Source organism: Osmerus eperlanus, chromosome 8 (assembly GCF_963692335.1).
Source record: "Osmerus eperlanus chromosome 8, fOsmEpe2.1, whole genome shotgun sequence".
Classification (NCBI taxonomy): Eukaryota; Metazoa; Chordata; class Actinopteri; order Osmeriformes; family Osmeridae; genus Osmerus; species Osmerus eperlanus.
Window position 1 is genome coordinate 19883474 of NC_085025.1, and position 72089 is coordinate 19955562.

The window sequence follows — 72089 nt, forward strand, 5'->3', positions numbered from 1 at the left end:
TTTTTGCCGACTAATGTTGGCGCCAGAAAGACAGACAGCCAATCAGGTCTGAAATACGAAATGACGCTGGGGTGGGGCAACCGGCTCTCAGCCCCACTTGGCATCAAATTTGTGTTGTCCACATAACATTACATTACATTCTGAGCATGCGTATTAATACTTTTCCTCGTCCAATGTACATTGCATTGTGAGAGTGGGGCTAGCCCCAACAGAGCCCCACCTTCAAGATTAGCCTCTGCTAACTCGAATCGGCAGAACGCAGTCTGAAGCAGCAAGGCAGGGACCAGCAAGGCAGGTGGGGCACTGCCCCTACATCCCATTCTGATTCTGTCATGTAGGAGCAGCATAAAGGGCACTTCATAACAGCACCCTTTTCCATTGGAAGTAAGGGCATGGGAACAGTCCAATTTAGACCATTGTAAGGGCACCTTATAGGGTACTGCATCACATTTTCTCTACTATAAAGGAACTCATGAAGACATGTTTTTACATTTATAGAGGGCACACTGTCATTTATTGCATGGGGCATCCTGTGCACTCAAGCATATTTCACAATGTGAATGGCAGACAGTAGGGCACTTGGTCTAATTTTTGCCACTCTAAAGAGCATTTTAGAAACACTTTTTCAACCATGGGGGCACCAGACAGTCACCCCCTGAGTCTTCCAGTGGGCCTGGATACACCCATGGGGACAGTATATTGCACCTATAATATTGGGGAAGCCAGAAGGAGAGGTAATATAGATGCTTGTCAACATATAGGCTAATTTAAACAATGAAAATACTTTGAATACAATTGAATAAAAAGTCTCCTTGATTCTTTGTGTTTCAAGATGACCTGAGAAACTGATGATAATATTCAGGTAGCAAGGTATACCCTTCATATTTCCTGGCATAGTTGCCTGTTCAAGAATGTCCCACATGCAAAGACACACAGAGATGCAGAGAGACTGAATAGTGTCAAGGCTTGGCTACAGTGAGTTTGCTTCCTTGTGTGTGATTCCAGCAGACTACATAGTCTAGGCCTACCTACATAGACTGCATTCTACTACCCTCCTTTCCACTATTATAGTCTACTACTCTCCTTTCTATTACTTTCTACAAAGGATGGTAGGCTGCTCTTATGTGTTCATCGCCATCCTTAAGAGTTGCTAAAGTGTTATTTCATATATATATATATTTTTTTTTTAAGAATGACAATTAAATCTATCTAGATAAACTATGCTGAGCATGCAGAACCTATACTTCTTCCACAGATACTGGTCAGGGAAGCATTACTTCTGTCTCTGAAGACCCTTGGGGCTGGTGGAATAAACGCTCTTTGTATAATCTGAGCACCTTCATCCACCACAGGGTTGTCAAAGAACGGATACGCCATAATTGATTGTAACTTGTCTAGACGCTCTGCTTAGTTTCTAAGGCCTTATGTCAATAACCAATGGCTTTTGAAAACAGTTAAAGTGACATTATTTCTTAACTTGTTTATTTAAATTAATATATTTTTTGGAGATGAAGTAAACATGTAAATCATTCATGTCTGCACTTCAAAAAGTCTGAATTTACGTTTCCGAACACGGACTAAAGTAGCCTGGTCCTAACCAGACTCTCATATATTGCATTTGTACAGAGAGTCTGGCCTCGCTCCATTGACAAGCGTTGACTTCCTTGTAGGCGGGTACTCTGTTGAAGTTTAAAACTATTGGATCTGCCCAGAGCCACTCTGATCTGCCGTAACCAATCGCTAGCGTTCGCCTTAGCCAATTCCTTCACCACTACTGTAAAAGAGCTATCTGCCGTAGCTGGAAAATCAAACTTTTCCCGAACCCCATGGGGAGGAGGGCCACAACATCATGACCACCAACAAAACTCAGCCAAACTTGTTCTTGCTCCGGCTTTAGCTGTTGGATATTCGGCAGCGTTGCCACAACGGACCAAATGGCTTTGCTCGCATCTTTCTCCGCCGCCATTACGGAACTACAACACTAACGCACGACATCAACGTCATCGTTCTCAGCCACTCCCTCTGTTTGCTGATTCGCCGGTAGAAAATCAACCTGAAAAATCTGACTTACGTACCTCATGGCCAGACCTAGTACAGAAGAAAAATGAAAATTGAGCGGAAGTACGTAGGAGGGCAGAGCCAGGCTTGGACTAAAGTGCTTTGCGCGCAGGAATTTACTCGACGGAACTGTCTTTTGAGATTACCGTAAACCCCCTACAAAATCGTATGTGGACTTTGCCAGAGAGAAAGAGACTCTCTTTGACAGATGGTGCACTGCCAGCAAGGCTACTGATTTCGTTACCCTCAGAGATCTTGTTCTTTTGGAGGAATTCAAGAACGGCCTGTCTGAACGGTTGGTGTTGCATCTGAACGAACAAAAGGTAGTATCGTTAGCACAAGCAGCGGTATTGGCGGACGAGTTTGTGCTCACGCATAAGACTGTGTTCACGGCTTCTCAACGTGAGCCAGCTTGTGAGTTAGATGACAGACGTTCCTTTGCTCATCCTGCTAAACAGAGAGAGGAACGTACAGGGAACAATTACCAGCGCCCCAGAGAGGAACGGGAATGTTACTATTGCCATCGTAGAGGCCATGGCCTAGCAGACTGTCGGGCATTGAAAAACCGCCAGTCTCCCTCATCACCAAAAGCACCTGCGAAAGGCATGGGTTTGCTTTGCTCATCGCCTCATTTAATGTCTCAACAGGGTGATAATACGCAACCTGGTCCCGACCCCAGTTATCTACCCTTTATATTGACGGGATCCGTGTCACTAACAGGGGAGTCAAAGGACGAGCAGACCATTCACATTTTGAGAGACACTGGTGCAGCCCAGTCGATAATCCTCTCAGAAGTCTTTCCTTGGTCGGTAGACTCCTCCTGTGGATCCAAGGTGCTGTTGCAAGGTATCGGGATGGAATACTCTGCTGTGCCCCTGCATAATGTGTACATATTGTCCACTTTGGTAAACGGACGGTTTAAAGTGAGTGTACAGGATTCCCTTCCAGTAAAAGGGGTCTCCTTGATTTTGGGAAATGATATTGCGGGTGGTCGAGTGATGCCTGTTATCGAAGTGTTGGATGTGCCCGAGGTGAGGTCAGGCCCTGATGCTATGCATAAGCAGTTTCCCAGTGTTTTTCCGTCATGTGTAATGACGCGTGCCCAATCGCGTCTAGATGAAGACCCCAGTGACTTATATGACACAGTGGTTGCGAACAGCCTTACAGAAGGGGGTAAGGATGTTGTTGGTGTTGCGGACCCTCCGTGTGCTGAGAGTTTCCCTCCTGAAGAAAGTAGGAAAGTAGCCGATAATCCTGAAGATTGTTTTAAACTGCCGGTTACACGCGCACAATTACTTGTGGCACAGAAGGAGGAGTTGTCTCCAGGGAAGAGGCTGACGCTAAGAGAGCAGCATACTTTCTAGACGATAGTCTGTTGATGCGTAAGTGGACTTTCCGTACTGGCTCTGATAGGGATTGGAGTACCGTGTACCAAATCGTAATGCCCATGGCGTTCCGATATAACATCCTGTCCCTTGCCCATGACATTCCGTGGGCTGGTCATCTGGGCATAACAAAAACCTACGACCGTGTGCTCAGGCATTTCTTTTGGCCTGCTCTGAAGACTGATGTCTAGTTTTTGCCGTACCTGTCACATATGCCAAGTTACTGGTAAACCCAACCAGACTATTCGACCAGCTCCACTGTGTCCAATCCCGGTCATGGGGGAACCCTTCGAAAGAGTGATCGTTGATTGTGTTGGTCCCTTACCAAGGACTAAGACTGGTAATAAATATTTGCTTACAATGATGTGTTCAGCTACACGTTATCCAGAGGCTATTCCTCTTCAATCTATCACCACCAAAGTGATCCTGAGAGCTCTGACAAAGTTATTTTCAACGTTCGGGCTGCCGAAGATCGTGCAGACGGACCAAGGCTCAAATTTTCGTTCCAAAATGTTTAACCAGGTCATGAGCACGCTCTCAATATCCCACATAGTATCGAGTGCCTATCACCCTGAGAGTCAGGGTGCGTTAGAAAGGTGGCATCAAACGTTAAAATCTATGTTAAAGAAGTATTGCCTGGGGACTGAGAAAGAGTGAGATGAAGATGTTCCGTTGGTTTTATTTGCTATACGTGAAACGGTACAGGAGTCTTTGGGGTTTAGTCCGGCAGATTTGGTGTTCGGGCACACAGTGCGTGGTCCAATGAAGGTGTTAAAAGACCATATCCTATCCCCTGCGCCGGTCTCAAGAAGTGTTACGGATCATGTTACACAACTGAGAGAACGTTTGTCAGAAGCCTGTGAGTTGGCTCGGGTGGCACTTTCTTCTGCCCAAACAAGCATGAAAAAACGTTACAACGAGAAGGCAGTAGCAAGACATATTCAAGAGGGTGATCGAGTAATGGTTTTGCTACCCCTGCTCGGTTCTTCGCTATCTGCAAAGTTTTCTGGTCCATACCTGGTGCAGAAGCAACTCAGTGCTACTAGTTATGTTGTTTGCACGCCAGAACGTCGACGAAAGTCTCGTGTTTGCCATGTGAACATGCTTAACCCGTTAAGGAGTAGCGTCACACATATGTGATCGTTCGAAAGCGGGCCCCACAGAGTACCGTCACACGTGTGATTCTGAACATTCCAACCGACTATTTTCCGATAGACAAAAACTATATGACAAACGCTATAGTATGGCTTCAAAATTTACAATTAGGAGGCTAACAAGTAACACTAGCAGGTAGTAGCATTGCTACGAGTATTATGCTAGGTTGCTAGGTAACGGAAGCTAACTAAAGCTAGCTAGCTTCTGTTTCTAGCTTCCGGAAGCTTTAGTTAGCTTCCGGAAGCTAACTAAAGCTAGCTAGCTTCCGTTTTGGAAAAATAACTCACTCTGGTGGAAGCGTCGGTAATATTTAGAACTCACTCCTTAAAAGGTTAAGCTCCATCAGGAAAGAGAAGTACATCAAGCACTATCCCACCAACAGGACCCGCTGTTTTAGTGGCTCCTAAGGGAGTGTTGCTAGCCTCTGTCCTTAGCACTGACGTTGACGAGGATGGATTGGTCCTACGCAACGCCCCACAACAATGTGTTCGGTTGGATAATTCCCAACAGTTAAAGGCGCTACCGAGCCTGTTGACGCATTTGGAGGATGTTCATAGAAACGACGTCCTGAGGTTAGTTGGTGCCTATCCCTGTTTGTTTAGCGATGTTCCAACTCGCACCTCTGTGTTGACTCATGACATTAATGTGCAGGGTAAAACCCCTATCAAACAGAATGCGTACCGCGTGAACATGTTTAAGCGATCAGTCATGAGGACTGAGGTGGACTACTTGAAGAGAACTGGCCTTGCTTGCTTGTCCCTAAGCCTGACGGTACCCATCGCTTCTGTACGGATTACAGAAAAATAAACGCAGTCACTCTGCCTGACTCATATCCTTTGCCCCGGTTAGATGACTGTGTAGACACTATTGGTTCTGCTGTGTTTGTAACCAAGCTTGATTTGTTAAAGTGATACTGGCAAGTACCCCTTACCTCTCGTGCTTTGGAGATCTCAGCTTTTGTTACTTCTGATGATTTTCTGCAGTATACTGCGATGGCCTTTGGTATGTGTAATGCCCCTGCAACGTTTCAGAGACTGCTTAACACCGTCCTAACGGGCATTCCGAATTGCTCAGCATATTTAGATGATCTGGTGGTGTTTTCGGCGACGTGGTGTGAACATGTGAAGTCGCTTACCAAGGTGTTCGAACGTTTAGCAGGTGCCAATCTGACCCTGAATTTGGCTAAGTGCGAGTTTGGGAAGGCAACGGTCACGTATCTCGGCAAAGAGGTTGGCCGGGGAGAAGTACGTCCCGTAGCTGCTAAGGTCTCTGCTATTGCTGCGTTTCCTCCGCCTGTCACTAGGCGTGAGTTGCGCAGATTCTTGGGGATGGCTGGATACTATCGGGACAGGCCGGAACTTCTCTTCTGTGGCTGCCCCTTTGACGGCTTTACTTAAAAGTTATAATTTTTTTAATTACATAACAATAGAAAATTATATCCCAGCCTTTTATATTTTAAAACTGAGTGAGTAGTGATAACAATTAAAACAAGTCTCTATCACTTAGTGTTTTTAGCTTAAGTGTGTTGACACGATTTTTCTTTGAATAGGGATGAAGGTAAAAAAAAAAAAAGACAGGTTAAGAATATATTTTTCAACATAATGAGAATGCAGTAGGAAAGTGTCATTGTTTTGCATTGTGGTATTTTCAAACTGTTTCTTTACTTAACCCTTGTGTTATCTTCGGGTCATTCTGACCCATCAGTCATTGTGACCCACCGTCGTATTGCGACAACTTTACCGCATACAAAAACAAAGTGAAGCATTTTCTTTTAACCGTTGGGCTGTCTCAGACCCCCCACATGGCAAAGGTTAAAAGAAAATTATTTGTATTTGTTTTTGTATTGGGTAAAATTGGGTAAACACAACGATGGTTCGTTATGAACCTTTGGGTCATGTGACCCGAAGGCAGCACAAGGGTTAAGACAGTTGAATCAAATACAAAATGGCTGAAATTGGGTGTATTTATGTAAATGTATTTATGTAAATGTACACATTGCCTCCATATGTTTGTGTCACTAAATCAAATGTCATTTTGAATGATGGTTTTCAAACCTAATAGGCTTTAAGGTGACATCCCCCTGAAGTACCATGCAAAGTTTCACCTTGATATGTGAAAATATGACTGAAATATAGCTGCAAGCAGCGATGCGGGTTCCTCCGCAAAATCAAATCAAATGTATTTGTATAGCCCTTTTTACACGCAAGCATGTCACAGAGGGCTTCACATACGCCCATAGAACTGCCCCTCAACCAACCTAAACCCTCAAGGAAGACAAGGAAAAACTCCCCCAAAAACTCTCAACAGGAGAAAAAATGGAAGAAACCTTGGGAGGAGCAATTCAGAGAGGGATCCCCTCCTCCAGAGACGGTTGGTGAGAGAGAGGAGCAGAACACAGGCTAAACAGTCATACAGTGTCGATGGGTTTTGAAACACCAAAATCCATTGTTCAACTTTATAGATGTAGGACAGGACCGGGAGACTCGCGACCAGGTCCAGCGTTGGCCGACCGACGACCAGGCAGGTGCTGACAACTCAAACCCCCCACACCACAAGGGATGTGTGTGGGGGGGGGGACAGAGAGAGGAGAGCAGGGATTAGAGAATGCCAGGAGCAGTTAACAGTTACAGTCATAATAGAATGAGATCCCCACCGGTCAAGTGTGGACTGGTGTAGCAATTTAACAGAGCAAAAAAGGGGAATTTGATGCAACCCCACACACCAAGACAGCGACAGCCCCCCTCGTTTGGAACATGAAATCTGTTCCAGGGGAAGAGAATTCTAAAATAAGTTATACTTATAGAATAAGGATGGAAACAACCCGTCCCCCGTTGCCTCCAACTAGTAACATACTTACCTTTAACAGTCGTAGAATTGACTAAACAATAACGTTTTTCACCTAATTTTAAATGTCGAAACAGTATCAGACTCCTTAATTGAGACAGGTAATTTGTTCTAGAGAAGAGGTGCTCTATATGAGAACGCCCTACCTCCAGCTGTTTTTTTCTTAATTTTGGGAACTTTTTCAGATTGGAAAAATTATTTCTATATTTTTTAGGACCGAAAATTTGAACCTCGGTTTTATCCGAATTTAGAAGAAGGAAATTTGCAGTCATCCAAGCTCTCAACCTAGAAACACATTTTTCCATAGCATGTGGAAATTCTCCAGACTTTATAGACATATATAGCTGAGTATCATCTGCATAACAGTGAAAATTTACCCCAGAGCTTCTAATTATGTTTCCTAAAGGCAGCATATAGAGTAAAAATAACAGAGGGCCTAGAACTGAACCCTGTGGTACTCCGTATTTTACAGTGGAGCTCCTGGATGAGCAGCCATCATAGTGGACATATTGTGATCTATCAGATAGATACGATCTAAACCACTTAAGTGACGTACCAGAAATCCCAACATAGTTCTCCATACGTTCCAAGAGAATCTCATGATCCACCGTGTCAAAAGCTGCACTTAGGTCTAGAAGAACCAGGACAGAGATAGAACCCGCGTCAGAGGCTAACAGTAGATCATTGACTACCTTGGCTAATGCAGTTTCAGTGCTGTGGTGGAGACGAAATCCAGACTGGAGAGGTTCATAAATCTGATTTGAGGAGAGGTGCTCAGTGAGCTGTTGTGCCACAGCCTTTTCTAAAATTTTGGAGAGAAATGGCAAATTTGAAATTGGCCTGTAGTTGCTAAGACAACCTGGATCCAGGTTTGTTTTTTTAAGAAGGGGCTTAATAATAGCTTGTTTGAAATCATTGGGGACTTGGCCAATTACAATAGATTCATTAATAATACTAAGCATGGGTGGTCCAATAATAGGGAGAAGTTCCCTACAGAGTTTGGCAGGGAGGGGATCGAGAAGGCAGCGAGTGGGTTTCGAGGAGTCTATCAGCTCGATGAACGCTTCCATAGAAATAGGGTTAAAGTGAGTGAGAGCCTCAACATGCAGCATGCTTGGTATAGGGGAAAGTTCAGTGTTGATGGCCACTCCTGCAGGACTAGTCTGTAGTTTGTCCCTTATTGCATAGATTTTTTGGTCAAAGAAATCTAAGAAATCATTGGGAGAGAGATCTGAACTAACACAGAGTGTACTTTTCTTAGTGAGATTTGCAACAGTATCAAATAGGAACTTAGTGTTGTGTTTGTTCTTACTAATCAACCTAGAGAAATATTCTGATCTGGACCTGATGAGGACTTGCTTGTACTCCATTAGGCTGTCCTTCCAGGCCAGGCGGAAAACCTCCAATTTAGTGGTACGCCACTTATGTTCTAGTTTTCTAGTGGACCTCTTAAGAGTGCGGGTTTCCTCTGAATACCATGGAGCCAGTTTCTTGTCCTTTCTTTTCCTTGGTTTGAGAGGGGCAACAGAGTCTAGGGATAGCTGAAGAACCAAATTCAGATCCCTCGTTTTAGTATTTAATGATTTATTTGGGACGTCAAGTGCTTCTAGTGCAGCGGGTAGAATATTAGCCAGTTCCAGAGCTGTGTTTGGGGTTATGCAGCGGCTAGTAGAAATATTCTTAGTGCCTCCAAGGCTCTGGCAGAGGTCCATTTTGAAGGTGACCAGGCAATGGTCTGATAATATAGGATTGTGGGGGTGGACAATGACGTCACTAATCTTGATTCCCCACGTGAGAACTAAATCCAATGTATGCGAGTGAAGATGGGTAGGTTTGGAAACCACCTGAGTGAGACCTGTGGAATACATTAGAGCAGTAAAGGCCTTACTTAAAGGATCTTTTGGGTCATCCACATGAATGTTAAAATCACCCATAATTAAGATGTTATCAGTATATGTCACAAGATCAGCACTAAAATCTGCAAATTCCTCCAGGAAGAGGGAATACGGGCCGGGGGGCCGGTATAGAGTAACTATACAAAATGAGGGAGGGGGGCCAGGAGTAGTAGCATTATTCCTTTTTAAAATAGTTGGTGGTTTCATGCAAATTATTTCAAATGATTTAAAGGTATTTACAGATTTTAGGCTGAGGTTGAAGCTAGCTTTATATATCATAGCAACACCACCACCTTTCTTTGATACACGAGGGATGTGTGAGTACGCAAAATCCGGAGGCGATGCTTCATTCAGGGGGGAATATTCATCAGGTTTTAACCAGGTTTCGGTGAGTCCAATCAAGTCCAGGCTGCATTCAGACATTAGATCATTAATCAAAACGGCCTTTGTGGATAGAGATCTGATGTTTAGGAGCCCAACATTCCAGTATGGGTTTTTGGCAGCTTTAGACGTAGATAATTCTTCTGAGAAGGTGGCACTGTCATCAGAAAACTTAGTAGGAAGAGCAACGGGGGAGCAAGGCTGAATACATATTAAATTGGTATAATTCCTAATACTTGAAGGCCGAAATTTAGAGAAAGGGCGGGGGACCGACACCGTCTCAATGGGAAAAACGACATCAGCAACCTCACTGACTACACTACAAGCTTGGCTATCGGGCCCCCAACAGCTCACAACATACCTATCAACAAACCTATCAGACTCTCTAAGAGACTGTGGCCCGGCTTGTTCTAGTGAGTGTCAGGTCTGCTCTAAAATAGCTTCAATATTCCTAGACAATAGAAAAGCACCTCTCCAGCTCGGATGGAGCCCGTCACTTTTCAACAAGCCAGGTTTGGCCCAGAAACAAGACCAATTATCTACAAATCCTAAACCCTGTTCTGAACAGAAGCGAGCCAACCAGCGGTTAAGAGAGACAAGTCTGCTGTAGATCTCGTCAGTCCCCCTAACAGGTAGTGGACCAGAGACTATTACTCGATGCCGACACATCTTTTGGGCAAGGTCACATGCCCGAGCCTTAGCCTAACATCATTGGTGCCGACATGAATGACAATATTCGCATACCTATCATCAGTGCGTGCGCCATGTGCCTTAGCTTGGGCCTTTGCCTTAGCCCTAGTGCTAGCCAGCACCCTGAGATTAGCTTCTATGTCGGTAGCTCTGGCCCCAGGTACACAGTAAACTGTCGCTGGTTGCTCCAATCTAATGTTACGAGTCATGGAGTCACCGATCACTAACGTCTGAGGAGTCCCACTCCCACCATGCTGCAAAGGTGAAACTGGTGGGGCTAATCTTGAGTCCTCCCTAGCGCTAGGACTCCCTGCCAGTGATGTTGCGCCAGTCACATCTAAAGTTACTAGCATACGTTCTTCCTCAAGCGACTGAACGCGACTCTCTAACAGAGTCAACTTTTCGAACAAAATGACACATGTAGGACAATGTGAGTGGGTGTGAGACATTATAGTTAACTTACGTTAATAGTTTATGCCAGCCAGGGAAATCCGTCAAGAGCGTTGAGTTGGATAGTTCAACAGGAACAGTAGTGTCGGGCTCCAAGGAAGAAAGCCGCGAAGAAAGCCGCACCGAGTAAACCTATAAGTAAACAGTAAATGTGTAGATTAAATCGGGAAGGACAAAATAAATGAATAAATTAAGTAATATATATATTCCATTAACAAGGAGCAAGAACAAAAGCTTGGGAAAAGTTTGGAGCAGCAGCTCAGGTGCAGCGTGGTGGTGCAGCTCAGGTGCAGCGTCACAGGAAGTCAGTAAAATGGCAACATATTATAAACATGTACACTGTAGAAGACCGAGACTTGGACAACAAGAGAGCAAAACGACTTCATGTTTGGCCTACAACAACAGGCTGAACGGGGATTTGAACTCATGAGCATAAGGTTACTAGTCAGTCTCTCTAGCCTCACTGCTACACACCAACTGCTGAGATTTTATGATTAGTAAGGGCTGAGTATTAACTTTTTATAGAATACGGAAACTCTTCTTGAGTTGATCTCTTTCCAGACTCTCAGTCAATGCACAACTAACAGTAGTTATGTGAGCAAATGGTCTAGGGCAGCGCTCATATTCAGCTCCTTGCGACAATTGCCTGTGACAGTACAGCAGCCGACTCTCTGGTCCCATTAAACTACACAACATGCACAATCAGGGTGACCAACAAGATTATATTAACTAACAAACAATAACATTACAAACATCTAACTGAACGAACACAACAACTGAAATCCCTCGCACGGCTGTTGTAACCAAAGTCTTTGCGTTTTTTTACATGCCGCACTGCATGCTGGGTACCCAAGGGTGCTGACGCTGATTATCTAGCTGTGCTCCGACTGCGTGATATGAGTGTTCATTTTTGGTCAGCTTTGGGACAAAGGTTAAGAAACGGTTGACATTTCAAGGTGAAATTGCGCATGGTATTTCAGAATGATGTCTGCCTGTTTAACTAAACAAGTAATCAAAATTATGACAGGCCAATAGACTGTGCCTGGATACGAACCTGTGACCTTGCACTTTGTAGGACACCATTTCAACCCATTGAGCTACCCTCAAGGCTGAGTATACGTGGTCAGTTACTGTACAAAAAAAGGAAGCCATTTCTCCTGAAGCACGGATTGTTCGATTTGGCCAAAGTTTAAACAGCTGTAATTCAATGATCTTTTGACATATCAAGGTGAAATTGCGCATGGTACTTCAGAACGATGTCATCCTGTTTAACTAAACAGATATTTAAATTTAAGACAGGATCAAACACTGTGGCTGGATTCAAACCTACGACCTTATACTTTGCAGGTCACCATCCCAGCCCATTGAGCTATTCTCAGTGTTAAATATTTTCATGTTCAGTTACTGTATGAAAAAGTAAGCTGTTTCTCCTGTGGTAAGCGTTGTTAGATTCAGCCAAGGTTGAAACAGCTCTAATTCAATCATATTTTGACATATCAAGGTGAAACTTTGCATGGTACTTCAGAGGCATGTCACCTTAAAGCTTATTAGGTTTGAACCATCCTTCAAAAATACATTTGATTTAGTGACACAAACATATTGAGGCAATGTGGACATTTACATAAATACACCCATTTCAGCCATTTTGTACTTGATTCAATTGCCTTAAGTAACGTTTTTAAATACGTCAATGATACATATCTGTACCAAATTTCAAGTCAATTTCACCTTTGGTTCAAGAGAAGAGGAATTTTGAAGGTTTTCCCAAATTATCACAGTACAGGAAAATCCATCATGGCGGACCTTATGGGTCCTTGAGGCTGTTTTGTTCCTCATGAAAAATGAGGCATGCACACCAAGTTTCAGAAGAATTGGAGTAATGGGGTGGAAATGCCATCACTTTGAAAATCGGACATTTGGGCGTGGCCTGTGGCGCCCCCTCTACCCACTTGGATGTAGTATCAATGTGCCAAATTAGAAAATTTATGACAAGGGACTTTTTGAGATATTGGGGCACAAGGAGAAGAAAAATAATAATAAATATAGCTGCAAGCAGCGATGCGGGTTCCTCCGCAAAATGGCAAAATATTATAAACATGTACACTGCAAAAGATCGAGAGTTGGACAACAAGGGAGCAAAACTACTTCATGTTTGGCCAACAACAGGCTGAATGGGGATTTGAACTCATGAGCATAAGGTTACAAGTCAGTCTCTCTATCCTCTCTGCTACATACCAACTGTTGAGATTGTATGAATAGAAAGGGCAGAGTATTAGCTTTGGTCAGCTTTTGGACAAAGGTTAAGAAACGGTTGACATTTCAAGGTGAAATTGCATGAAATTGTGCATCGTATTTCAGAATGATGTCATCCTGTTTAACTAAACAGATAATCAAAATTATGACAGGCCAAAAGATAATGGCTGGATTCCAACCAACTACCTTATACTTTACAGGTCACCATCCCAGCCCTATTCTCAGTGTTGAATATTGTCATGTTCATAATAATAATAAGAAGAATACCAACAATAACAATAGGTTCCCTCCTACCGGAGGAACCTAATAAGAATACCAACAATAACACTAGGTTCCCTCCTACCGGAGGAACCTAATAAGAATACCAACAATAACAATAGGTTCCCTCCTACCGGAGGAACCTAATAATAATAATAAGAAGAAAACTAACGAATACAATAGGTTCCCTACTACCGGAGGAACCCTAATTACAGTTGTTTGAGCTTGGACCAAATCTGACAATGCTTGCCATAGGAGAAACGTCTTATTTTATTATCCAGTTACTGAAAATGGCAAAGTCCAGATCTGGGAATGGCTCAATTGATTGGATGAGATGTTGTGCTGGTAAACGAAGGGTTTGTAGGTTCAAAACCAGTCAAAGGCAATCCTGTTCAATCCTCCGGTTGTAAAACATAGCAATGAGTGTTTATTTGAGCCCATAACAACACTCCGATCATCTGTTTAGCGAGACTGTGTAGACCACTGCAAAACAAGCCAGGTTTACCACAGTAGCTAGCTATTTGGAGTCTACGCATGGTAGTGTCAGATATTAGTATATTAATTGTTCAGGTGGATCCCTTGCCTGTTGCGCAAATTCATTTCAGTAACCAGGACAAATCGCCACTGATGCTAGGCATGATTTGAAATTCCCTTCCATGACAAGTTATGGCATCCCAAACAACCTTTATAAAGCACTATGAATAAGCTATTCTTTACAGCAGCAACCCAGTCATCCCGTTGTCCCGTTTTTATGTCCCATATATAAATGGGAAAAAAGCAACTTACAAAGATGGGGGTTTTGTTGGCCTTGCAAAATCAGAATCACATTGTAATGCTATGTTAGCATGGGCAGAATATAAAAAGGTGACTGCAGGCAATGCTCTCTCTCAGCCTCATTAAATGCAGAGTATAATAAATTAGTGAGGGAAAATAGAGAATACATAAAAACTGTTGGAGAAGGATAGGATAGGATCCTCCACAGTGAAAATGTTGGGCATTCATTTGAGCGCAAAATAGTTTTTTGAGCTCTATGTAAAATAAACCGCCGCCGTTTTCCAGTTGGTAAAAACCTTGTCTAGTGAAGGTGATGTCTTTATCATTTCTGGCTCCAAATAGTCGACAGGGGAAGCAGAAACATGCATGTAGCTTGGCTGAGTACTCTAACCAAGTTTGAGAGCGGTGCCCTAGGACCTTGGCTGAAAAGGCGCATGGGGTACGTTTGCAGAACAGGCTGCATTGGATTGCTGTCATTCAAACCATGCTCGCCTTCACACACAGGCAGCAGCGGTAATGGCCGGGTTTCCCAGATTCGTTAAGAAGCTCTTAACGCCAAGAGCTTCTTAGGAGCGTTCTAAGAGCGTTCTAGAGCGTTCTTAGAACACTCCTAAGAAGCTCTTAGCGTTAAGAGCTTCTTAACGAATCTGGGAAACCCGGCCAATGTTGGTACCGAGAGAGGGAAGTGCTTCCACTAGGACCAGCACGCTCTGCCTGCTCTTGAGTGTGAGTTTAATGGCCGGGTTTCCCAGATTCGTTAAGAAGCTCTTAACGCTAAGAGCTTCTTAGGAATGTTCTAAGAACGCTCTAGAACGCTCTTAGAACGCTCCTAAGAAGCTCATAGCGTTAAGAGCTTCTTAACGAATCTGGGAAACCCTGCCAATATCCCTTGTCGCAGGGGCAGTAGTAGATGGTTTGGGGATCAGAAATCGATGCATGATGAAAGTTTTTTTCTTTGTAGGTACAAACACGCACGCAAAGAACAATCGATGGCTAACGAAGCTAAAAGACTACTGTTAACGCCTTTAACCCGTGTATCTTCTATGAAAACAAATAAAGATTACAACTGAAACAGTATGAAATTCCAGGGTCCAACATTAAACACCAATGCTACACTTTACTATTCGTCAAAAGCCCTCCACAAAAGACCGATATACAATAACTTCGAGAACAAGTGAGTGAGTGGCAAGAGATTCGAGGTTGATTTCACTTTTATCGGTAAACGTGGATGCGAGTTCTAACCTATACGTTGCCCAATATCAACCACAGACAATCACTGGGGAATCTTTTAAAAAAGATTGGTTGGAAAAAAAAGCATATTACTGAAAGCACTAACATACTTTTTCATAGCTTCAACATGTAACCATTTTGGCTGAAGTCAGAAGTAGCTTGGGGGGCCCCCAGCCCCTGGATCCGGCCCTGGTAAGAATGAACAAATGCTAATCTGTTCTGAAATTCATCCTCAGATTGATGATAATAAAGTAAGTAAGTGTGTTCGTTTGTGTGTTGCGGGGGGGGGGGGGGGGGGGGTATGCTATTTTCAAGAAAAAAGTATAATGAAATCTAAACCCCGCTATTCAAGTTCAAGAAAGAAGGATATGCATAAGGAATGTGCCTTATGCATCATGGGTAACGTACACGCCCATGTGAGCTATTCATTTCCTTATTTTCCGTTCCTGGGACAGCAGTTAAAAACGTAATTTATTCTACACAAAATTGAAGTGAAATCGAAAGATAACCTGCCAGTAATGAATGACAATGGTGAAGAAAAAGCTTGGGTTGAAGCAAAAGCCGTATTCGATAACTTAAAAACCAAGAAACCTAGACCCGTAAGTCATTATTTGTGTTTTCAGAAGACTGATTGTGGTGGATGGATTAGCCTACATGTAAAGTTGTAATGTGGCCATTTTTTACTTTGTGAACTTGACCTTGTTTATCCATCAGCCCAAGCCACGATATGCAGTTACCATCGCTGTCTCATCTCGCACCTTATTCGACATGGTTGCGGAGAGAAAGATATTTGAGGAAGAGGGCCTCGAGAAGTATGTTCAATATCAACAGAAGAACGAGGACGAGCCCCTGAAAGCAGGGGCTGCGTTTCCTTTTGTGAAGGTAATTCTAATTACAGGATGTCCCATTCACATAATTTCTTAATCAAGGCAGTGTTGTGTCTTAAAGACCTGGGGGGTGTTCCATCGACGTCATTAACGTCAGTTGCGCTAACACGAAGAAGTCTCACTTAGACTTAAAGCCTCAAGCCGTTCCACTAACGTTCGGTTCCACTAAAAAGTGTAAGGCACTTCACCCTACTTGCCTCGGGGAGAATGTCCCTGTACTTACTGTAAGTCGCTCTGGATAAGAGCGTCGGCTAAATGACTAAATGTAAATAGGTGTGTTCGACTTCATGCAGCACCGGCGGTGCGACAGCCCTTGAAGTTGAGAATGGCATTGGCTGCTTCAAGTCAGCCGGGCTGCAGGCGAGGCCGGCGCTGCATGAAGTCGAATGCACCAGGAGCCGAGTGCACCAGCTGGGCGTAAAAAAGTTGGTCTTAACTCCTACGCAGGTCTTAGTTACGTCCGACTTTGTGATTTGAATTTACACCGAGTGCACCAAGCTTGACAGGCCACGGTCGTAGCTACGCCTGGTTTTAAGACGTCCTTGTGAAAATGCGAAAGCGTCGATCGTTGCCAAGCAACACATTTAAGAGCCACTTAGCTAGCCTATCTCCCTTCAAAACAAGCCATGATTTAAAAAAGAGAGAAAAAAAAGGAAAATACATTTTACTGATAGAGAAATTAGAAAACCTCTAGAGTTGTTTACTCAGAATAGAAGCGTGCTCACGGGGAAATATAATAATATCAACACAAACAAACAAACAGAAACAATCAGCTCGGAAATAGATCACCAATAAAATTAACAGTGGATTTGTGCGATCACTGACAACTTTTTCTCGCCTTAATGCCCTTTCCATATGTTGCCTATAAACAAGACGCGCTGCATGTGCGATCAAACTGTTGTACATTATAATTACCATGGATATTAGTCCGATTTTCCAACTTACGCCTGCTCCCCACTAGATGTAAAATGTACACCCATGTGCAGCACATAAAGGGCTTAAGTCTAACTGGTGCACTAGTGCGCCCAGCTGGTGCACTCGGCTCACCAGCTGGGCGTACGCCTGGGTGTAACGCTACGTCCGACGTAGAACTGAAAGTTACGACTAACTTAAAGTTACGACCGTGGCCTGTCAAGCTTGCATGGTGCACTCGGTGTAAATTCAAATCACAAAGTCGGACGTAGCTAAGACCAACGTAGGAGTTAAGACCAACTTTTTTACGCCCAGCTGGTGCACTCGGCTCCTGGAGTTACAGGCGTTTCATGTGTCCCAAAAAACCCTGAGCGTCGTGAGAAATGGATTGCTGCTATCAAGAGGGATCACTGGACTCCTACAGAACAGAATTTAAAATTTGAGCATGTATAGCGTTATTCTTGACAGCTATCATTATAGCATTAGCTATATCTAATTCTAGCTGTCCAGAGTAACGTGGATATCAATTTACCTTAGTAACGTTAGTTAGTTATGTAAGGTATTTTATTATGAGCTTTCATTGTGACAAGGGGAGTCATTAGGTGCGTTCGACATGAACTGACTTCATGCAGCGCTGCAGCTGGCTGCAGCCGGCTGACTTGAAACAGTGAATTCTGGTTAGACTTTTTGTCCGACTTGAGACGGCGCCGAGACTAGGTCACTGTGACGTAGCCATCAAAGTACCGTGAGATCGATTCGAGAACTGCCGGCTGTGTAGCCGAGCGCATTTTCTCAAAAGCAAATGCACGGGTTCTAATGACGACACAGCTATTTCATGATTGGCCAGACTCACACACGACAACTTTGACGCGTGTTTTGTAATTATTCTGACACCTTCAGTTTCGCCAACGCTCAAATCCGGAAAAAACACTGCAGTATGAACGCACCGTTACGGTACGTGTCCACTACAGCGTTTTTTTAACGCTCTGCACCGCTTGCCTTCCCACAGTACACCACGCTCGGGGGCGTGTTAGACTAGTTAATACAGAGTTGTAGTTCTCTAAGGTCACTGTTGTAGTCATGACCAAGCGTGCAGACTTGGGTTCATGTACTCACAATATCGATCAAAATACCACTTTTACACAACATTAATACTGAATTTTTACTAGTGCAAGATTACAGTAGAATACATGTTCCGCCACCGGTCACTCAACCAGTCGTTTGTAGGCTGGGCTAGCAAGCTAGCAGTGGCACAGAACAGTCACGTAATGTGACGAGACTGAATTTAAAAGTATAAAAACATACTAGGGACACTGACAACGTCGGAAACCCTGCACCATGCATTATTCGTTTAATGTAATCTTTAAATTCAGGATTGTCACATTACGTAACTTTGTTCTGAACAGAACTGGGTGTGCAGACATGTGCAGACAACCTAGACATGTTTACCATGAGCAACAGTTTCTATGTTACAAGAAACAAGAAACCAATCCGATTGGCCAACGCTAGCGTTTTCACGCTCCTCATTTACATAAAGTTGAGAAAATCCCACTTGCAACGCTCCGCTCCGCTCTGCTCGCCTTCCCACAATGCCATACGCGAGCGTCAACGCCCGATTTAATTGAAAATGAATTGGAAGGCGCCGCTCTGCTCCGCTGTACTGGACACGCACCGTTACGGTGCGTTTACACTGCAGCGCAGTCGCGCCCCCAGACATTTTTCATAGGGGTGGCCAGATGGGGCAAGGGAAAATCTTGGGGTGGCACACCAAAAACACATTTCAGGAATTATATTTTGCTATTGTACTTAATAGGCTAGATGTCAATCTGAGCATTAATAATTGCATACTGATATGCTATGGTCTTTTACTGGTAGGCTACCGTATTTTTCGGAAAACAAGACGCATTTTCTATAACCCGCAACCCACCAGAATTGGAGCTTTGTGTTTGTCAATCGGATAGCCTACCGAAGTTGAATTAGCCAATGTCATTAGCGATGCTAGCTTACGTTGGTTTACTAGCTGTATATAACATTTCACTGGGTCTTGCAGCTGTTTGATTAACTGAAATTATTATAAAATGTTATGTTCTACTAGCCATTTGCCTACTTTAGCAAGTCACTGTATTTCCAAGCCCTGATAGTGTAACTGAGACGATGTCTCAAACTAGACGTCTAGTTTAATTTTAACAACAATCCTCTTTGTTGTATGTATATCTGTATCAAGGCAATTCATAGTTCTTCAAATAGGCTAATTGTCATTTTCTTAAAAAAATATATGAACAGCTTGAACTTGAAGGAGTACATTGATTGTAATAAACACATTTACTGGAATCAAACAAGCCTTCTACAGTTCAAAAATATTACACAATGGCCTTTATTTTCTACAGTTCAAAAATATTACACAATGGCCTTTATTTTCTACAGTTCAAAGACGTTACACAATGGCCTTTATTTTCTACAGTTCAAAAACATTACACAATGGCCTTTATTTTCTCCAGTTAAAAAACATTACACATTGGCTTTTATTTTCAATACAGCTTCATAAAACATTACACGATGGCCTTTATTTTCAATAGAGCTTTATTTGGCTCTTGCTGTGCCTTTTTATAAACAAAAACAAAATATATAAGTATAAAGTATATGTTCAAAAGACCCAAAATGAAAAAATAAAACCTATATTATCATGGACAATGTACTGATATGTTTACATTATTTTCAAAACAGCTTAATTCGCTTGTTTTTGTGTCTTTGGGAAAACACATTTACAAAATCATCTAGATTTATGGCCTTAGCCCTTCTTGACTCTACACTTAAAGATCCTGTAAAGTGGACCTGGAAACAAGTTTTAAGTTCGCCACACCACAGAATAATGTGTTATTAACTACCCATCCAAATTCGAATGAAAAAATAACACAGACAAGTATGTTAAATTAGCTGAAGCTCCGCCCCTCGCTGCCTAGTGCCTACCTCCGACCCAGATAATGGACGCTATGTCAAGCCAAACAAAACCGTATAGAATTAGTATTTATTTGTTCAATGAGTGAAACATACAGATGCATATAAATTAAATGTTCCCCTGAGCTGTAACAGTAAAAATGGACACCAGAGACAGCAGACAGTGAGCTCTCCAACTAGGCTACTTCTAACACATTAGCTACCATTTCACCAAAATACCATCATTCTACACCGAGTAGCCTAATATCAATTTAGCGGTTTGCACTAACTCATAGCAGAGATACCTCTGGAAAAGTTATCTAGTATAATTATAACAAGCACACAGAACTGAGTGATGAACTGCTGGCGGCAGTGGATGGTCGAGGTGCGACCGGAGGATGAACGGCCGGAGGGGCGATGCTCGGTACGGCTCCGCGCTGCAAGAGAAGCCGTGTGCTGGTGAACCCCATCTGTCTCTGGTCCATGTTAAAACTGTCCGCCGTGAAATGGGCAGTGCAGAGGCGGCTGTTGGAGTTTATCCAAAGCTTTCCATGAGCGTGGCTCTTCACAAAATCTATCCACCTATTTTTCCTTTCATTATCAATAGGGAACTTAAATGGCGTTGCAGCGCAGCTGGAGTTCTTGCATCCAGGGAATATCCAGTTGCGGGTGGTGGGAGACATCCTGAAGCTAGCTAGCTAGCTGATGTAGGCTACAATAACAGTACAGCAGGAGTAGCCATTCAGTGATCTGACGTAGATAGGGCGAAATGACGTAGATAGGGCATTTTTTGGCTCCGCCCATTAAAACCTGATCTGAAAACGGAAGAGTAACTGTTCTTCGGTTTAACTCCACATTTAAGTGTGACAAAGTTTTAGCGCTTTGCACATGCTTTCAGGAACTAATTTCACACGTATATAATGTACAAACAGCAAAACATGGAATTTACTTTACAGGATCTTTAACATCGATACCAAAATTCAATTTGAAATGTAAAATTTGAAAATTCAAATGCATTTCCAGAAATGCATTTTCATTTTAAGAACGTGGCTGCAAAATCGTGACCACAATTCAAATGCATTTCCAGAAATGCATTTTCATTTTCAAGAACGTGGCTGCAAAATTGTGACCACAATTCAAATTCAAATGCATTTCCAGAAATTCATTTTCATTTTAAGAACGTGGCTGCAAAATCGTGACCACAATTCAAATTCAAATGCATTTCCAGAAATGCATTTTCATTTTAAGAACGTGGCTGCAAAATCGTGACCACAATTTAAATTCAAATGCATTTGCAGAAATGCAAAATGAACGAAAAAGCATTCTGAGTGGCGCAGCAGAGTGACGTCAGTAGCCGCTCTTCTTCTGCTCCCTGCTGACCGAGCTACACATCTTGTTCGGTAGGGGACGGTGTGCACATCTGCATTGCATTACATTGCAAATGTGCCGGGAAATTGATTGAATTGCCGGGTCTTTAGAGCAGCGTTCCCCAACCGGTGCCCACCAGTCCGCGGACCGGTACCGGTCCGTGGGTCATTTCGTACCGGGCCGCACAAAAAAGAATGAATAACATTATTTCCTTTTAATTGATTATCAGAGTCTGAAAGACGTTTTATTCTGAAAAATGACCTGATTCTCTCCTTCTTCGCGGGCCTTTTCTCCTGAGCAAAAAAGATCTGCAAAGACGTGTGTTTACTCATTTTTTAGCAAGTTTGTGGGCTTTATTGAGCGGTATCATGCGCGTCTCTTCCTCTTGACACATGACAAGTGATAGTTACCACTCAATGGAGCCTGTTTGAGACAACAACTCTATCGGTGTTTTGGATGAAGGCTATCCTGAGATCGCCACTAAAACACTGAAAACCCTGCGTCCATTTCCAACATCAAGCGGGATTTTCTGCCATAACAGCAATCAAACAAAATTATGGAATAGGCCTAAACTGGATATAAGGAACGCACTTCGGGTGTCACTGTCGTAGCTTATAGTCACACACAACAATGGGACTGACACATCGAAAGCTAGCTAGTAACAATATAACGATGGAAAACCAGGCTAAGAAACTTAAAGATGGGGCTGAAAAATTAAGAGACAAAAATACATCACATTCACTAGACACGGTTTTGTCAATTGAAAAAACGGCAGTTTATTTTACATAAAACTCCAAAAACTATTTTTCGCTCAAATCAGCTAAAATATTTTTCTACGCGCGCTAGCATTAGGTGTGGAAGTCACTAACTAGGATCACATCAAACCCAGAATATGCATGCATTAGCAGCGCAGCTGTCCAGGGCCTATCTTTCCTCCCAGTCCGTCCCTGCCGGTCCGTGAAAATATGTCTTACATGAAAGCGGTCCGTGGTGCAAAAAAGGTTGGGGACCGCTGCTTTAGAGGACGCATCACAGATCATGGCGCTCCCTCAAATTGTGCAAACACTGTTAGAATTAGCTGAGCAGGTAGAATCTAATAATATATCTGAGTCTGATGCCCGTGACCGAGTAGAACAAGTCATAGAGAGCTTGGCTGCATACTCTGCCGTCACAGATTTACACATTAATAGTAGCTCTGCCACTGTTTTAGTCATTGTTTGACATCAAGTTGCTCAGTCTGTGATGCGTCCTCTAAAGACCCGGCAATTCAATCAATTTCCCGGCACATTTGCAATGTAATGCAATGCAGATGTGCACACCGCCCCCTACCGAACAAGATGTGTAGCTCGGTCAGCAGGGAGCTGAAGAAGAGCGGCTACTGACGTCACTCTGCTGCGCCGCTCAGAATGCTTTTTCGTTAATTTTGCATTTCTGCAAATGCATTTGAATTTGAATTGTGGTCACAATTTTGCAGCTACGTTCTTAAAATGAAAATGCATTTCTGGAAATGCATTTCTGGAAATGCATTTGAATTTGAATTGTGGTCACGATTTTGCAGCCACGTTCTTAAAATGAAAATGCATTTCTGGAAATGCATTTGAATTTGAATTTTGGTCACGATTTTGCAGCCATGTTCTTAAAATGAAAATGCATTTCTGGAAATGCATTTGAATTTGAATTGTGGTCACGATTTTGCAGCCACGTTCTTAAAATGAAAATGCATTTCTGGAAATGCATTTGAATTTTCAAATTTTACATTTCAAATTGAATTTTGGTATCTATTTGCATATTTTGACAATTTAATCTCAAATGTCTATTTCTTTTTCATTTTAATTAAGTGAAAGATTGAGCACTCTTGAAGAAGAAGAACTAAAATGCAAATAGGATGATTGATTACTAATTTCATTTATGAGTCAAATAATGCAGCCACATTCTTAAAATGCAAGTATTTCTATAATTTTCTGTGAAAGTGCTGCAGCATCGAGGCGCTCTGCTGCCTTAAAGGTGAGAAAACTTTCACGTATTGACTCATTGTAATAATAACGAACTACAAAAGACATCTGTTCCTTTATGCTAATGTATTTGGTCTCATCAACCATAATGCTGAAAACCTCAACCTTTGTTTAACTTCAGTAATTATTGAGGAGTGGACCATTTCAGCCAGGCAATCAATTATTTCGTTTTGTGTACTATGACCAAGGTATGTAGCATTTCTTTGACTTGTCATTTTTCTTTTGACTGTTTGATCATGCTTTGCTAGCAGTTCCATAATAGAAAGAAAGTTTCCTTTATTCTGACCTTCTGTTTCATTATGTGCTCTCTGTGCAATGTTTTGCGTGGCTGTGAGGAGCAAGGTTTCTCCAACAGTTTTTATGTATTCTCTATTTTCCCTCACTAATTTATTATACTCTGCATTTAATGAGGCTGAGAGAGAGCATTTGCCTGCAGTCACCTTTTTATAATCTGCCCATGCTAACATAGCATTACAATGTGATTCTGATTTTGCATGGCCCACAAAACCCCCATCCTTGTAAGTTGATTTTTTCCAATTTTTTAACCCCTCTTCAGATGTAAACACTGAATCACCTGAAGGGAGACTAAAGTGCCGGCAAGCATAGCAGAACGCAGAGTCTTTACTTTGCGAGTATTCTAGCCATTTCTGCTTACTGTACCACTCTTTCATGAAGTCCCGTCTTCTATTTCCCGGGTCCGAGGGAAAAGCTTCAGTTGTGGCTGTTTAAGCCCTTCTGCTCTTGACTGGGATATATCTACGATGAAACGAGGGAAAGTCAGTCACTTTAATTTTAAAATAACAACATTAATAATAAGAGTAGCTACTCCCTCTTTAAAGTAATTACCGATTACATTTGTAATATCAACTACTAAACAAGTATACTAAGACAAACTCAACTACCAATAAACATGAATCAGAAGGTTTTATGTAATAATGTCATGCTCCCAAGCAATTCATATGATCAGGGGCTCTGTCACGTTCATTGCTTAACCTGTTGGTCCAGGAACGGATAAAACAGTTCTAGCTGAGTCCTGCCTCGCTTGGTTGTCAACCTCTTTTTCTGCTACCTGTTCCGCACTATTCTGCAAAACTGCTGACTCTGATGCTGCCAGTACCTGGGTGTCGCTGTCATGTTCTTCCTCTGTTTCGTCCTCGCTGACTCTACCTGTGATGCTTGCTCACTGACGCTAACTGTATCCTCACTTTCGACAACATTGAGTTCGGAGCAGGGCATGACATTAGCACCCGCCAAATTTGAGTAGAATTCGGCTGTGGCGGGTAAAGCAGTCAGTCTTACTAGCCACTTTGGCGGGTGGAATTCTATATCTCTCTATATATGTTTTATTGTAGCAGGGCTGCCAACACATTGTATTTCTCACACTGAGAAGGAAACGACAAAGTAGTTCTGCTAACGTTATAACCAGTAATGGACGAGGCGCAGATACACTGAGTGAAACAACACTCAAGCTCACAACGCGCGAACACGGAACACCCGTGAAACCTCGTCTCGAGGCTGGGTTGCGCAGCAAAATTTGGGTTGGCCCTGTCGCGGGGTGGAACGGGAGAGGGAGGGTTTCGACGCACCGGTTGCTAATCAGGCTGAGCAGGGCTGGAGACAGTGTGCGAATTACGGGAGGGGTTTGGGGGGGTCTGACCCCCCCGATTAAGGCTCGGACCCCCCCAAAAGAGGTCAAAACCACAGGTCGGGAGGGTCGATACATTTATATATCGTTCTTATCTGTAATTGTAAATATTACAATATATTTACCATATTCATTCAGTAACAGGTTGGCAATACACATAAATGTTGACTTAATGGCAGGGAATATTACACACAGTATTACACTGACTGCCATCTAGTCAAAATTCACTCAATAAACACAGCGCGAGTGACAAGTGCCCAATACAACTCAAGAAACAGCGCGAGTGACCAGGCAGTGTGCTGGTTCAAGGGCACTGAGTTGACCCCTCCGATTGTCATTGTATAATTCGCACACTGGCTGGAGATACTTGTTTTTACTAAATAATAAAAAAAAAAAATTTACGTCGGCCTCTACTAGTCGTCTGTGTTGCCTTGTGCCGAGATCTAAACCCTGCACGGGTGGAGCCGGGTTCACTGTAACTGTGACAGCCCCACCAAATCTCACTCCAAGGTTTTTTGAAAAGTTTGCAACCTTGTTGTAGGCTATTCTTCACAAAACACATCTAAATGTAAAAAATTTAGTCATTTAGCAGACGCTCTTATCCAGAGCGACTTACAGTAAGTACAGGGACATTCTCCCCGAGGCAAGTAGGGTGAAGTGCCTTGCCCAAGGACACAACGTCATTTTGGCATGACCGGGAATCGAACTGGCAACCTTCAGATTACTAGCCCGCTTCCCTCACCGCTCAGCCACCTGACGCCCCCATCTAAAATATCTAAAATAAGACATCTAATAATAATAATAAGACATCTAAAATAATAAACTCATTGCAGGGTTCTCAAGCCTCACGCATTGACCGTGAGACACATGCATTTAAACATTCATTCTCACTTTCACACATACACAAACATACAATACAAGATAAACATTTGTTTGTAAGACATTTGGGAATCGGAATTGATTAGACAAAAATAATGATGTTGTTTATAAATACAGTTAGGACCATAAATATTTGGACATTGACACAATTTTCATCATTTTGGCTCTGTATACCACCACAATGGATTTGAAATGAAACAATCAAGATGTGCTTTAAGTGCAGACTTTCAGCTCTAATTTCAGGGTATTTACATCCAAATCAGGTGAACGGTGTAGGAATTACAACACATTTGATATGTGGCCCCCCCCTTTTTAAGGGACCAAAAGTAATTGGACAATTGGCTGCTCAGCTGTTCCATGGCCAGGTGTATGTTATTCCCTCATGGGAGTTCGTTATTTCATTGACAAGGAGCAGATAAAAGGTCTAGAGTTCATTTCAAGTATGGTATTTGTGTTTGGAATCTGTTGCTGTCAACTCTCAATATGAAGTCCAAAGAGCTGTGAAGAGCAGAAAAATCAAAACAAACCTATCAGAGAGATAGCAAAAACATTAGGTGTGGCCAAATCAACTGTTTGGTACATTCTTAAAAAGAAAGAACGCACTGGTGAGCTTAGCAACACCAAAAGACCCGGAAGACCACGGAAAACAACTGTGGTGGATGACAGAACAATTCTTTCCCTGGTGAAGAAAAACCCCTTCACAACAGTTGGCCAGATCAAGAACACTCTCCAGGAGGTAGGCGTATCTGTGTCAAAGTCAAAAATTAAGAGAAGACTTCACCAGAGTAAATACAGAGGGTTCAAGATTAGAGTTTGCCAAAAAACATCTAAAAGACCCTGTACAGTTCTGGAACAACATCCTATGGACAGATGAGACCAAGATCAACTTGTACCAGAATGATGGGAAGAGAAGAGTATGGAGAAGGGAAGGAACTGCTCATGATCCAAAGCATACCACCTCATCAGTGAAGCATGGTGGAGGTAGTGTTATGGCGTGGGCATGTATGGCTGCCAATGGAACTGGTTCCCTTGTATTTATCGATGATGTGACTACTGACAAAAGCAGTAGGATGAATTCTGAAGTGTTTCTGGCAATATTATCTGCTCAGATTCAGCCAAATGCTTCAGAACTCATAGGACGGCGCTTCACAGTGCAGATGGACTATGACCCGAAGCATACTGCGAAAGCAACCAAAGAGTTTTTTAAGGCAAAGAAGTGGAATGTTCTGCAACGGCCAAGTCAATCACCTGACCTAAATCCAATTGAGCATGCATTTCACTTGCTAAAGACAAAACTGAAGGGAAAATGCCCCAAGAACAAGCAGGAACTGAAGACAGTTGCAGTAGAGGCCTGGCAGAGCATCACCAGGGACGAAACCCAGCGTCTGGTGATGTCTATGGGTTCCAGACTTCAGGCTGTCATTGACTGCAAAGGATTTGCAACCAAGTATTAAAAGTGACAATTAGATTTATGATTATGTTAGTTTGTCCAATTATTTTTGGTCCCTTAAACAGGGACCAAAAAAAAAATTAAAGCTGAAAGTCTGCACTTAAAGCACATCTTGATTGTTTCATTTCAAATCCATTGTGGTGGTATACAGAGCCAAAATGATGAAAATTGTGTCAATGTCCAAATATTTATGGACCTAACTGTATTTCAGTTGACAAAGTTTTGCTTGTGGGTCTTTTTCAGTTTAAGGCCGATTATACTATGCTTCTCTGTTTTCCAAAAAACGGACACATGGGAACGCCTTCCTCTACGGGAACGCCCTCTCCGAGCTCTCCGAGAGCCCCGGAGAGCTTGACGAGCACCTCCTGAATTGTCTATATTGTCTAACTATGTGTCGTAATTTCGGATAGCTATGGATACCCCCTTGGCTGTGATTGGTCAGTATTAAGAACCGCTTGCGTCAGGGGCGGGGTTGCCGTGATAAACAGGACAAACAGAATCCTTTGACCGCCATTGCTGTAAGTTTTTACAATTTATATTTCAGCTAAACAGTACATGTAAATCAGCATCTGAATTAAAATGTGACGAGAAATGGGCAGTGTAGTTGCTGAAAATGTGCGTATTTTATTGATGAAACGGCTCATTTGTAAATTTGTTCCGACTTCTTGATAACCTAGGTAAATAAACACTCGACGACGACTTACAAAAAACCGTTGCGCCACCTACTCTTCTGGCGGTGAATTGTTTTCAGCACCCACAGCCTATGGAGAACCATAAACGCAGTCTATCCGTCAGTGTCCGTCCGTATCCGTAAGCCCCCCCATCCGTAAACGGAGTCGGAGAAGAATATTGCGGCCTTTAGTTCATATATTTTGTAAATATACATTTTATGTAATCTTGATTTGGGTGTTGACAATGGTCATTTACATGTGAAAGGATTGTAAAACTAGTTATTCAAGTAAATTGTAGCAAACCGTACTCAACTTTAATCAAATAAAACTGTAGCTAATGAAATTACTGAGTGGCTAGTAACTTTGGAAAACCACTAGCCACAGTGGCTGGTGAGCAACATTTTGTATGTCCAGCACTGGTTCGGAGCTATCTCCAACTCTCTGCTGCATCTCCTCTGAACCACTTTTCTTAAAAAAAAAAAAAAGAAGCAATATCCGACGTGGACTTTCTCTTCATTGTCTGAAAATTGACATACAGTTACTAATCGTAGCTAGCGCTATACCAGAGCCTGTTTAAGGAGAGCCTTGCCACTCCCTATTAAGCCCCATGATACCGAATTTGGCTGCAGTTCCACCAGAGTTCCACTGGGGGTGATCGCGAGCGAGTGCATGTTGAATGGGAGTCTATGGAGCTAAACGGCTAAATTTGTCTCTTTCGCCTGATTGTTGTTTTTGCATGTTCAACATGGATTATGGGTCGAAAGTTGAATGAACGAGTACTTATGTTGTTTTGATTTCTTACAGGGTGAGTCGTTGTTGCCCATAACACGCTAGCATTCTGCTAATGAATGCTGATTGGTTAGTGAAGGTCTGATACGACAAGAGCTCCCGCTTGATGGCATCCAAAGCGGAATCATAATGTCAGAGCATTAGCAACATTAGCAACAACATTAGCAAGCCAAAACTCTTTCTAGCATGTGTATTGACAGGGAGAGCCTAACCTGTCAGCTGTGTTGTCGATGCCTTGAGAGAAAAAGAGCTTGCCGTAAAGCAGTAGCTCTGGTTGTACGATGTGTATGACGTCAATTACATTTTCAAAGGCTTTTTAGAACAGAAAGGCGACTTAAAAAATATCTAACACCCTGCAGTGTGTATTTTTTTTGCCTCCCCTTTTGAATTCAGAATTCAAATTACTAGACAAAAAATTATATCCTGAGAAAAGTTGATTTTGAGAGGTATAGCTCCATAGACCTCCATTCATTCTGCACTCGCTCGTTAGCGCCCTCACATGGAACTGTAACCAGTTCAGAACCCTGAAGTTTCCCGAGAGTGGCAGTTCTCCCTATATTAGACATTCTCTGGCTATACAGTACCAGCCCATAACGCCAGCTATCCAGATACTCTAGCAGTCCCAAGTTTGTAAAGTGGTTTGAAAGTGGATTGGTAGTTGTAGAAAGCTATGACTCTAACTTCAGTTACGGGCCGATAACACTCAAGAGTGTATTTAGAAAAGCGTCTGCCTCAAAAACGCCAAGACTGTAGACAAAAAGCGCATATGGAATTTAACAGAGCTGTACTGACGTACCATAGCAAACAATAGGGTTTTAAGTGCAATGTTTTGAAAATACGCCCTCGGTGTGATCGGCCCTAATTGCCTAAGTTAGTAGGCTACTCTCTAGACTGAAGTAACCTTTGGTTTGTCTAAACTAGCTAGCAAGGTAAGACAGTCAGCCCTCCCAAAATACAGAATTTAACTAGCAGTAGCTAATTAGACTAACTACAGTAGCTAACCAACGTAAGCTAGGTTGCCTACTGTAAATGGGTAATTTAAAATTCAAAAACAGTTTATTGAATATTTGTACTCACTTTTTTCTTGAACTTGGTCGACTCTTACTAGGATTATCTAGTAAGAGTACAAAAGTGTAACTATTTCTAAGAACTAAACAATCTAAGAATTTAAATAGTTGTATTCTTAGATTGTTTAGTTCTTAGAAATAGGTAAACTTTTGTATTCTTACTTAATTTAATATCTGTATATGTTTAGTGTTTTGCACCTCCATGCCACAGTAAATTCCGTGTTTGTATAACATACATGGCGAATAAACCAAATTCTGATTCTGATAAACTCCCGCTTCTATGTACCGACCGTTAGGCTTGCACTCCAACCTGGCCCAGTGCAACAAGGTTGCCAGGTCTGTGTGACAAAACCAGCCCAATGGCCAATCAAAACCAGCCCAAAACCAGCCCAATGGCCAAAAAAACCAGCCCAAAAACCAACCTAATATCAGAACTCGAAATATGCCCCTGCCAAACCATACACTGCTTTTAAAGTCCAGTTTGGTAGGATTTGGGTATGAATAAATAATTTCATTTAAAATATGGATTTTTATTTAAATATATTCATGTAATTTGCATGCAAAATAGGTCTACCGGAACCAGCGGACAAAAAATTCAACCCGCGGCAACACTTCAAAAGTAGCACAATTCCGCGGGAAAACTGCGGACCTGGCAACACTGCAGTGCAACCTCTTGCGTGGGGGGAGGTGTGACAGGATCTGAGTGTGAAGATACGCGACAGGATCTGAGTGTGGAGATAGGTGGATTTCTATGCCGAATTGTTTCAATCGTAGACTGTGGTTTCTATAGGCTAAAATGTGTTTAAAAATTATTTTTTTGAGGTTGATTTGTCCTACAGTGAAGTTGAAATCACGTTTTCCATTAATGAAAAAAAAATTACAAATCTGGATGACGGACAATATGCGACTCGCGATGGGGGGGGCCAGCAATTTTCTAAGGGGGGCCGTGGCCCCACCTGCCCCCCCCCTGTCGGCGCCACTGCTGCAGCGATGCGAATAGCTTGCCATCGCTCGCCTTCCCACAGTGCACCACGCTCGGGGGGGTGTCAGACAGATTAATGCAGAGTTGTAGTTCTCTAAAGTCACTGTTGTAGTTCGTATAACGTCATGGCAAAGTGTGCAGACTTGGGTTTACGACTCGCAATATCAATCAAAATACAACGTGTAGCCTATACAAAATACAAAAATGTTTAATAGACTTACACGTTGACATGGGTAAAAAAGTTTTATTATATTACTCGAAGTCTGCTAATCTGTCGATACGACTAGGGTGCCGGGCTAGCTAGCTAGTTACCACAGAACGAAGTTACGTAATGTGGCGAGACTGAATTCGAAGTACAAAAAAAACACCAGGAGCACCGACAACGTTGGCAACCCTGCGCCAGGCCTGATTCTTTTATTAATGTCGCCACACAGGCGATTAGTTTCTCCATCTTGAAACTGAAAGCTAGAAATGTTTACCATGGTTGCTACATTACGAGAAACAAGAAAACACTCTGGCCATTGCTAGCGAAAATCGCTCCTCATTTGCATAAAGTTGAGAAAATCTCAACTCGGATCATGTCGTGTCGCTACCCACAATGCACCACGCAAGCAATTAGCCTAGCTCCATTGAAAATGAATGGAAAGCATGTTGTCGCGTCGCTCGCGTCGCTGCAGTAGACATGCACCATAAACCAGCAGAGCGGTGTTATTTTCAGCAGCGTAACTGGATAAATAAAATATATATATGCAATACTGCCGCAATTAACAGGGCATGGGAGACGATCTGGCAAAACGTTGTTGACCGTTTTAATTTGTAAATTGTAGGCCTACCAAATCTACTTAACCTAACTAATGTATCTAGGCCTACTGATTATTAGCGTAATTTGATGATCTGTCTGAAACCGTTCTGACAGTAATCATCGGCCGATATTCTCAACAGGAGGTTGAGAATAATAGCCAAAAAATAACGTGGCAGCAATTGAAAATTGTATTTGGAGGTTATTAGGGGTGTAACGATACACTCAGCTCACGATTCGATACATATCCCGATACTGGCGTCACGATACGATATGTATCTAGATACGTTGAACCCCCCAGAAAGAAAAAAATTATAATTCTAAATCAACTTCAAGAATGTGGAATTAATTTTATTTGAACTTCTGTATGTTAAGTAACAATGTTTGTGTACAACAGTGGTTCTCAAACTTTTTACACCCCGTACCACCTCAGAAAATATTTGACTCCAAGTACCACCATTATGACCGACGTTACAGTAGTAAGCCTACCCTCAGGGACGTGCATAGGTACAGGCTAGTGTTGCCCGGGCAACAGCCTGTTTGCCCTGATTTGCTGATCTGCCTCTCTGGAGAAAGAAGCTAAATAAACTTCTTTTTTTGGGGGCTGCATCAATACTATAAGCCCATCATCAGTAAAGTTAAATTGGGATATCATCCAGTTCTGTGTTAATTTATTTTGCCACTGCGAGTGAAGGAGAGGAAAACCCTTACACTTTCACGTGACTTTTTGAAGTAATGGAGATAATGACAAATGCCCTGTGAATAGTAAAAAAATTCATATATATCCACTTGTGTCTTGAATAATGTGCAGCATCAGCTTGTAACGTTTGCATCACGTCGCGCTACCTTGCCTTATATTGACGTATAATCATGCTACTTTACATGAATCAAAGCAAAGTAATAGCCTATGTTGCAGCAGCAGGCTAACATAGCTACATTATGTCCAGTCACTGTGGTATAGTACTGTAATAGGAATCCGGGAACAGTTTGGTCCTAGTGCGTGCCAACATTTATCTTTGTTTCAAAGCTAAAATATTATAGGGAAGGCAAAACTTATTTAAAATCACATTTCAATGATATCATGGTTAAAGTATTTAAATATTTCTGAGATTCCTCCACGTATCACTAGAAGGGGGCACGCGTACCACAGTTTGAGAACCACTGTTCTATATCAGTCAAACTCATTTTGCCCTGCTAGGCTACTGCCCAGTTCAAGCTGTGAATGCTCAATGCTGTGTGTACGCGAGACGCAGGTGCAAGATAGGTTGCTCAACCAATAGGATAAAACGAATGTAATATCGAAAAAATATCGTCATGACTCCACGATACATATTGTTACATTTTTGTACCGCAATGTATTGTACCACGATATATTGTTACACCCCTAGAGGTTATGTATAAAGACACTGCAGAAGGCCATGGTTTGGACTTAATGTGGGCTAATAATGTTTTTATCTTCACATCTTGAACAAAATTCATACATTTCTTCAAAATAACTTTGTCACATACTTTTGTTAACTGACAGGCTAAATGCTGAGCTTTAAAATAAAAGGGAAAGATAACCATGACTAAAATGGGGATTCACTAAAATATTTTTATTGCACAGACTTACAGATCAGAAGGTGACCGAAACTGTAGCACACTTTGCTTGGCAGAAGTCATTTAAAATTGCTCAGTATGACTAAGAATATATAATCATTATATCACGCGTGCATATTTAATCTAAATCCAATTATTACTATTCTGGCTGACAGTGTATGGACAGCTGCCCATGGGCGGATCTACAGGGGGGCAAGGGGGCCCCCATAACTTTGGTGATCCAAAAACTGTACTACAAACCGCCACTATGTCCACAAGCTTCTCAAAACATTGAACTGAACAATACATTCACCGAAAGTGAACAATTAATTTTTTTATTTAAAACTTATTCTTAGCCCCCTGCCCCTCAAATAGCTAAGTCCCTGCATCAAACGTGCAGAGTGGTGTTCATAGTCTGGCTCGCACACAGCGAGTGCGGTGGCACTGCAGCCCGGCAAAGACTGGAGCAACTGAGCTGCCCCCAAGCCTCTGAAGGTGAAGTCAGTTTCCCCAGGTGAAGTTTAAACACACATGTTTAACTTAAAGTTACATTGGTAATGAATGTAATGTATGCTAAAGACGATTCAGCATCAGCAAAAACACCGAGTCTATTACGTTAGACAACAGTGAAATCGCTTCATTTGTAAGAGCACAGCTGCCCTTTGATTAGTTTTGATTGGAGTAAAGACAAGAACAGCTTAATATATAATATAAACTCTTGTTTGTATCCATAACGTTGACTGATGGTCGCTGTTTTGCCGACCTTAGCCTACGTTACAACACACAATAATACCAGTGCCAGTTGGGAGATCGATCATTTATATGATTAGCTAAGCAGTCCTATAAAATCCACTTACTCTCACATATCGTTTGTGAAACGTTTAGCTGCAAAGCACAACAACTGTCGCCTTAAGCTTTCCTAAAAAATATGGGTGATCATGGGTCATTTGTGGACTGTAATGATAAGTAGGCTACTTATTATAATTAAGAACTTAAGTAGTGTCTGCTGTTTTATACTTGTAGTCCACTGCATCTTGGACACAAATATTGTACTTTTAATTTTCATTTCGCTATGCGTGCTCGCATTAATGTGAGGTTCCGATTTCAAATCACATCAAAACCTAGGTTCGGGTTAAGCCCCGAATGTTCAACGTATGGCTCGGCCCCTGGAGGGGATGGGCTGGTTTGGGCCATTCAAATTTAGACCATTGTAAGGCCATCTTATAGTGTACTGCATCACATTTTTCCTCTACTATAAAATAACTCAGAAAGACATGTTTTTACATTTATAGAGGGCACACTATCATTTATTGCGTTAAGGGACATCCCGGGCACTCAAGCATATTTCACAATGTGAATGGCAGGCAGTAGGGCACTTGGTCTCATTTTTGCCACTCTAGAGGGCATTTTAGAAATGCTTTTTCAACCCTGGGGCCACCAGGCAGTCGGGCTGAACGATTTCGGAAAATAAGCTAATTGCGATTATTTTGACTAATATTGCAATTGTGATTTAATATGCGATTATTATATGATGTATTATTCATAAATATAGATATATACTACTGATCTCCAGTCAGCAACATAACACACAATGTTCCGAAAAATTAAGGAAAACATACCGCCTGTAATATTTTGTTAAATCAAAGCTAAACGTCAGGGAGTCAGATGGCTGAGCGGTGAGGGAGTCGGGCTAGTAATCTGAAGGTTGCCAGTTCGATTCCCAGCCGTGCAAAATTACATTGTGTCCTTGGGCAAGGCACTTCATCCTACTTGCTTCGGGGGGAATGTCGCTGTACTTACTGTAAGTCGCTCTGGATAAGAGCGTCTGCTAAATGACTGAATGTAAATGTAATGTAAATGTAAACGTAGGCTAATGACATGTGAATTGCAATTTCTTAACTAAAGCTAGCTAACTACGGTTTTGGAAAAAAAACTTGCGCTGTGGGGACGGTCGGAAATATTTGGAACTCACGCATCTAGTAATTTCGTACATGAATATGGAGTTAGGCTTTGAAACATTTCGATCAGTTATCCTGTTGGGTGTTATTTGGCTTATTTGACACACTGGTGTTCAGCATTTTAGCTATCGTAAATGGCTTTGTTGTGTTTTTTAGGGCCGAATTAGATTGGTTGTGTTGCCCCGTGAGGTAGCAACGTTAGTCAGGCAGGTTTTGCACCATACTCGACACTGCGCAGCATCTTTTTTAAAGGCAAAATTGGCAATGTGTGTGTAGTTCTGTTGAGCCTGAGGCCATCGTACAGGTCAAAGTAAACTGTAATGTGCACCAAAGTAAAATCGCAGCCTTTGCGATTCCAAAATCTTGTTTTGTCACATCGCGATATTATCGCAAATGCAATTAATCGTTCAGCCCTACCAGGCAGTCACCCCCAGAGTCTTCCTGTGGGCCTGGATACACCCATGGGGACAGTATATTGCACCTATAACATTGGGGAAGCCAGAAGGAGAGGATGAAGTAATATAGAGGCTTGTCAACATATAGGCTACTTCAAACAATGAAAATACTTTATACAATTGAATAAAAAGTCTCCTTGATTCTTTGTGTTTCAAGATGACCTGGAAAACTGATGATAATATTCAGGTACTGCTTTGGAGCATGGTATACCCTTCATATTTCCTGGCATAGTTGCCTTTGCTAAACCTTTTTAAGTCCCCAACCCTGTTCAAGAATGTCCCACATGCAAAGACACACAGAGATGCAGACAGACTGAACAGTGGTCAATGCTTGGCTACAGTGAGTTTGCTTCCTTGTGTGTAATTCCAGCACACTACATGGTCTAGGCCTACCAATAGACTGCAGTCTACTACCCTCCTTTCTACTATTATAGTCTACTACTCCCCTTTCTACTATTTTCTAAGGATGGTAGGTAGTGGTTGGTAGTGATGTGTTCATTGCTATCCTTAAGAGTTGCTAAAGTATTTTTCTATATACAGTACTGTGCATAAGTCTTGGGCACCCAATATTTTTTACACAAATAATGTCTTATACTGTATTTCTTCAATTAAATGCTACAGCTTTTCTTGAATAACATGTTTCAATGAGGGCGGTGTGCACACGAGGGCAGCTTTTATTATTATTATTTAATCGTAATTAAGAACAACACAGGAATTGCGCAAAGCAGTTTATTAATTAGTAGGCGACATGTCTGGTGTCTCGTCGGTGAGGAGGCAGATGAGGATACTAATAGTGATGCAGAAAGTTTTGTACTGTACCTATTTGTAGTAAAAATAAATTAGAATTATTGTAAATCTAAATTTTATGTTGCTGCATTTTTTCGTTTAAGTGTATCAGATTTGAATGCAACGTTTAATCAAAGAAATATATGTAATATAATTTTTTTATTTGTGCAGCAGTATAAAAGTGCAATTTTGCTAAACTTTTTGTAATTTTTTTTTATTTAATTATTTCTTAAAGCATTTTTCCTTAACCTTTTTTTATTGTGCCTAGGACTTTTGCACAGTACTGTATATATTTTGTTTAAGAATGACAATAAAATATATCTAGATAAACTATATGCTGGGCCTGCTGAACCTATACCTCTTCCACATTTACTGGTTAGTGAAGCATTACTTCTGTCTCTGAAGACCCTTGAGGCTGGTGGGATAAACGCTCTTTGTATAATCTGAGCACCTTCATCCACAACAGGGTTGTCAAAAAAGGATACGCCATAATTGATTGTAACTTGTCTAGACGCTCTGCTTAGTTTCTACGGCCTTATTTTATGTCAATTAACCAATGGCTTTTGAAAACAGTTAAAGTGACATTTTTTCTTAACTTGTTTATTTAAATTAATACATTCTTTGGAGATTAAGTAAACACGTAAATTCATTCATGTCTGCACTTCAAAAAGTCTGCACTTATGTTTCAGAACACAGACTAAAGTGCTTTGCGCGCAGGAATTTACTCGACGGAGTAAATCTGTCTTTTGAGATTCTGTTTCCGCCTGTTTGAAATGATTTGCAACACATCTTATAGCTTGACTTTTAGCCTGACACGGAGCAGGCTAGTTCAGAAGTATAAGTTGCCTGGTTACGTAGCTAGCACTAGAATAAGCCACCTTAATGGAACGGAACTCTCGCTGAAGTAAGCGAGACTTGTCGAAATAAGTCTCGCTTTTCCTTAATCTACGTTGATGGAACACCCCCCAGGGTGTCTAGTGTACAGTCGTGGCCAAAAGTATTGGCTGTGCCAAATTGTATTTTTTGCAAAGTCTACTGGTTCTGTATTTGTAGATTTGTGTTTTAACATGTTTCTATGGTTTACTGGAAAACAATAATACAGATTTTATAAATTTTAAAGGCTTTTATTGGCAAACACATTCAATACATGCAAATAGTCCCCCTTTTTATAGCAATCAATCTGCTCTTAAAATCCAATCAGAATGATAGTAATTTCACCTGACTAGAACTCGTTCACATTTTCCCATGGGCTGATGATATGATTTAGTGAAATTATGTTAACTGGTCATTTTATGCCAGGACCCAACCACAGTGAAATGTGGGTGTTTATAATATAGTAAATCTTTTGGGGACAATTAAGCTTTTATTTAAAATCCATCTCATCACTCTGCACAATAATTGAGTAACAATGTGAATCAACACCACAACAACTGAAGCAGCAAACTTTGCAAACACAAAATGTAAGTCCCTGCCAAAACTTTTGGCCACAACTGTAGATGCGTTCAGCCATTCTGTTCTGTTCAATTATATTGTATTGTATCCACCCTGCATGCAAATTGTAAAAAAAAAAAAATGCATCTATGTGTGAGAGTTACAATAAGCAAGTTAACAACTCTGACAACAAAGTTCTCAGATTAATGTTAATTTAGGCATGGGTTGTTTTTCCTTTCCTCTACAGTCTCAATGAAAGTGATTTCAAAGGCAGATACCATACCTTTTAATGTCACCTCCACTAAGTGTTTCTGGAGCAAGCCCCCACCCTTCGCTCCTAGGCTTGAAGCCAAGGCTCTGATGGATCTTGGTGGTATTGCATTTCTGTTTTGGCACCCGGCTTGTTCCGTATTTTATTCCAAAACTATCTTTCTCAGTATTTTTGGAAGAACAAGCTTTTTCACAGAATCATTTTTGCTGAATTCATCTGGGTTTGAAACCAATACGGAATGGGGATATATTTTGCTTACGTCAAAGCGGTCATAGATGTATTATGAAGCCTGGACCATGGCGCGTGATCAGAAGAGCAATAAGATCAACATTGCGCTGGCTGTATCTCGGTTTATTGAGCCTCAGTGCGCCACTGAGCACTTTCCATAGAAAGTAGCGGGACACCATCTTTAACAGTTTGATGCTTGGTCTACTTAATAGGTCTGTGGTCTGGAGGAACACCATTTAACAACACAACATAGCCCTCTATGCCCACGTCACTTGGTTAACCCTCGTGCTGCCTTCGGGTCACATGACCCAAAGGTTCATAACGAACCATCGTTGTGTTTACCCAATTTTACCCAATACAAAAACAAATTAAAATAATTTTCTTTTAACCTTTGCAATGTGGGGGGTCTGAGACAGCCTAGCTGTTAAAAGAAAATGCTTCACTTTGTCTTTGTATGCGGTAAATCTGTCGCAATACGACGGTGGGTCACAATGACTGATGGGTCAGAATGACCCGAAGATAACACAAGGGTTAAATAATCTACAAACTTTGAAAGGAGCATTGTCCTTTCAGGCTACTCATAAGGTACAAGAATGATGTTGGCGGCCGCTACGTTCTCTGATAATCATAATCATCAAATTTCTCATTTGTACATAAGGAATGCCTGAAAAAAGTTCAAATATATGGAGAGCGACTTATCCAGAGGGACTAACAGTAAGTACAGGGACATTCCCCCCGAGGCAAGTAGGGTGAAGGACACAACGTAATTTTTCATGGCCAAGAATCGAACCAGCAACCTTTTGATTAATAGCCCCATTCTCTAACCGCTCAGCCATCTGATCCCACAAAATGTAGCTGTAAGAAGATCCTTCAACCAGATTTGAACACAAGACCCCTCACACAGTATCCTACATCCTTAACCACTGAGCTATCAGGCATCATTAATTAAGTGGATTAACATATGATTAAGTTGACGTAAAAAAAATATAAGAATTAATTGTTGTCAGACCTTATGATTAAGGTGAAAATGTCACTACTATATGGGATCTGAATATGTTGTCACAATATGGTGATATCAAACAAAGGCAATTAGCTTACTGTATTTACTGTGTTTACAAGCGTGTGTTATTGTATAATTGCTATTACAGTCTGTAAAAACTGCTAGCCACTACACACAACCAATTCCATCATTGTTTTATAATCCTTGTGTAAATTGTAACCTGACAGGCTTTGATGATAGTAAATTCTCGGTTGAGGGAGCTCTACCCAGAGAGTGAGGAGCTGTTTGACATCGTCTTGATGACAAATAACCATGCTCAGGTTGGGGTGCGCCTTATCAATAGTATCAATCACTATGGTAAGCAAAATATACTTTACATTAGCTCTCCTCATTGTTGTAAGCTTCCTAATTCTACTAGGTGTAATGTTTGCAAAGTGGCTTTTGGGCCACTGTTACCTTCAGTATTTGATATATTAATGATGCTGATGTTTGGCATTGTTTGGCTTCTAACCTGATTTTGGATTGATATTACTCCTTGCAGATTTAACTATAGAGAGATTTTGCATGACCGGAGGAAGAAGCCCCATTGGCTATCTTAAAGCTTATATGACCAATCTCTACCTATCTAAGGATTCTAAGAAAGTCGCAGAGGCCATTGAGGAGGGTTGGTGATTCTGCTTCTCATATTGTATGTCTGTTTTCCTGTGGACACTTATGAAAAAAATGTTTTTCTCTGTTCTTTCACGTTAAATTCAGGCATTGCTGCTGCCACCATGTTTAATCCAGACATGAGAAACCAGTTGAGCGACACCCAGTTAAAAGTGGCCTTTGATGGGGATGCTGTGCTGTTTTCTGACGAGTCTGAAATTATTGTGAAAAAACACGGCTTGGATACATTCTTTGAGCACGAGAAAGAGTTTGAAAACAAACCTCTCGCACAAGTAAATATTCAAGCTGTCGTTCTGCAATAACTTCTTTCAATGAAGAAGAATGTACTTATTTAGATTGAGGAATCTAAATTGAATAATTTCATAATTAATGCAGATTCCACTTGGATTACATTCAGGTATTTTTGGTATGCTGATTTGAAGTAATATATCTGTCCTGTGTACTCAGGGTCCATTGAAGTGTTTCTTGGAGGCACTTGGGAAGCTTCAGAAGAAGTTCTATGTTAAGAATGAGCGTATTACCTGCCCCATACGTACCTACCTGGTAACAGCCCGCAGTGCTGCCAGCTCAGGGGCCCGTGTCCTGAAGACTTTGAGGAGCTGGGGCCTTGAGATCGATGAGGCCCTCTTCCTGGCTGGGGCACCTAAAGGGCCCCTTCTTCAGAAAATCCAGCCACACATCTTCTTTGATGACCAGATGTTCCATATCGAGGGGGCAAAAGAACTTGGGACTATCTCTGCACATGTGCCTTATGGGATTGGGCAGAAGTACCATAAGAGCAAACTTATTGAGCAGCCTGCAAAAGACAAGTAAATGTAACATCATTCTCAATACAAACACCATTAGGTGTGCCCTGAATTTGCTAGTGTTTGACATTTTATAATTGTAGAGTGCTTTTGTCAGTATTTTATACTCTGAAATGGGAAATACTGGGCTTTAAATGGGCGACTGAAATAGGGAATAATTTACTGTTGCGGTTTAGTACATAGTGGACCCAAACGCAGCACAGATACACTGAGACAGGAGTAGTCCGAGGTGATTTTATTGGGGTATAGTCTTGAGATTGTGAACCAGCGGGTTGGCAGGCAGACGGGTACTAGGTACACGGATCCTGGGCACAAAGAAAAACAGGTTTTAGAGAAGGCAATATTCTAAGGAATAGGCTCTAAAGGTGCGTACTATCACAGTAGCTGTGACAACGATCTGACGAGGAGTGGTTGGAAAGCTGGGTTAAAGTATTGCAGCATGATGAGGTAATGGGGCAGCAGGTGTGGAGGGTCTAGGTAGGAGAACATAGGAGAACCAGCAGGGTGTGTAAAAGGGACAGGGACCAGGCCGTGGCCATAACATTTACCTTGCGACACAGGTCCCATGTGGCCTCAAGTCTTCTGTCCACAATCCTTTGGAGAGACTATATCACCTCCCCTTTTTATTGAATTAAATATATTTTATGTTGTCATCTTTAATATTGGAATGTTCATTTTCATATAATTACCATACTATTATCAATTGAATAGCACAATTTGTCTTGTTCGTTGCAGTGTCAAATCACATCATTGTATCATCTGTGTTGCACCAACACATTCCTGCTCATGCATTTAATTTTGTGCCTTGAAACCAAGATTAATTGATTCACCTCAATGTCAATAATGCCCACCTGCTTTGTGTAATTTTTAGCTTTACAAGCCTCATAGACTGACAGAATGTGGCGAGAGACACACTGATACCTGTAGCACCTTTGTGCTGTAGTCAAGGCCCGAAAGGTTGCTTGTGAAGGGAGTTCTGAAGCAAGGCAATTTAAGTCTATAGGTAGATTCTACATTCCTTTCTTGTCAGTCAGGCCATTGCAATGCGCACATCTTTAAATAGAAATGCATAGCATACTTGGTGAGGTTTATAACAATGCAACAACATTTGACATGCAGACATGGGAACACAAAACACATGTACACAAGATTTTAAAAACAATTACTATTTTGCAACCTGTTTGTGGTTTTGATGGATAGGACACATTTTATTACTTGTTTGTACAACTTCTTAAATTGTATTTCTCAGCCTTTTAGTGTCACTTGGTTTTGCACATAAGGTAAGGAGGTTACTATTCGTAAATAAAGGATTGCCATGAATGTCGTTGGTCATTTTAGGATCTTGCCAGTAGATAGTGCTGTGCTTTATGTAGATGCAGGGCATGGTCGCACGAGGGCGTTCCTATTCACACTATTGAAGCAACTATTTTTTCTGACAGGCAACAGACTGCATCCCTCTGACAGCTCGGCCTAGTCTGCTGTTGCCATGGATACTTTCAGGGCTGACACCAGGATAACTGAGTAGGCGCAGTTTAAGACATAATTAATAACAAAGGATTAGAGGGACAAAATGGTATGGCGCAATCCTCATCACAGGCACTATAATTATGTTAGTGGGTACTTATCTTAAAATCCGAAAATGCTATTCAGATTGGTTATTTTTTGTGTTGAAGTGTGAGGTTGATAACCATAGAAGTCAGGTGAAAAGTGTTGGTCCTTAAGATATATTGTATTGCACTGTCACTGCATCTGTAGCATTGTCAGGCAGTTTTTGACTTACTGGCACGTCAGTAGTAAGAACCTTCCGACTTTGTACTTTCAGGGGATATTTGACACATCTAGGTATCCACACACGCTATATTGTATGTATTAACACACATACATAGGCTTGCAGCCTCCGCACTGCTGACAAAAGCTGTGAGATGGTAATGACATGTATTGAGGTCAGCTCGTCCCTTTACTTCTTGCATACAAGATTCCCAATGCAGCACATTATCCAGGTCACATACTGTACACATTTTTCATATTTGACATTTTATTCATTTAGCAGACACTTTATCCAAAGCAACGTACAAATAGTGCATATAGAAAGCACAGCAGAAGATCAAGAATGACAGTATATTTCTACAGTATTTCGATGGTCCAAGTTGAGGAACGGTATGTATTTACTGGCCACATCGCAAAGTAAGCACATGTCAGGTACCAGGAATGCTGAACAAAAAATTATACGGTAACATCTCAATTATTTCAATAAGGTGCAACAATACAATCTTGATTACAGTAGCTTGCTAGTTAAAGTTTAGTGAACAAATAATAATATTACAAGACAATAATTCCCAGAGTCAGCAACGGCTGTTCACTTTCTTTAGTTGTTTTATGAATGGATTGTTTTATAAACCTTGTATATCATTGAGCTTTTACCAGATGCTTAGTAAAGACTTAATTCATTTGTTATTTATTTTCCATTCTATTCCAAGTCAGCATAAATTCTTGTTATATCTGTTAGTGAAGTGGATGAGTTTGGCCACTGAGCTGGAAAGAGTAGGACAGTGATCCAAGGAGACTCACTAGACACTACAATAGTAAATTCAAGACACAGCCTCTTCTCCATTTCTCACTCCATCCAGCTGATTATGAGGGTCTGAGGCTTCGTGAGAGAGGAACAGGTAGCTGCAGGGCATAGCTGAGAGATGAACTGGTCCCTGCAAAACACTGGCCAGGTCAGCCAGCCATGGACAGCCTGCTCGGTGGATGAAAACAGTGGGCAATGATTAAACAAGCATTACCCATTACATCCACTTTTGTGCTTGTAGCAGGAATCCATTTCAGGGTCATTACTCCCAAGCTGCCACAGGTGGACTGTGTCTCCAGTCAGAAATATAAATCTAAATGGACTCTTTCCCCTCTTCTCCTCTTGAGATTGAAAATATATTATTAAAGACATTAACCATAGGAGGAGCTCACCACTATAGACTGTCTACTGTATTTGAAGAATGACCAGTAATAGTGTCAGAGAAAGACACAGGGAGAAAGAACACAGTCTGTGTGCTGTTTGCTGCAGGTTTCTCCACACCAGTAGACAGGCTTGTAAAGGCCCTAGGGGGCTGTTTGCTGACTGGGCTCGAGCAGCAGGCAGGGTGTAGAGCCCAGCACCAGGAGGCACGCATGCGCATAGGGTCCCTCAGTTATGGCCAGAGTTGTCCATGGTGAAAGCTCCACTATAATGATCCCCCAGGAGACCATGGAACAGTCTGGCTCTCACCACCCAACCACACACAAGCAACTGCCTGCCTGTTTCACTATTATGTACTACACTCAAGTTTACTTCATAAGGCTAAAGTGTACTATAGGTTTAATGAAAGGTAAGTTAATCCTCTCTGGTCATTGCATCTAGCCTGTTAGGATTGATTATGTTGAAATGAAGTAAATGTAACACGCAAAGTATCCTGTATTGGCTTAGCATATTGAATTGAAAACTTGTTGGAAGGAGGTAAACATGATGGTATAACAGCAGAATACTTTGGCTGCATTTTAGTCAGTATAGCTCCTTGCTTTCTGACTGCTGCCACTCAATGCCCAATCCTGATCTCTCACCCCCTCACCCCGAGGAACAGAGGCTTTGTCTCCCTCACCCAGAGGAGCAGTGACACTATCGACACAGTTATGCAATCTTGTGAATATTGCTGAAGATCATAATTGCAGGGCTCAGATTAAAATACAACAATATGTTCTATATATTCCAACCATTGAAATATATAGATTTGGTAGAGTCTACAAAGGAAATGTAAGACGTCACTGTCACCAATAAGGAACTATAGTAAAGACAACATGAACAGAGGTTTTGACATGCCATCACTATTGTTTGTGTACTCATCCATTGCTTGTTACTGTGTCTTTTTCACACATTGCACACCATTCTCACCATCAGCAGCCATGTGTTATCCGTGATCAATACTCTATGGAGTCACTGACCTGGAAAAAGCTTCAAAGCCGACACTGCTATCAATAGATGTTCTAACTAAGGATAGCTCTGTCACAGCAGATTGTTAACAGAAACATAATACATTTAGTCTTATTAGTCGTACTTGATACAAAAGTACTAAAACATTCAGGGCTATGCTTTTGCTATTCCCAGCAATTTGGAAAATATTTAATCATTGCTTAATGCATTGATGCTTAACTTGAAATTACGCAACAGTATAAATGGGGTGTGTGTACGAAACAGCTTTCAAGGGATCCCAAAGGAATTTTGGTGAACTGGTTGCCTTTTACCCAAGCCAAAGCCCTCATTTGCCAGACAACTTAGTCCAAGGTCAGCCTGATAAACTGAGTAATGTGTAGCAGGAATTGTCTGAGCACTTTAAATTCAGAGCCGAGCAGCATACCATGGGTCAGTTGTCAATGCTGACAATTAGGGACAGCTCAACTCTTCCTCAAGTTGAGTGCTCAGCATCCTCTACAGCCTCCTGCCCAATATTCACCAGCCACAGAGCCTTGCTGGAGGAGGCAGAGCAAGGCAGATCAGGCCCATCTTCGAGCAGATCCTCCCCCAGCCTGCCATCCCGTCCCAGAGCCGAAAGCAGCACCCACAGCAGTGAGGGCTCAGACAGCCTTGACAGTTGGAGCTCGGGAGCTACCTGTTTACTGCACTGCTCCATCAAGCAGAAAAGCCAGGAGGTCTTTCAGGCAAAATTCTACAATTACAACCGAACATGCTTAGCCAGGGGGCCTCACGGCAGAATTCATCCACCAGACAGGCAGGGCAGGGAGAGCATTCACCCAGAGCTTCATGGGGGGGAGGTTCAAGGCGGAGCATGGCATGGGAGGAGCTCCATGCATTTTCTGATCTCTAGCAATGACACAGCTACCACTGGCTCCAGTACACAACTGAACTGGCTGCTGGATCAAAAGATCAAAGCCAAACTTAAGTTTTCGGAGTTACTGGATGAAGTAACCTCCAGTGTGCTGGACCCAAGCAGTCTGGAGGCCTTCAGCAAACCATCCGCTTCTCAGAGTGCGATCTCCCCCAAACCTAGCTTCAGCTCCAGCAGTGCCACCACGGCAATCCAGGCCCAAGACCAGGACCAGCCAGAAGACGTGATCCAGTTGGTGAACGTGTGGAGTAGCTATCCACCCAGCCCCTCTGCCAAACAACAGAACACCCTTCCTGGGGAGATGATGCAAGAAACACAAGACGTGGTGGGGAAAGCATACCTAGAAACAGACATTGATTGTCTCAGGCAGGAGGATGAGCTAAAGAATAGAAATAAAAAGAAGAATACAGCCTCTCACAAAGATAAGACTGAGCAGAAAATGAGTCTTCCATCTCCAGAGCTTTGTCCAGAGACTTTGGGCAAGATGGGAAGCAATAACCCCATTCCTACTCCCATTTTTTGTTCCCCACCCGGTACTAATCCTCTGCTCCATTGGGATGATGGGTTAACCAATAGGTCTGGCTCATTACCCAGAGGCATCAACATGGTGAGTGATCAAAATCTAATCATAAAGGTAGGAATCTATGTGTGTGTGTGGGGGTCAATTATTGCATTGCTCAGGACCCAAGGATGTGTGATGTCACGTGTTTGGATGAACGGTTTGCAAGAAATAAATGTAACCATGTTAAGCTGCTCTAATAGATGGACCCATGGATCTCGCGAGAAATCAATTTAAACGCATGCGTCACCAAAAAGGCAGTGCACTAGCAATAACAACATTTAACCCTTGTGCTGCCTTCGGGTCACATGACCCAAAGGTTCATAACGAACCATCATTGTGTTTACCCAGTTTTACCCAATACAAAAACTAATAAAAATAATTTTCTTTTAACCTTTGCAATGTGGGGGGTCTGAGACAGCCCAACGGTTAAAAGAAAATGCTTCACTTTGTTTTTGTATGAGGTAAATTTGTCGCAATACGACGGTGGGTCACACGGCTGATGGGTCAGAATGACCCGAAGATAACACAAGGGTTAAAGAAATGTATTAATCGTGTCTTCTAGTAAACCTAGTTTAATAATGCATTGTGATGGAAGTTTGGTGGATAAGCAATAACCTCAAGACACAAGAAAAAAACAAGTATTTTTGTATTTATTTAAACCAATAAAGATGGACATAAAACAATACAAGGATATGCCTTGCCATATCACTAGAGGAAACCATGTGAATTTGATCATTACAATACTTTGATATATTTATTTAGCACAGTATAGGTGAATACAAAGTTAACTTCTCAAATCCCTTTATGATTCATAGATACATTCTGTTAGATTAGAGACATTTGTTGTTGACGAGGTCAACAACAAAAAACTCACTAGTCAGAAAGTCCATATTGAAGCTACCATGCTATGCTAATTTCTGAGGAATATTTTCAGTAAAAATTCGATAAGGGTATAATTACGACAATTGCTCATGCTTAATTTGTGCTCTAAACTTGGTTTTGGAGACTGACAGCCTAAGAGACAGAGCAACTCCCTACCATAATTATGTTTATAGTATTTCTGATATTTGACGTTTGGATTATTGAATAAGATGATATACGTTAGTCATCCTGTCCTTAGTAAGAATTCATTTCATAGCTACTACAACTGTTTGTTCATTATGAGATTATATTTACACATAGGAAAGTGAGCAATTAATTGGGGTAATATCCTTGTCTTTAGTAGTCTGAGTTGGTCTGACAGACTTGTGTTTAGGTATCACATGTGTTCAATGATAAATGAGCCAATCGCAATACCAAATTGTTTGTCTGATTAAAATTCAGACTTTGCCGTCACCTTAGCAACTGCTTGGAAAAAAAGTGTGTGGTGGAGGGGGCTGAGAGGCTAGCCTGTGAGCTTGTGTCTGAATGTTAGAGTGTGGTACAGTGTGTGAGTGTGTGTGTGTGTCTATGTGTGTGTGTGTGTGTGTAAGAGAGAGAGTGTTAAGGGTTGTTAAGTTTCAGTATTTCACAAGATTATGTGTACTTATTATGTGTAGATTATGGTGCTAGTTGCAGGCAGTGTTATGACAATCACTTTATGTCAGGCACATGACCTTCTACTCTCACTGCTGTTCCTGTGGACTTTATATATTAACTGTTCATTTTGTCTTCTCCAGGTCTCTTTCACACTGCAATAATTGACATAGTTTCGAATTGTACATTTCATGATTCAAACCACAGTTGATGACAAAGAGGTTATATCAACTACTTTCTGTGAGCTCTAGCCTAATAAATGAATGTATGCACTGTATACCTCACCTACCTACCTATAATCTTGGATTGATATAGAAAGAGAGATTGAATGAACTGTACTATATACATCCCTAACAAGCCTGATTTTCCGACCAAACCACATGCGGATCTTCTTCCCCACAAAGTGTGACACATTGTGAGATTCAACAGATGGGGCACCTGTTCTCATTTACACCTCTATCTCCCAATTTTAGCCCTCTATCTGCTCAAAACTGAATACAGATATTGAGTGGCTGCTGGTATCCCACTGGGGGGAGGTTGCAACGTATCTGCAGTCTGACTGCATTGAGGGTTTCCGCTTTTTTTTTTTCACTCCACCCTCTCTTTATCTTTCTCTCATACAGTGGCGGATCCAGACTTTTATACATGGGGTGGCCAGGGCTACTTCAGGGGTCCACAGACCAAGACTGAAAATGTGTGTGTAACCTTAGCATCTAAGCAGTGTTAATTATTCATTTGATTGCTGATGAGAAATACATTTACATTTAGTCATTTAGCAGACGCTCTTATCCAGAGCGACTTACAGTAAGTACAGGGACATTCCCCCGATGCAAGTAGTGTGATGTGCCTTGCCCAAGGACACAACGTCATTTTTGTACGGCCAGGAATCGAACCAGCGACCTTCTGATTACTAGCCCGATTCTCTAACCGCTCAGCCACCTGACTCCCTGAAATAGAAATTCAAATTCACTTAAGCCTGAGTTCTTCAGTGTGGCCTAGTATGGTCCACTAGGGTTACTTTAATCAAATTCTACATTTACTATAAATAGACTGTGTCTCTACATCTGAATTGTAACTAATTTCTTTCTTACACACACTGTACTGTACTCACAAAGTGGAGAGACTTTTGTCACTATGTTTTCATGAATATATAATCTGGGTCTAACCAGGTTAGAGGTTAGATCCTTTGATGAATATTTTACATAAAAACATAACATAGAAGGACTTCTAAACATCAGGACTACAACTCCTGCGGATTTATTTCCCACTTTTCTGCTTCCAGCGGCAGATTTAGTGGGAATTCTAGCCAGTGCCGCGCTAGGCTTTGCTCATGCAGTGAAACGCCGAAGAAGGGGAAAGCGAGCGGGACAAGAGTTCGGCTACGTAGACGTGGAATCCGAACAGTGCTCCCAAGTTCTTTCCTCTCCAACGTATGTTCACTGCGCAATAAAATGGATGAACTTCAGCTACAGATGGTGAAAAACAGAGACTTTCTTTCATCTTTGGTTTTATGCTTCACGGAGACATGGCTGTACGATTTGATCCCGGACACCGCATTACATCTGGCAGGCTTTCAACTCGTGAGAAGTGACCGGGACACTGCACTCTCCGGCAAAACTAAAGCCGGTGGTATTTGTTTCTACATCAACAGTGGCTTTTGTGTAGATGTGACAGTGATTCTGCAACATTGTTCTCCGGATCTGGAATCATTTTTTATAATCTGTAAACCTTTTTACTCGCCACGTGAATTTGCGTCACTCATTTTGGTCAGAGTTGACATGGCGCCGGGTCCACAGGTTAAAGAGGCCCAACGCATGCTTGCCGATCAGATTCCGAGTGTGGAGCGAAGAAAATCCGGATTCCCTTGTTATCGTACTCTGCGACTTTAACAAAGGTAATCTCAGCCACGAACTCCCTAAATACAGACAATTCATCAAATGCCCAACCAGAGAAGAGAACACTCTGGATCACTGCTACACTACAGTAGTCAGTAGAGCCTACCACGCCGTCCCTCGTGCAGCACTGGGTCACTCTGACCATGCCATGGTCCATCTGATTCCTGTTAACAGGCAGAAATTATTCTCTTTTCTCTCTAATTATCTCCTGTCTGGCCCCCCAATGGTGGAATCAACTCCCCACCTCCATCAGGGACACAGACTGTCGCCCCACCTTCAGGAAAAGGCTCAAGACGCACTTGTTCCGGGAGTACAACGGCACTTAGGAATGCTTGGCTGGACCTGATGTTAGTTTCCTCCAGGATCACAATGACTCGTATTGAGAGACTTGTTGCTCTTGTTGGTTAGTTGTAACGGTTTCAAATTCTTGTACTCGCTGTGAAATATTTTTTACTGTTGATTGTTTTTTCTACAGGTACACTCTTGCACTCTTGTGGGGAGTTTCATGTTGTTCAATTGTAACTTGTTTAACTGCATGCTTTTATGGTTCTTCCCTTTGGCACTTATTTGGTTTTCCACAATGTATGCTTCATGTTTTGGCTGCTCGCAATGTTTGGGGCTATCTCGTTGTTATGATCAGTGACCTATGCTCTTTTGTAAAGCTCTCTCTTGGAAGTCGCTTTGGATAAAAGCGTCTGCTAAATGCATAAATGTAAATTTAAAGTAAAGCTCTGTAAACCTGCTGTGAGGACATCAAAACAGTGGACCAGTGAGGCTATGGAGGATCTGCGGGCGTGCTTGGACTGTACTGACTGGGATATGTTCATGACTGCTACCAATAGTCTGGATGAACTCACAGAGGCTGTGACATCATACATCAGCTTCTGTGAGGACTGCTGTATTCCAACACGCACCAGGGGGAACTTCAACAACGACAAGCCCTGGTTCTCAGCAGAGCTCAGAGGTTGAGGTCAGAGAAGGAGGAAGGATTTAGGAGTGGGGATAGAGACAGATTCAAGGAGTCGAAGAACAGGTTTTATCCAAAGCGACTTCCAAAAGAGAGTTTTACAAAAGTGTATAGGTCACTGATCATAACAACGAGACAGCCCCAAACATTGCGGGTAGCCAAAACATGAAGCATACATTGTGAAAAATAAATAAGTCCCAAAGGGAAAAACCATAAGAGCATGCAGTTGAACAAGTTACAATTAAACAATTTAACAACATGAACCTCAAAAGTGCAAGGGTGTACCTGTGGGGAAAAAGCAAGCACAATTTCACAGCAAATACAATAGTTTTAAGTCAGTTACAACTAACCAACAAGAGCAACAAGACTCTCAATAAGAGTCATTGTCATCCTGAAACATCAAGTCCAGTCAATCATTCCTAAGTGCCGTTGTACTCCCGGAACAAGTGCGTCTTGAGCCTACTCTTGAAGGTGGGGAGACAGTCAGTGTCTCTGATGGAGGTGGGGAGTTGATCCCACCATTGGGGGGCCAGACAGAAAAAGAGCTTGTGTTGGGACCGGGCGCTCTTGAGCGGTGGGACCACCAGACGGTTGTCAGAAGAAGACCGTAGGTGGCGGGTGGGGGTGTAAGGCTGGAGGAGAGACTAGATGTAGTCGGGTGCAGTCCCGTTCACCGCTTGGAAGGTCAGTACCAGGGTTTTGAAGCCCCCCACTCCACTAACGACTCCCGCCTGGCCAACGACCTGAACGAGTTCTACTGCAGATTTGAAAGACAATTGGACTTTCCTGATGTACCCCCTCCCACCCATGTTAAAAGTTAAAATACTTTTCAAGAGGCAGAACCCGTGCAAAGCAGCTGGGCACGACTCTGTCTCTCCTGCCACCCTCAAGCACTGCGCTGACCAGCTGTCTCCGGTGTTTACCAACATCTTTAACACCTTCCTGGAGACATGCCATGTGCCAGCCTGTCTCAAGTCCTCCACCATCATCCCTGTGCCCAAAAAGACAAGGCCAACAGGACTCAATGATTACAGACCCGTCGCCCTGACCTCTGTGGTAATGAAGTATTTTGAGCGCCTGGTGCTGGCACACCTCAAATCCATCACAGACCCTTTCTTGGACCCACTGGAGTTTGCCTACAGAGCCAACAGGTCTGTGGATGACGCCGTTAACATGGCCCTCCACTTCACCCTACAGCACCTGGACTCCCCAGAATCCTACGCCAGGATCCTGTTTGTGGATTTCAGCTCTGTCTTCAACACCACCAACTGATTACAGGTGGGAAACTGACAACCTGGTGACCTGGTGCAGCCAGAACAACTTAGAACTCAATGCTCTTAAGACAGTGGAGATGGTTGTGGACTTCAGGAAGAATACAGCCCCACTCACCCCCATCACCCTGTGCGACTCCCCAGTCAACACTGTGGAGTCCTTCCGCTTCCTGGGCACCATCCTCTCACAGGACCTCAAGTGGGAACTGAACATCAGCTCCCTCACCAAAAAAGCACAACAGAGGATGTACTTCCTACGGCAGCTGAAGAAATTCAACCTGCCAAAGACAATGATGGTGCACTTCTACACAGCCATCATTGAGTCCATCCTCACCTCTTCCATCACCATCTGCATGTTATCCAAAAATTGTGTCATGTGACTAAAAGTGGGCGTGGCCGGAAGCATAAATGGGTTTTGGCTAATAACTGTTGAAGTGTTTACCTTAACCTGTTTACGCTCCTGTTTCGCCCGCGAGACAAAAATGCTGCCTCCCCCTTCCTCAGTTACGACGCACTAAATTCTAACAAATATATTTTTTAGACGCTACACATGTTATACATCGTTGGAAAGCTACGATTCTTGTGCTTCCATTGAAATAAACCAATTCAAGATCAAGTCACAATAGCAAGCAAAGTCAACGTCTTTTTCCGGTGAACATTCCTTCAACAATGCCAAAGAAAAAAGTTGTACTCACCCTAAGTTGTTCAAATAGGTCCAGGTGTGCAAATCATGCCATCAAAACTTGATCTGCGTAAGTCCCAAGGGTTCAAAGTATCTAACCATGTAAAGTAATTCGTCCAAATACAATGTTTTACGTTCATGAATAGCCATTATCCTTTGTTTCATTATGCAAGTTAGCCGACGGAAGAAACAACTTGTTCACATAAAAGTGTTATTTTGTCCGGTTTATCAACGGAGTATTTACAAAATGAAGGTCTCAAAATGTCCGTTGAACCCTCCCCTTTTGATTGACACCTTGTTCGACCCAATAGGAGCTTCCATGCCCCGTTGACAGCCCTCTAAAGCCAACTAGGTCTGTGCGTCCTGCCCCCCCCCCGCCCCCCCCCCCCCCACACTCGTTCTAAACAAATTTCTCGAACTGGCTTCGACTGGCTCTGAAATTAGCTCGTTAGCCTTGTAGCTGACAGCTAGCTGAAAATGCCAATACCTCATTTGTATGCGTCTGTGGAGCCTTCAAAATAACAGTCGATTGCGCAATATGGTTGACAGAATCAGTGTTCTTTGTGCGCCAATCCTTGGAATCAGATAAAGCACTCCAATGTGTTCATGCTTCAGTTTTTGTGTTTCAGTATTACTAATTAGGGATTTAGCTATTATATATGATATTTCTAAGTACCAGAGATGGGCCAGAGATAACAATTATGAAAAATAATACCTTTTTATTTGACCTTGACCTTGGTTACAAAGGGTCATTTTGGAGTCTCCAAAAGACCCTTTTAGAAAATTCCTGGATGTATTCTTATAAAAACATGTGTCAAATATGAATATATTGTGGTATTATGTTTGACTTTTGATTTGAATTGGGTAAGGCTTCAACCTGTGGTCCAATTTAGTCTTCCAGATAATACCTACCACCTCTAGGCCTCTTCAGGCCTCTGTTTTCAAAACAAAATCTAGGCGGAAATAGAAATTTTCACTTTCCTTGTGTTCAAGCTTCTATTACTCAACACTAGAAGGACTGACAGGGGTCCTGACAACAGGGGACATAACTTCAGAGTGTCAGCTTTCAAAAGAGATCATTTACATGCATGTACTCCAAATGGTTCAAGAACAGCTTCCAATTTACTTTGGGTATGCTGTTTAGGCGTTTTCAGGCAAATTTAACAGGAACATGAAAAGGTTAATGAAATAATTTCTTTGTCTCTTGATGTCTTGTGAGATATCAAGCCTGACCATTGATAACTTTTCATAATAACCGAATTGACGCGGCCGCCATTTTGGATTTCATGGAAAAGGGTAAAAACCTTTTGCACGCCTCAATTTCTGTCCAAGGTTTATCAAATTTGGCACAGATGATCTTCAGACCAAGCTTCACAAAAGGTATCAGATGGATTTTCAAATTTCAAAACTGTTTCTTCGGTAGAGCCGATCAAAAGCGGTGGCGAAGCCGCCAAACGAGACGCACGGGCATATCTCAGCAACCATTTGTTCGATTGTCACCAAACTTGGATTCCATTGTTCCCATGAGGAGCACAGGAGGCCTGCAGAAAAATAACTTTGAACTCTCAGTACTCTTGAACGCAAACATATATTTCAACCAAACTTGGTGTGTTGCATGAGTGCAACAGGTTGATGTGACTTAATTGTTGCACAAGTGCTATGGAGGCCATGTCCTGCTCTGGACTGCTTGGCCCCTCCAATGCTGCTTGCAGCTATATTGTGAAATTGATTTAGTAAAAACAACCACTCCCACTATACGATCACAGTTAACAAATTAATAAAGAGAGCAGAATTTCCGATAACTGCCGTGGGCTATTTTATGTTTTTGTCTGCAACGTTGATGTGCCTGTCCTGACTCGGCCTGGTTTCCCTGTGTGCAGATGCAACTCCATAATACACAACCTAGTGAGACTGACACATAGAGGACCGTCACATATACACTAATAGTTATCAGAATCAGAATTCGGTTTATTCGCCATGTATGTTATACAAACACAGAATTTACTGTGGCAAGGAGGTGCAAAACACTAAAAATAAATTAATCTTAAATTAAGTAAAAGTACAAAAAAACGTAGAAACGTTTCTAAGAACTAAACAATCTAAGAATAAAACAATTTAAATATAAAATTAAATTTATATAAAAATAAGAATAAGATTGAGCAGCATGAGTACATAGTGCAATCAGATACTGAGATAAGGTGGCTTATGCATAGTGTAGTTGCCATTAGATGGACTTATAATAGTTAAACTAGAGAGGGTACAATTTCTGGGGAAATTGTAGGGTGTGCTTGCTTGCGTCGGTTGCACAGGGGTCCGTTTTTTAATGCCATTTTTACAACTGATATTTCAGTATATTTTATATAAAAATGCATACTTATTATTTATAAAGATTACATAGATTTAAAAGCATTTTTTGCTGCTCATTTACAACTCAAAATACGAGTGAAGTGTGGAATGAAATAGATGTCTTCTCATTTCCCCTGCAAGAGGCAGCCTCATAGCTGAATCAAAACGAATAAATTTGGCAGACCGTTGTAAAAATGTACCTAATCTCTATGACTTAAACGTCCTTTTAAGTTTTTCCCTTCTCGTGATTTTTTCAGGCATTTAGCCTACTCATATTGCATTCATTCATGAATAAAGAACCCCCTTTGAAGATTATTCTACGACGTTACCCGGCAGTAGAGGATGGAATCGCGATTCAAACAGTACCATCTGCTAACTGAAAATATGCCCTCAAAAACGTAAAAAAGCTTGACATTTATTTAGTGGAAAATCGCTCATTCATAAAAAGCTCACTGGTAGCGATTATTGTCAGTAACAACGCAAAATGCGATATAGCCCTGTGTGGAGAAGCTGCCCCGGTAAATTCTACTACTACAGTACAGTACTAGACTACTGCTGTGTTCGTCTTGGTAGCGATTGCGTTGGTCGAATTCGATTTAGCGTTAACGTTCCGTTGTACGGTTTAGGCTGAAATTAATTATTTTCATGAACAGATTGACAAAGTTTAGGCTGTGGCAATGAAGTTCAGGTTAGTAGTCAGATAGTTTCACCTATTGAAAGACTTTTGATTTAAGTAAGGGGAGTGCCGAACATGTTCTGTCGCCGTTTGACTTCCTAAACAGCTGTGTAGATGTTTTTGTAGTGTGTCTCGCGTAGGCTACAGCGTTGCAGTGAGCAACACTGGTTTGAAACCACAGGTAATGATAATTTCACCAACAAATCGTTTACTTGTAATGTAATGTCATAATAAATCCTACAACGAAAATGTATTTGTGAGGAATGTTTATTTAAACGATTGAAAACAGATGCATCATAGACCACTGTAGTATGTGTTGCCCGGGCAACAGAGGCTAATGTCATGATGCTAATGCTTCAGTGAAATAGTAGACTACAGTTTCCGAAAGTAGATGTGGGCCTACTTCCTTAATAATATCAGCTAATATTGTACAATACATTTCACAATTGTGTTTCACATCACAAAGTAAAATGAGTAAATAGTTATCACCCTGGCCTCTTTGCTTGTGGCGTTTCTGCAGCTGCCTTGCAGTAAAGCTATAGTTAGCCTAGCTATCCCCCAAGTTAAAGGTGACATGACATGAAAACTTCACTTTAGGAGGTTATTTAACATTAATATGAGTTCCCCTAGCCTACTTTTGGTCCCCCAGTGGCTAGAATTTTCGATCGGTGTAAACCAAGTCCTGGGTGTTCTTCTCCGCCTTTCAGAAAATGCTCAATTGCTCTGTTTGAAAATTTCCTCTTTGTTATGTCACAAGGAGGAAGGTTACATCCCCTCTATCTGCTTTGCCCGCCCAGAGAATCTGGCCCGCCCATAAGAAACTGAGCTACTACCGTGCAAGTGTTTTTATCCTCGAGAGACATCATGGCTTGCAAACGAACGAAGCATTACATTTGCTCAGTTTGGATGTACAAAGGAAAACGAAAATCTTTTTACAGTTCCTTCATCCGAGCCTCTGAAGAACCAGTATCTTAATTTTATTTTCTCTGGAAATGCGCCTACACAACTTCTGTTGTAGGCGCATTTGTTTTGTATGTCTGCGCCAAACACTTTAGCCACGACTGTTTCCTCAACTTGAGCTAATACAAAACTGGCCTTGCTGAAATTAAATTCTGGATCAGTACTAACTCTCCTTCGTCCAGCTACTAACCTCGGACAAGTAAGTTAACTAACGCTATATCATTTTGTAGCTTTACTGTATATGGTTACCTAGCTTGCTACCCTTAGAATGTGGCTGTAACATTAGCTCTGCAGCTAAAAGCTGAGTTATTATCGCTAATGGAAAGGTAGATAGCATCAAGTATGTGTGTGAATACACATGCTGTAAAGTGAGTGTTGTAACTTCTTTGTTATTTGGATAACCGTTCTCCTGTTGGTGTTATGGCGCGCGCGATATCCGCCTATCCCCTCATTGAAATGATTGAGTGTGTACCTCTGCAAACCAGGGTTATCAGATGAGAATGGGCAAATTCGAGGCATCTTGGCTACAGCCATTGCGATACATCTATTGTAAACATTAGCGCATGGTGCCGCCCCTCCGCTCCTCATTAGCATTTAAAGCTACAGACACCAAAACAGCGCGTTCTGAGGAAAGCTCCTTGTGGGACTGCTAGTAGTGGCTGTAATTCTGCACCAAGGCTGAATTTCGGGAAAGAGACTTCTGATACAGTATTAGGGGACCACTAAGGCCTATATAAAAGCATCAGAAAACAGCATGTCCATGTCTCCTTTAACAGATGCGAAACGAATGTTCTGCTACAGGTAGTCACGCGTGTTTTCGTGACGTTAGTGACGTAGTGACGTTAGTAACGTCAGTGACTGTGGCTAGCAAATTAGCCACCCTTAGCTTCACTTTTCGCCACAAAAACTTATCTTGAGCCTAAACCTTGCAACGGAGGGTAAATACAAATACAAGCAACTCAATCGCTACCAATACGAAACTTTTGACACCTAGGTTGTCTATGTAGTCCAAATATTGACTGAGACTTAGGGGGGCAAAAATAAATAATAATAAATATATATGTGAGAGAACAAAGGTTGTGCCCTTGCCGAAGGCAAAGCACACCCAATAAATATAGCTGCAAGCATCAATGAGGTGGCCAAGCAGTCAAATGACCCATAAAACATGTTAGACATCCTCAGAAGAGGGTTACGAGTACACGCAACAAGTTTGGTAAGAATCCATTAAAGATTTGCTGAGATACAACCCAACTTCCTGTTTGCTGGCCTGTTTGAAAATCCCAAAAACATATGATGGCTTTTGTGAAGCTTGGTCTAAAGATAATCTCTGCCAAATTTGGTGAAGATTGGAAAACATTTGTAGGAGGAGTAAAGAAAAAACGTTTTTTTCCGTAATTCAAAATGGCGGCCGCATCAATTCGGCCGCCAGTTATCATGTGTCACACACGGGATGTCCCAAGATATCATGAGACAAAGGAATCACTTAATAAAGGCAAACGAATCAACAGTTATTGGACAAAACACATTTTTGCATCCTGCGGCCACGCCCAGTGATCACATGACACCAAATTGTTTGGACATCCTCAAAAGAGGGTTCCGAGTCATCACACCAAGTTTGGTGTGGATTTCTCAAGAATTTGCTGAGATATGACCCAACTTCCTGTTTGGTATCTTTGCTGCCGATTTTGATTGGCTGTACCGGACAAATGGTTTTGAAAATCAAAAATCGTTTAGAAATGTTTAGTGTGGGTTGCTGTGACGATGATGTGTGCCAATTCTGGGCAAGATTTGACAAAAATTGAAGGAGGAGAAGCGAAAAAACGTTTTTCCTTAAAATTCTAAATGGCGGAAAATCTATATAACCGGAAATTGACGTCATAGGGTGTGTTGAACTCGTCTTGATCCAGGGAATCCAACGGTACCTCATTTTTGAAAATCGGTCATACGGTTCAAAAGTTACGTGTGTAAACACAAGTCCAACTTTGACCCGTTGATGGCGCTAGAGTGCTCGAATGGGAGACATGAAACTTGGTGAAAATAAAGAGGGGACTGTCCTCAAAGAGTGTGCCAAATTTCACAACTTTTTACCATACGGTTCTAGGGGCTGCCATAGACTCCAATGGGAGAGGAAGATGATTAATAATAATAATAAGAAGAAAGGTAGGAACACTTAAGTGGCTTCGCCGCTTCGCGGCTTGGCCTCCAATAAGAAAAGGTAGAAACACTTAAGTGGCTTCGCCGCTTTGCGGCTTGGCCACCAATAATAATAAGAAAAGGTAGAAACACTTAAGTGGCTTCGCGGCTTGGCCACCAATAATAATAAGAAAAGGTAGAAACACTTAAGTGGCTTTGCCGCTCCACGGCTTGGCCACCAATAATACCAACAAATACTATATTAGGGGCCAAGCAGCGAAGCCCCTAATATAGTATTTGTTGGTATAGTATAGTATTTGTTATTTAATAATAATAATAATAATACTAACAAATAAAATAGGGGCCAAGCAGCGAAGCTGCGAGGCCCCTATTTTTAGCTCTGCAGGTAAAAGCTGAGTTATTATCGCTAATGGAAAGGTAGATAGCATCAAGTATGTGTGTGAATACACATGCTGTAAAGTGAGTGTTGTAACTTCTTTGTTATTTGGATAACCGTTCTCCTGTTGGTGTTATGGCGCGCGCGATATCCGCCTATCCCCTCATTGAAATGATTGAGTGTGTACCTCTGCAAACCAGGGTTATCAGATGAGAATGGGCAAATTCGAGGCATCTTGGCTACAGCCATTGCGATACATCTATTGTAAACATTAGCGCATGGTGCCGCCCCTCCGCTCCTCATTAGCATTTAAAGCTACAGACACCAAAACAGCGCGTTCTGAGGAAAGCTCCTTGTGGGACTGCTAGTAGTGGCTGTAATTCTGCACCAAGGCTGAATTTCGGGAAAGAGACTTCTGATACAGTATTAGGGGACCACTAAGGCCTATATAAAAGCATCAGAAAACAGCATGTCCATGTCTCCTTTAACAGATGCGAAACGAATGTTCTGCTACAGGTAGTCACGCGTGTTTTCGTGACGTTAGTGACGTAGTGACGTTAGTAACGTCAGTGACTGTGGCTAGCAAATTAGCCACCCTTAGCTTCACTTTTCGCCACAAAAACTTATCTTGAGCCTAAACCTTGCAACGGAGGGTAAATACAAATACAAGCAACTCAATCGCTACCAATACGAAACTTTTGACACCTAGGTTGTCTATGTAGTCCAAATATTGACTGAGACTTAGGGGGGCAAAAATAAATAATAATAAATATATATGTGAGAGAACAAAGGTTGTGCCCTTGCCGAAGGCAAAGCACACCCAATAAATATAGCTGCAAGCATCAATGAGGTGGCCAAGCAGTCAAATGACCCATAAAACATGTTAGACATCCTCAGAAGAGGGTTACGAGTACACGCAACAAGTTTGGTAAGAATCCATTAAAGATTTGCTGAGATACAACCCAACTTCCTGTTTGCTGGCCTGTTTGAAAATCCAAAAAACATATGATGGCTTTTGTGAAGCTTGGTCTAAAGATAATCTCTGCCAAATTTGGTGAAGATTGGAAAACATTTGTAGGAGGAGTAAAGAAAAAACGTTTTTTTCCGTAATTCAAAATGGCGGCCGCATCAATTCGGCCGCCAGTTATCATGTGTCACACACGGGATGTCCCAAGATATCATGAGACAAAGGAATCACTTAATAAAGGCAAACGAATCAACAGTTATTGGACAAAACACATTTTTGCATCCTGCGGCCACGCCCAGTGATCACATGACACCAAATTGTTTGGACATCCTCAAAAGAGGGTTCCGAGTCATCACACCAAGTTTGGTGTGGATTTCTCAAGAATTTGCTGAGATATGACCCAACTTCCTGTTTGGTATCTTTGCTGCCGATTTTGATTGGCTGTACCGGACAAATGGTTTTGAAAATCAAAAATCGTTTAGAAATGTTTAGTGTGGGTTGCTGTGACGATGATGTGTGCCAATTCTGGGCAAGATTTGACAAAAATTGAAGGAGGAGAAGCGAAAAAACGTTTTTCCTTAAAATTCTAAATGGCGGAAAATCTATATAACCGGAAATTGACGTCATAGGGTGTGTTGAACTCGTCTTGATCCAGGGAATCCAACGGTACCTCATTTTTGAAAATCGGTCATACGGTTCAAAAGTTACGTGTGTAAACACAAGTCCAACTTTGACCCGTTGATGGCGCTAGAGTGCTCGAATGGGAGACATGAAACTTGGTGAAAATAAAGAGGGGACTGTCCTCAAAGAGTGTGCCAAATTTCACAACTTTTTACCATACGGTTCTAGGGGCTGCCATAGACTCCAATGGGAGAGGAAGATGATTAATAATAATAATAAGAAGAAAGGTAGGAACACTTAAGTGGCTTCGCCGCTTCGCGGCTTGGCCTCCAATAAGAAAAGGTAGAAACACTTAAGTGGCTTCGCCGCTTTGCGGCTTGGCCACCAATAATAATAAGAAAAGGTAGAAACACTTAAGTGGCTTCGCGGCTTGGCCACCAATAATAATAAGAAAAGGTAGAAACACTTAAGTGGCTTTGCCGCTCCACGGCTTGGCCACCAATAATACCAACAAATACTATATTAGGGGCCAAGCAGCGAAGCCCCTAATATAGTATTTGTTGGTATAGTATAGTATTTGTTATTTAATAATAATAATAATAATACTAACAAATAAAATAGGTGCCTCGCAGCTTCGCTGCTTGGCCCCTAATAATAATAATACTAACAAATACAATAGGTATCTGTTAGTCTTAACAAATAACAAAAGTACAGTACACATTCAATGACAGTTGAATGAACGGTGAACAGTGAACTCAATAAACAGTTGAATAACAAATACAATAAGTATTTGGGAATCCTCCCAAACATGAGGTAAAAAGGTGCGAAACCTGTCGTTTCATGGATAGTGCAATTATAACAGAAAGTCAGTACTCTTAATGATTGGGGCCACTTTGCTTTGGACTTGGAGGGTAAGGCTCTAATCATGTTTCCTAAGGTTCTGTTGAAACGCTCTGTGATTCCATTACCCATCGGGTGGTAAGGGGTAGTGTGCGATTTCTTTATCCCAGCCATATCCAACAACTCCTTGATCCGTTGCTACGAGTACTTCTACAGACTTGTTGTCTGCCCTGCTCTGCTGTCCAGAAATCAATGCTAATCAATTCCATGGGCTCTGTAGTGAGAATACTCTCCAGAGGAGCACGAGCATGAGGCTCCGGCGTCTTACCAACAATACAACACTGGCAGTTTCTGACATAATGCACAATGTCATGTGCAATGCCTGTCCACAAAAACCTGTGTCTGGCCAGTGAGAGTGTACGTGAGCGTCCTTGATGACCTGCGGCATTGTGTATCCCATGAAGCACTTGTTGTTTCAGGCTGTCTGGTACAATAAACTGGTAGAGCTTGTTGTTCATGTTGTTATCTCTTTTCACTTTAAATAGCATTCCATCTTGCAGTGTGAGTTTGTTCCAGTGCTTGAGTACACTACGAGGCTTCCTTGTACGCTCACGTTTGTCAGGTCTCTTGTGTCTCTGGACATAGTAAACCACTCTACTCAAGGTGCTGTCTTGCTCCTGCATAGTCCGAAGAGTGCTTGTAGGCAGAGCAGTGGTACAATCCTCCTTCTCAAGATGAGGGATGACTCCAGTCCCCATTATTCGGCCTGTCCCACCAGAGCAGTGGGCATCTGAGAGAGCAGAGATCTCTTGAGAAGTTAACTTGCCCTGGGAAAGCGGTTGGGAGAGATCAGAGCTTGGTTCAACAAGTGTGCTCACCAGTTGACAGTTGTTTGAGTATCTGAAAGTATCTTGAACTGTTTCGTCTTTCACACCATTCCGTTGATTTAACAAAGCATTGTAAGGCTCTGTTACAAGGCGATGGCTGACACTGGACAAAATGCTCCCTACTGAGTGCACCTGCCACAATTTTTACAGCTCCTGGCACGTACTTCAGGTCGAAACTATAGGATGCCAGCTTCGCTACCCAACGCTGTTCACATGCATCCAGTCTTGGTTTGGTGAGTATGTATGTGAGGGGGTTGTTGTCAGTCCAAGCTGTAAAATGACGACCTTTCAACCAGTAATGGAATTTGTCACATACTGCCCATTTTAAGGCTAAGAATTCGAGCCTGTGCGCGGGGTAGTTCATTTGAGAGCGTGAAAGCGTCTTGCTCGCGAAAGCCACTGGCCTCGCCTTTGGGGATCTGTGAAAGTACTGCTCCCAACCCATCAAAAGACGCATCCACGGCCAATATGAAATGGTAATCAAAATCAGGGTGAGCTAACGTTACACTCGAAAGCAAGTCATGCTTTAAGGTCTCAAATGCGCATTTGCATTCCTCAGTCCAATCTGATTGTGTGAGTTTAACATTTACAACTTTCTTCTTAGGATGTCTCCCCTTCTTTTTGAAGCACTGCGTGTCCGGCTGGGAGATGAGCTTGAAGAGGGGCTTTTCCTTGGCGGAACAGTTCTCAATAAAATGTTGATAATACAAGACCATACCCAAAATTGATCTAATTTTCTTAGGACAAGGAGTGATGCCATCGGAGTCCATTAAATCAGATACCTGCATATCAGTGATGGCCCGCACTTTCTCAGGGTCAGTGCAAACTCCTTCTTCACATATGATGTGACCCAGACATTTCACAGACCTTCTCAGAAAATTAAATTTCTTCGGTGAGAGCTTCAAATTGTGAGTCTTCAACCTCGAAAACACCATCTCCAGCCAGTCAAGTGCAAGCTGCTCAGTTGGAGCAAAAACCAAAAGATCGTCTAGATATGAATTTCACCAGTTTGCTTTGTTATCACCAAAAATCGACATCATCATCCGCAGAAATGTAGCAGGGCTGTTCGTGAGGAATTGGGGCATGCGATTGTATTCGTAAGGCCGAATGGTGATGAGAATGCTGTATACTTTTTGTCTTGCTCATGTAGTGGCACATTATAAAAGCCGGATGTCAGGTCCATGGTGGAGAAGAAAACATTTCCACCTAAAGCAGCAAGTGTGTCTGTCTGGTGTGGGAGAGGATGAGCATCCTTTACTGTCCTGGCGTTAAGCCATCTGAAATCATTACAGAGCCTGAGGTCGCCATTTTTCTTCCACACAAGTACTAAAGGTGATGCGTACTCAATGTTAGACTTCCTTATTATGCCACTCTCCTCCATGTCATTCAGAGTTGTCCGCAGCTTCTCATAGTGACTTGGGGGTATCCTACGATAAGGTAAACAAAATGGCTTGTCATCAACCAAACGAATCCTGTGAACAAAATCATTTGCTAGACCACAATCCATCTTGTTCTTCGAGAATATAGACTCATGTGATGTGATGATGTTGAGGAGTTTGTTCTTCCATTCAAGAGACACTTCACACGCACTTAGGTCTAAATCATTCACTCCCAGGTCCCTCAGAATGCTGGTCAACTCCTCTTCTAACTTTGGAGGTTGCTCGGGATGTGACAGGACTGGACACCCGACTGGACGTTACACTGGACATTACACTGGGCACTTTCAACCTCTGGGAAGTCCTCTACTGCAATGCACGGGGATAGATCAGCGATTTATCAGTTCCTTCTCAATGTCACAGGGCGATTAGTGGGGTTAACTAGTTTAACTGGGACTAAACCATCACCAAATAGTGGTGCAATGACTCGGCCGACCAAGATCTGTTTAGACCTAGATTCAGACTGAGTGGGCCCTATGACTACCGTACTACCCACATACACCACGGCCTTGCTAGGGAGTTTACCCCAAGCTATATATTCAGTCTCTGGTTGCAATGTCACACTTCCCATAAGTTTAGCCATACCCACTTTGTCAGGCACAATATCACCTTTCCATCTCTCTGTGTTAGAGAGCAAGGACAAAAACTGAAAGGATTCATCCATCTCCGCTTGGCATGGTCATCAACTTCCAGTAGCTGTCGGTGGTCCTCAGTAAGGTCAACAGCGATTTGATAGCATTGCTGCCAAGAATCAATTGCTCTGTCTGGCCTGGCACAACCAAAACAGGGATCATCATTTTACATCCATAAACAAAGACTTTGACATCATATATCCCTTTGGGAGTAACTCTGTGACCTCCAAAACCCAACAATGACAACATTGTCTGCTACAGTCTTTGTCAAGTTAGGGTTGGCTTCCAACAGCTTATCCTCAGTTCCTTCGCTTATGGTGCATGCCATAGAGCCACTGTCGATCAGTGCTTTCAATGTTGGGCCATCTTCGATAGACACCGGGGTGTAAAACAGACTGTCGATCCTAGGGACGTGCAGTAAGTTTTGAAAGATAACAGTTTTATCAGAAGGGGCAATACTTTTATGTACCTCATATACAGACTCATAATCCTCAATGTCACAAATTGGAGGCTGATTAATTAGATCTGCGCTGCCCTCCTCCCGCAGATCTGTTAGTTTCCCTGATCAGACGGAGGTAGAGTAGTCTGTGACACAGGACAATCGCGTCGGGAATGGCTGGGTGACTGGCACTGAAAGCACAAGCGATGCTCACGGCAGTGGACTAGGGCAGAGTGAGCCCCATCATTACAGATAGCACGGGGTAAGGCGTCTAAACCATCAACTCTCGGAAATCTGGCATTACGTCAACCTGAGTAAGGCTGTCGTACGCGTGAATTGCGCCTCAAAACTTTCTCCAGCATTTCGATTACTCTCTAGATTAACCTGGTCTGTAGATCTACACTGCTGTGATCCAGAGTCATGGCAAGCGACAGAAGCAGCATTAACATCAACCTTTTAAACATTTGCCTTATCAATCTTACCACGACATGTCGAGCCAACAGGTTTGAAGCTAGACTCTTGGACTTACTAGACTTATGGGCATTCAACACAGCTTGCACTTCATGAGCTGACCATTTGTCAATGGACTTGGATCGAAAGGACAGGGCCAAATATTTACTGGGACAATGGCGGATGAACATATGGGAAATCTCAGTTCCTGGGTTGTCAAACAATTTGCCTTGCTCCCTCAGACATTCAGAGGCTACATCTGGTGCTTTGTTTAGCCTCAACCAGTAATCGTAAGGCTCTTCACTCTCATTAGGCAAAGTGGTATAAAAGTCAGAGAGGGGAACTGGTGAGTAGTGACTGCAACTGAAATGCTTACGAAGCAGACTGTAAACAGCATTGGGGCTGGTTTGGATGTCAGACTCACTGTTCCTAATCCAAAATTTTACTACATCTTTTGCTCTGCCCCGCAGGTGAACAAGTATCTCCTCCACATGTTCGTCAGCATTCACATTTCCTTTCTTAACCCTCGTGCTGCCTTCGGGTCACATGACCCAAAGGTTCATAACGAACCATTGTTGTGTTTACCCAATTTTACCCAATACAAAAACAAATAAAATTAATTTTCTTTTAACCTTCGCAATGTGGGGGGTCTGAGACAGCCCAACGGTTAAAAGAAAATGCTTCACTTTGTTTTTGTATGCGGTAAAGTTGTCGCAATACGACGGTGGGTCACAACGACTGATGGGTCAGAACGACCCGAAGATAACACAAGGGTTAACAAAGGCCCTCATCAGGTCTTCCCACTCCTCAATGTCAAGCGAGTCAGATCCATCTCCTCTGAAGGAAGGAGGCTCCTTGAAATTTCTGTGCGTGACCAAGTGAGCCTGAGATATATCCACAGTCTTGGTAGGTCGAGTCAAAGTGTCACTGTCAGTACGCAGGTCGTTGTGTGTGTCTGACCCCAAGCTAGGTGGATTAAGACGACTCATAATATTGTCGGCTATCTGCTCTCCAATCCTTTGAGCAATTGAGCCTACTTGATCCAACAAGTCAGGGGTAACATGACCAATGTATGGTATTCAACTAGTGACTGGCTGCCCATGTAGGTTACGCATATCGGTAATGTCAGGGGGATCAGTCGAAAAGTCAATCCTATTTACTCCTAATGCAACGTTACTGCCAACAACAGGACTACCCAGAAAAGAAGCAGGTATCTGCAGTACACCCCTCCCCCTACCAACAGAAGCTGGAGTATGAACTGGCAAATCAAATGCAGGATTGCTCATTATGACTACAGTCCAAAACAAGTGCAGAGAAATAAAATAAAATCAACCAACAAGAGAAAACTGACCCAAAACTAAAAGAAATATGAGCAGAGCTAGAGTCCTTTCCAACGGTAAAGGATAACGCAGAGAGATGTCCAAATCAGGAGACCACAGTCCACAATGTCCAAATGCAGTCACAGCGACAGCGGTCCAGCAAAGGCAGGCAAACGGCCACTCACTCCATGGCACAGTCACGGCACCAATGTGACGGTCCTCTATGTGTCAGTCTCACTAGGTTGTGTATTATGGAGTTGCATCTGCACACAGGGAAACCAGACCGAGTCAGGACAGGCACATCAACGTTGCAGACAGAAACATAAAATAGCCCACAGCAGTTATCGGAAATTCTGCTCTCTTTATTAATTCGTTAACTGTGGTTGTTTTTACAAAATCAATTTCACATAACAAAAGTACAGTACACATTCAATGACAGTTACCTGCACACAGGGAAACCAGACCGAGTCAGGACAGGCACATCAACGTTGCAGACAGAAACATAAAATAGCCCTACACCACGCACAGTCAGACGGGGAAATAGCATTAGTAGCTTGCAACAACGGAAAATTAGCTACATTTAGCATTCAGCTTTGAGACAAAATTTAACGTCTCACGCATCTGCACACAGGGAAACCAGACCGAAACAAACAAATGCCAAACAAACGGCATTCATCTCTAAACTTCATTACAACAAATATACAGTAGAATTTAACATTGTGTGGTGGCTTTAAAGCATCTTGGCTCATTTTATGTCTGCAGCGTCTAACATGCGACTCACCACGGCAGTTATCGGAAATTCTGCTGTGGATTAACTATATTACATTGCTTTTAGCGCGGCACAATGTGAAGGTGACGCAATCAAATGGGCTGTCCCCATTTATTCAGGAATTTAACAGAACCTATATACAACCGTTACATATACTCACACAAAAAATGCCACAGCCATCAAAACAAGAACACTCATGAATCAACAACCAACATTTTAAAGTGAGGCTTAATCGGAAAAAAACCTTTGTGTAGGCTTACGTGTGGCCTACTAACACAAGCTAAACTTGGCATGTGACTGACTGCCTAGTATGCTCTGACCTGGTGCCTGTAGCCTCGGGGAGGGAGCTGCTTTGAGGTCTTGGGGTGGTGCAAGGACTGGGATCTATTTTCACATGATCCTGTTTGCTCTTTTTGGAAGAAGTCTGCTATCTCACCCTTTCTTTTAATGTTTGAAGTGAACCCTAAGCAAAAATAACATGTAGGCCTACACATCCAATTACCCACATTTGAGTCCAATCTCAAACATATCCCCATTATTATCTTCAATCAACTAGCCTTTAAGTTAACTCTACTCTGAAATACGTATTTCAAACAGGCATTATACAATAGCAAACAGGGTAGCTATCTGACTGCAGTGTTCATCTTTTGTAACGTTAGCTAATAGATTGATAAGGCATCTCATCAAGGAATCTTAGCAGTTAAAGTACAAACATAGTGTAGCGACCCACACCAAAAGACGTGTGTTATATGTTAGGCTGTTAGTTTGTTGTTTACCAGTAGTGTTCGCGGTTTTTTTCAGGAAGTCTCAACCCCAATGCTAAACCTTAAAACGATAACTGTAATATGATGCTCTTGTCTTCCGTCGGTGGCGCTGTATCAGGCGCTGGCGTAGTGATTTGTGACTGACTGGTGAACTGTGGAAATATCCTCGATTGAAAAAATGCGCTGCCAGATGTCAAAATAAATGCTTCTTTTAACAAGATAAATTAAATGTCAATCAGCATCCAATTGCCAGGGATAACGAATGACATTTTGGGGTGGCACCTGGGGTGGCCAGTCCGATATCAGGGGGGTCCAGTGCCACCCCGGCCACCCCTCTGGCTCCGTGACTGCTCTCATACTCTTTTACACTCTTAATTTGACCGTTCTCTTCACACTTCAGCTGAACACAGATGTAAACTTGCTTCATAGTAGGGTGAGCTCTGCCTGAAAAGAGAATAAAATGAGTTAGAGTGGGAGATTGAGAGAGATATAAAAGAATGATACGGAAGGGAGTGAGAAGCAATAGGGTGGTGGGGAGGTAGACGAAGTGAGAAAAAATTGGTTAAGGCAGAGACGGAAACAGGAGTCTGAATTTTGATGCGTGTGTCTGTGTACATGGTGCTCTCGACTGCAGAAATGATTCTGGCATCCCCTGGGTCACTAACCTATTGTATGTGCTACCTTTTAGGTTTCTGACAACGAGATGAAGACTATAAGGTAAGAACCTCTTCCTCTCTGACTGCACAAAGCCCACACAGCTACACCATTTATCTCTCTTTCTCTCTCCCTTCCTATCTCCTCTGCCCCCCTCCTCCCTGCTTTTTCACTCTCACTCCCTCCTTTTCTAGCTCTCTTTTTGCTCTCCCATTCTGAGCTGTTCAAGGTTTCTCTAGGCTTAACAGAGCTAAGTAAGCCAGCTTGGATAGCACAGGGATTTTTTTTATCCTAGCCCCGGCAGAGCTAAGACAGGGAGTACAGTAGGGGTTGGATCTCTCTGTGTCTCCCCCAGCTGTTCAGGATGAAGCTGTGTGCTAGCGGAAGGTACTGCTTTAATGCCACACTGTTGATGTGGAATCTACGTTTGGCATTAAGTCTGTAGTGTTTGTTTGTGTTTGCGTGATGTGGCTTAACTGTGGGTGCACATGTCAGTTTCCTTTCTGTGAACACATTTCATGCTGTTTAAAATCAATATACATTTTGCTTTGTAAAAGAATGTGGTGCCATGCCTCACCATTGCATATACATTTAGCTGCATTGGATGATTTATCTTAAGGTGAAAGGTTCCAACTGGGTGTTTATGTAAAGTAAAAAGTGGTGTATCTTTGGTATTTAACTTTTACATTCTATGAGTCTGATGGACTTACTTGATGAAAATATAGACATACTATAGGCTGTAGTTTTGGAATTTCACCTTTAAGTTTACCAAATAATTGTTTGTAGCTTACTTTCAAATTTGTTTTCTTGTGTTCCCCCCTCCCCATCAAACATTGTATCTGTTCTGGTGCTGTAAATGTTCTATGCTGGCCACATAAATGATTTGTCAACTAGATGGGTCAGATGGCTGAGCGGTTAGGGAGTCGGACTGGTTATCTGAAGGTTGCCAGTTCGATTCCCGGCCGTGCTAAATGACGTTGTGTCCATGGGCAAGGCACTTCACCCTACTTGCCTCAGGGGAATGTCCCTGTACTTACTGTAAGTCGCTCTGGATAAGAGCGTCTGCTAAATGTAATGTAAAGATGGTAATAGTTCTTTGGTGTATCTACTATGATGATTCAGGATTTGTTATGACAAATTCTACAGCCTCGGGGAAGGGTGATACATTTGACAGGTTGTTAAAACAACACCCCATATTGAATATTTTCAGCTCTGTATCAGCAGCTAACTGTATCAGTTCAATAAAATCACAACGGCCAATAAAGGTACAGAGGAGGTTAGTCTCCTTTTTCCTTCCTTCCTTCCTTCCTTCCTTCCTTCGTCTCTCACTCCTCTTCATTTTGTTTAGTAGAAAATGAGTAAACGAGTAACTCGAAATAACAGACAGACACCTACTAGTCAGAAAAGCTTTGCACACAGAGAGACACAGATCATCTGCAGCCCCCAGAGCAGCCGTACTGATGCACACTTGACACCCAGCATTCCAGTGTCTCTAAGTTCCAGTTTCATCAACTCTGTGATATGTAATAAATACATTTCCAGTTACTTTTTGAGGGACTTCCGGTTTTACGAAATCTGCCAGAGGTGTGGATGTATATTTTAGATCTAGACAGATTGGAGTGAGGGCCTTAAGGCCTAATTCTGCTGTGAATGAAGAAGTGAGTTGGGAAACTGTAGTCCTAGACTCTGAGAGTGCACTGGTTTGGATGAGTAATGAGCTACTGAAGCAGTGTTTCAAGTACTGCTGTATTTCAATACTCTTTATTACTAGTGTTTTAAATTGTTGGAATTGTTTTTGTATATAGTTATGTTAAAGGAAGTAATAAATGAAAACATAAAGATAATTTATCTTTGTTTTACATTGTCTAAACATAGCACCTTTTATACAGTGTACCATCAGATTTATGATTTATGAGGATATTATATATATGGACGATTGTATGGCCTGCAGTCCATATAAGTTCTTTAGAAGTCATCATAAATCCGATGGTACTCTGTATAAAAGGTGTTGCATTTAAATTTAGCAGACGCTCTTATCCAGAGCGACTTACAGTAAGTACAAGGACATTCCCCCCGAGGCAAGTAGGGTGAAGTGCCTTGTCATTTTTGGCACAGCCGGGAATCGAACTGGCAGCCTTAAGATTACTAGCCCGATTCCCTAACCGCTCAGCAATCTGACTCCCTTTAGACAACATACAGTACTGTAAAGAAACATTTTTTTTCATAGACTTTGCCGTAGATTTGATCTGTTTTCAACTTGGATTGTTATCTTGGCTGCATCAACTAAATTGTTTGTGATTTTGCATTTCTATGATGCTGCTTTTGTTGCACTGTACTATGCAATATTATAATTGAAATATTAATGTCACACTGCAGTAGAGATGTTGTTATTGTTGCACTTTGCCAGGTAGTTGAGATGTTATTGGCACAGTGCATACAGACTGTTCATTTGACTCTAACCACCTTTGAACTATGCTCCTCTGATCCTTTATTTCTGCTGTACTTTCTACATATATGTAGCCTGACGTTGTCATACTCATAATTCTAGTCAGAATATGAGTCTGATACCGCGCCGTTGGGCTGTAAGTATGGAGCGTGTTTCAACCGAACCCTGAAAAAAAATGCCTCTTCGCTCAATTGGATAGACCTACAACCAATCAGAGCAACGTAGTATGTTAACATTTACATTACATTTAGCAGACGCTCTTATCCAGAGCGACTTACAGTAAGTACAGGGACATTCTCCCCGAGGCAAGTAGGGTGAAGTGCCTTGCCCAAGGACACAACGTCAATTGACACAGCCAGGAATCAAACTGGCAACCTTCAGATTACTAGCCCGACTCCCTCACCGCTCAGCCATCTGACTCCCTAACTAACTTTGACCGAATCCCGTAGGAAGGACGGCAAAAACATATTTTCCATCGACAAATTCCTTGATTGCGTTTCTCTGTTCCTCTTTCAAAATTAATGCGCTGTCGATGTCTTCTAAAACAGGCAGAATCATCACATCTCAGCTCTCCAGCGGCAGCCATGTTTGTTGAAAATGAATTCAACCCAAGCGCTCTTTGGTGACGTGGTTGATT

General features: G+C 42.2%; 1 protein-coding gene across 1 annotated transcript; it reads left to right on the plus strand.

Annotated features, from left to right (window-relative positions):
• Positions 1-15711: 15711 nt before the first annotated feature.
• LOC134025438 (cytosolic 5'-nucleotidase 1A-like) lies at positions 15712-42270 on the plus strand. Its single transcript, XM_062468474.1, has 6 exons — positions 15712-15972; positions 16088-16255; positions 39703-39832; positions 40017-40139; positions 40232-40416; positions 40592-42270. The coding sequence occupies exons 1-6, from the start codon at positions 15892-15894 to the stop codon at positions 40955-40957; spliced, it is 1053 nt and encodes a 350-aa protein (XP_062324458.1). The 5' UTR covers positions 15712-15891; the 3' UTR covers positions 40958-42270.
• Positions 42271-72089: the final 29819 nt, after the last annotated feature.

Excerpts from the sequence above, each read along its gene's own strand:
- LOC134025438 (XM_062468474.1), top strand. The coding sequence starts at position 15,892 with ATGAATGACAATGGTGAAGAAAAAGCTTGGGTTGAAGCAAAAGCCGTA. Across the intron at positions 15,973-16,087 it reads AAACCAAGAAACCTAGACCC|CCCAAGCCACGATATGCAGT; the intron begins GTAAGTCATTAT and ends TTTATCCATCAG. Across the intron at positions 40,417-40,591 it reads AAAACAAACCTCTCGCACAA|GGTCCATTGAAGTGTTTCTT; the intron begins GTAAATATTCAA and ends CTGTGTACTCAG.